Below are 72089 nucleotides of genomic sequence, written 5' to 3'. Positions count from 1 at the left end.
TGCACAGTCGATGATCTGCTACAGGATTGGAGATCCGGGTTCTCTCGGATCTACCCAACTACGTGAAGAGGATTTGGTCATTTGTCGTTGGTTGCAGAAAAGTATAAGAAGCGGCCATTATTTCCCCTCATGTTGTTTATGTTGTTTTAAGCTTCCATAGTGGCCATGGTGGAATCCAAAGCGCTATTTTTTTCCATTTTGTTATGGAGTGGAATCACTCAGAAATTGCAGCGGGTCTATTCACAGATCGAAGGACATGAGTCTAGCTCGTGCACTGATAAAAATTTTGGTCTGAGATAATAATCTATTATTAAGAATTCTCCACCGCCTTGAATCAAGCAGTCATTGTTGTATGCTCACATGTGAAGTTCAGGCGCTATTGTTTGAAGGTTCCGTTAAACTTGAAAATTCACAACCATGCGTTGGGAGCCCCACTCATATTTAGCGTGGCAGTTAATGTTTTTTTTTTTTGAAAAGGCGGTGCAAAATAAAGAGCTGTGAGCCGCTTGATGTTGCAAAAGCAAGCGTAGATGTGCCTATCAAAAGGCGCATCTCGCAATGGTAAGGAAATATCAATAAATGTTTCTAGGGCCTTTGGGTAAGACGAAAATTCATTTTTATCAGAGCCGATGAAAAAAAAAAGGGTTTCGTGCTCATATTTATGTAAGGCTCCAAAACATTAAATTAAAATGTTTATCGTGGCAATGGATGTAATGTTTATCGTGGCAATGGATGTTTGTATGAACTTATTGTAGGTTAGTGTTTATTTTCGGTTTTTTCACTGGAAGTTTCAGTGTCTGAAACGTCAATTCTTGTGTGTTAGTGATTTGGTTATAAAAAGGGTTGGTGGTTCTTAAACTGGGAGCCTCTCTGTCCAAAACATCAATTCTTGTGGAAGGTCAAGTTGTTTGATGAACACTTTGAGCACATTCAGTATCCAGACCTCCATCCTATCATCTAATGGATAGCCAAAAGTGAAATATTTGACAAATGGTGGTTGGTCCATAAGATGGTTCATCACTGGAAGACTCTTATCACGAAAGCCCCGACGAGCCAAGTTATCAATAGTGTTGATCCTGCAAATTTCATCAACGATGGTTAGAGGTGGTTGTGTTTTAAATGGAGGTCAAGTGAGAGTGGATGTGGGTTCTGATGAATACCAATCAGAGAAAAATTTATTTATTGTTGTAATATGTGTTTTTAATGTTATCCATTTAAGCATTAAGGGAGGGTGTTGAAAGTAATGCTTCCATATCATGTGTAGCTGTCACTGTGAGTCCCTAGGCGTCAGTCTAGAAATTGTTAATTCCTATGTTAAGAGTTGGAGTCGAGTCATGTTTGAGTCATAATTTGTTGGAGTTAGTGATCAAATTCTTATATGTGTAAATGTCTTATGTGATCAATAAAACAAAGTGTGATTTATGTTGTGTAAACGATTTCTTCATCTTTCATTTTTCTAACATGACATCAGAGCCTATTTGGGATTGACACCCTCAAGGGAAGGCCCACGATGATGAAAGATACTTGAATGTTATTCCTCAATAAATAGAATTGGGTAGAAAAAACAGATTTTTGTTTTGACTGTGATTGTTAAATATGTGCCTCTATAAATATTTATGCGTGTGTGCGTGTTGTGTGTAATTGAAGGATGAAATATGACAGTTTTTAAAGAAAACGTCCAGTGATTTGCGGGAAAATCTAGATCTCAAATCCCTTATTGAAATATGGCATTTAGAAACTGCAGCATGGAATTTAGAAACTACGGGCTTGGAGATAAAAGCCTTCGTGGTTCTCTCGGATCTGCACAACCGATGATCTGCTACGGGATTGGAGATTCGGGGTTCTCTTGGCTCTGCACGGTTGCGTGAAGAGGATTTGGTCATTGGTCGCTGGTCGCAGAAAAGTAGAAGAAGCGGCCATTATTTCCACCTCAGGTTGTTATAAGCTTCCATACTGGCCACGGTGGAATCCAAAGCGCTATTGTTTTCCATTCTTCCATACTGGCCACGGTGGAATCCAAAGCGCTATTGTTTTCCATTCTTTTATGACGTGGAATCACTCAGAAATTGCGGCCGGTCTATTCATAGATCGAAGGACATGAGTCTAGTTGTTTCACGGGTAAAATTTTTGGTTTGAGATAATAATATATTATTAAGAATTCTCGACCGCTTTGAATCAAGCAGTCATTTTTGTATGCTCATATGTGAACTTCAGGAGATATTGTTTGAAGGTTTCGTCAAACTTGAAAAGTCACAACTATACGTTGGGAGCCCCACTCATATTTAGCGTGGCAGTTGAATGTTTTTTTTATTAGAAAAGGTCGTGCAAAATAAAGAGTTGTGAGCTACTTGATGTTGCAGAAGCAAGCGTAGATCTGCCTATCAAAAGTGGCATCTCGCAATGGTAAGGAAATATCAATAAATGCGCGCCTTGGGTTAAGACGAAAATTCAGTTTTGTCGGAGCTGATGAAAACAAAAAAGGGTTCCATGCTAAGATTTATGTAGGGCTCCAAAGCATTAAATTAAAATGTCTATTGTGGCCATGGATGTTTGTATGAGATTATTGTGGGCCCGTGTTTATTTTGGGTCTTTCTTTTTTATATTTTGTGAGTTTATGTTTGTTGGTCTAAAAAGAGTTGGTGGTTTTTAAACTGGAAGCTTCGATGTCGAAAATGTTAATTTTTTTGTGTTAGTAATTTTGGTTATAAAAGGGTTGGTGGTTCTTAAACAAGAAGCCCCAGTGTCCGAAACATATATTATTGTGTAAGGTCAAGTAGTTTGATCAAAACTTGAGCACATTCAGCATCCAAATCTCCATCCTATCAACTGAGGAATAGCCAAAAGCGAAATATCTAATAGATGTTGGTTGGTCCATAGGATGGTTCATTACTTAAAGGCTCTTATCAAAGAAGCCCCAACAACCGAGTTGTCAATATTATTGATGCTGAAAAGTTCAACAATGATGGTCTAAGGCGATTATGTTTTAAATGGAGTTCAAGTGAGAGCTCGAAGATGTGGTGGTGAAAGAGTGGTGTTTGCGAGATTCTAGAGTGAATGTGGGTGCTGATGAAAGTCAGTCAAACAAAGATTTATTTATTGTTGTAATATGTGTTTATAATGTTATCCATGTGAGAATTAAGGGAGGGTGTTGGAAGTAACGCTTCCATATCATGTGTAGTTGTCACTATGAGTCTCTAGGCATCAGTGTAGAGGTTTTTGATTCCTATGTTATGAGTTGGAGTCGAGTCATGTTCGAGTCATAATTTGTTGGAGGCAGTGATCAAATTCTTATATATATAAATTTATTATGTGATCAATAAAACAAAGTGTTATTTATGTTGTGTAAACAATTTCTTCATCTCTCATTTTTCTAACATGGTATCAGAACATGTATGACTTGACTCCCTCAAAGGAGGACACAGCGAGATGAGAGATCCTTGACTGCTATTCCTCTATAGACTTTGAGGGCCCAGCCAGATGAGAGATCCTTGACTGTTATTCCTCTATAAATAGAATAGCGTAGAATAAAACATAGGTTTGTTTTGGGTGTGATTGTTAAATATATGTTTCTATAAATATTTCTGCGTGTGTGCGTGTTGTGTGTAAGAGAAGGATGAAATCTAACAATTTTTGAAAAAAACGTCCAACGATTTGCGGGAAAATCTAGATGTCAAATACCTTATCAAAATATGGAATTTAGAAAGTGCAGTGTGGAATTTAGAAACTGCAGGCTTGGAGATAAAAGCTTTCGAGGTTCTCTCGGATCTGCATAGCCGATTATCTACTGCGAGATTGGAGATTCGGGGTTCTTGCGGACCTGCATGGCTACGTGAAGAGGATTTGGTCATTGGTCGATGGTCATAAAAAGGTAGAAGAAGCGGCCATTATTTCCCCCTCTTGTTGTTATAAACTTCCACAGTGGCCACGGCGGATTCCAAAGCGCTATTTTTTTCCATTTTGTTATGGTGTGAAACCACTCAGAAATTGCGTCTGGTCTATTCATAGATCGAAGGACATGAGTCTAGCTCATGCACGGGTAAAATTTTTGGTTCGAGAAAATAATCTACTATCAAGAATTCTCCACCGCTTTGAATCAAGCAGTTATTGTTGTATGCTCACATGTGAAGCTCAGGCCCTATTGTTTGAAGGTTCCGTCAAACTTGAAAAGTCACAGCCATACGTTGGGAGCCCCACCCATATTTAGCGTGGCAGTTGAATGTTTTATTAAAAACGATCATGCAAAATAAAGAGTTGTGAGTGGCTTGATGTTGCAGAAGCAAGCGTAGATGCGCCTATCAAAAGGGGCATCTCGCAATGGTAAAGGAAATATCAATAAATGTTTCCAGCACCTTTGGCTAAGCCAAATATTCAATTTTGTCGGGGCTGATGAAAAAAAAAAGGGTTCCAGGGTTCCATGCTCATATTTATGTAGGGCTCCAAAGCATTAAATTAAAATGTCTATTGTGGCAATGGATGTTTGTATGTGGCAATGGATGTTTGTATGACCTTATTGTGGGTTAGTGTTTATTTTGGTTTTTTTTTTATTATTATTATTTGAGTTTATGTTTGTTGGTATAAAAAGGGTTGGTGGTTTTTACGCTGGTGTGTGTTAGTAATTTTGGTTATAAAAAGAGTTGGTGGTTCTTAAACTGGAACCCCCGGTGCTCGAAACATTAATTATTGTATAAGGTCAATTTTTTTTATCAACACTTGAGCACATTCATTGTCCATACCTCCATCCTATCAACTAACAGATAGCTGAAAGTGAAATATTCGATATATGGTGGTTGGTCCATAGGATGGTTCGTTACTTGACTACTCTTATCGCGGAATCCCCGGCGAGTCAAGTTGTCAATATTGTTGATCCTGCAAAGTTCATCAACGATGGTCAGATGTTGTTATGTTTTAAATGGATGTCAAGTGAAATCTTGAAGATGTGGTGGTGAAAGAGTGGTGTTTGCGAGATTCCAGAGTGGATGTGGGTGTTGATGAAGATCACTAGTCAGACAGAGATTAATTTATTATTGTAATATGTGTTTTTAATGTTAGCCATGTAAGCATTATGGGAGTGTGTTGGAAGTAAGGCTTCCATGTCATGTGTAGTTGTTACTGTGAGTCCCTAGGTGTCAGTCTAGAGGTTGTTGATTCCTATGTTATGACATGGAGTCGAGTCATGTCTGAGTCATAATTTGTTGGAGTCAGTGATCAAATTCTTATATATGTAAATGTCTTATGTGATCAATAAAACACAGTGTGATCTATGTTGTGTAAACAATTTCTTCATCTCTCATTTTTCTAACAGTAATAATGATAATACAATGATGTATTGACTCTAATGACATGCTTAGCTAATATGTATATTGTTATCATGTCTTTTGGTGAAGACAATATTTTTTATTCTCTTCCAAAAACATTAACAACAATTTTGTATCAATGTTTGTATCATCAAAACAGTTGGAATGATAATGATGTAAATTGGAAATCAAGGAACATTGCAAGGTTAAAACAAATGTATCTATTGTAGTATTGAAGCTCATTGAATGAGAATGTAACATTTAATGTTGAAATATTAAGCAACTCAAAATGTGAACTTTCCTTACAAATGGTTTTCCACAAAGAAGTATTGAAGGAAGTAGCACTGAGAATGACTTAAAGAAAAATGGTAGCTCCAGAAAATGTGCCTCCAAAGTGAGTTTCAGAAACTATGTTGGACAGATCATTCAAAGTCTTTGGCCACCATTCATGCTTAGGAATCCGCAACTTGGGAATGGCATTCACAGGCCATTCAAAGCCTCGGGCCACCATTCATGCTTAGGAATCCCTAGCCTGAGAATGTCATTCACTGTACTTACCAGCAGTTTCACTTTCACTGACAGAGTGAGGTGTCCAATGAGATCCTTCACTCTTCTCTAATGGGTAGTGAGGTGTTGTAGAATGGAAACGAGGTTTGTCTGCTGGAGGGGAAGTTACGGGTCGATTGAGCTAAGGATCCCTCTTTTAAAAACCCCAATGCACAAATACAAAACCAAATTCTCCATTAGTCCCATTATACCAACCCATCTAGCATCCAGGGTTGGAATTTGATTTTAAACTTCACAAGTACGGATTAGAACCACAATATAGAAAATAGGTTGATCCAATTAAGCCCAAGTAAATATTGGGTTTTTTTTTTTTTTTAAATGGGAAGAAAATCCCCATTTAGATAATCATTTGTACTAAACACAGGTTGGGATAGTTATCCATTCAAAAATTGGATTCTCCTTTCTTACATATAAATAATAGATCCTTTATTATTTAGTTAAAAACATTAGATAATGGAATAGAGATTAAATCTATTTTTACTCATGATGCCTATTGTCAGCTTTTTTTTATTGCTTCTAACCTCTAAAGCTTTAGGTACTAGCACACTACTTGTGATCCTCCACATGTAGTGCACAAGTAGTGGAATTCTTCACATACAATGACCAAACAAATGAGAAAACTTTTTTAACAACGTGAGAATCTCTATAAATAATGCCTCAAAAGTCATGTGAAGTGTTAATTATTGCTATGTTATGCTTTTTCGGTTAATTTCCTAACCCGAAAAATAAAATATACGACTAGTTGTTGTAATATATAGGTGAATTTCTCTACGTTTATGACTTTTCCCCATTAATTTCTAGTTGTATATGAATTCAAACATTTTTAGGGTGAATTTATTTGATATTAAGTATTAAATTGAATTTAAATTGGAAGGCTTTTGGTGATGAATGGATAACAAGGTTAGAGTTAGGGTTCTCCTTGAGACTTCATAAAAACTAGTGCAACCATATATATTAAATAGGTGATAACGTTGATAAAGGCCTAAAGGCCTATTGTCAAACACTTAACATTTAATTACAAAAAAAAATATGTTTCAAAAAATAAATCTTACTAACTTTTACTTACAAAGAAACCATGTCTAAGAAAACACATCTGCCCATATCTTCTCACATAGGAAAATTCATCATCTAACACTCTTCTTGAGCTATGGATTAAAACTAACAAACCTATTATCAAACACTTTGCAACATTTACTTACATAGCAACCATGTGTTAAAAAACACCTTACCAACCTTTACTTACAAAGAAACCATGTCTCAAAGAACACATCTATCCATATCTCCTTTTGATTATGATTTCATTTCATATTATAATTTTAAAGTAATGTGCAAGAAAATGGATGTGTAAGGATCTTGTTCATATGTTGGTGGATCAACAAGGTAAACAGATGGGTTGGGATAGAGCATTTATAACACTACATAAATACGCATCACTTATTAATAATTGAGCAAGTTTCTCTCAATAATATCATGCTTATGTATACTAGTACGCAGAAAAAATATAGCTATTTTTGAAATATTTTTTAACACTATTATACACTTATTAATTATTTATAATTAGATCAAAATTCTAAAATCTCATACTGAGACAAATACAAAAAGCACAAATATTTTTAAATCGTCATGACATATTTATATACAAATGTGAATTTCAAATACCAAACCTTAAAAGACAACTTGAATGGTATAAGATCCATCCAGGTACTCCATCCATGGTTGTTGAACACACATAAACTGTGAATGCATCTACTTACCTACATCATGACTATTGGAAGGCATGTCACAAACACAACCGATTGTAGAAGAGGTGAGGACCATCTAGATCTTGAGTATACTAGAGAGGATTTTGTTAAGCACCTTTTTCATTTAAAGCAAGAGAACCCAGTTTATAAGAAAGAGAAGTTTGAATGCTTTTTACTAAGCCATTGGTACCAGTGGTTGTCACATCTTAAAGAATGAAGGACTGAACAGAGAAATAATTTGTGTACCGATTCGAGAGGGAATTTTGGTTTTGGATCCAATTGAAGGCAGAGTTTCAAAAGACCAATATATAGTCTTGATTTGCATTAGCATGGGATTTCTACCACATAATATTCAAGGCCAATAAAACCATGGTGGGGATTTTCCTGAGTAGCTAGATAGGTTATGTCATATTTTCTCATTTGGTGACTTTACAAAATCTATTTGGTATTAATGTGCTAACAATAGTCTTTATACATTCTCTTGGGTGATTCTTCAATGAGTTCTCCTCACAGGAATATTAGCTTAGCACTTAGCATTATTACTAGCTTCAACAAACTACCTTCAAAACACAATAATGCCCTCTTGTTTTAATGAGTAGTAAACTCTATTGAATCTCTTCACGTATTGTTGTGTACATAACTGCATATCCTTCTTCTCAATTTTACTCTCATTTTTCCCATGCTTTTTTGACTCTCACTCTTCCCAAAGAGGATTGCACTCAACCCATGTTGTTGTTTCACTTTTTATTGTTAACATAATTGCATGTTCCTCTATTTGATTTTCTCTTATTTTCCCCATGCTTTCTTGACTCTCTCTCTTTCCAAAGATGATTGTACTCAATCCATGTTTCCATAATTAAGTGAGGTGATTGTCTCACCCACCTTTTACACTACTATACTTAATCTTACATTAGTGTACTTAACCTTAGTAACTAGTTGAGGTGACTCCAATTGTCACACATGCATTCAATGATTAACTTTAATGATCCAGAATCTTTTGCTTATAGATGTGTTAAAGAATCACATGTAGAAATTGCAGCTTAACCATAGAAACTTAATGTGCACATGAGAGAAGAAGAAGAAACATATAAGGCATCAGAAGAAGACAAGAAGCTTGATAACAGAGTTCATCTGACTTGGACTACGTCTCCAGGCCCTGCTCGATCAATGGGGAGGCCTTCATTCATTAAATGGCATGAGAAAGAAGAATACAATCATCAGTTACAAAAAGGAGTCTTATACCTCCATTCTGGAAAATGGCCAAGAAATGGAGAGATATGTTGCAGAAACTAGCATCACCATTGGATTCCTATCGCCGAGAGGTGCAAAATCGATATAAAACTTGCCCAATTCTGACATTGGACCAAAAATGACCCCCTGGAAATTGTGCTCAGGCAAGGTTCCACCCTCTGTTCTCAGCTGCTTAGGGTTCCGCCACCTGGTTCTCGAAATCTGTGCCCGCTCTCCTCCCTGCGCACTAAGAAAAAATGCGTTTTATATCATTGCGTGGGCGAAGTTTCCCAAATTGGCCATTTGGCACAGTGGCAATGTTAGAAAATGGTTAGGGAGAGGTCGGGCGGTCAAACCTCGCCCCTCCCTTTTTACATGGTATATGATATATTTATGCAGTGGTTATAACAATGTTTATGTTGGGAGGCGGGTCCACCGGTCCTGGTGGCCCGCTCCCCCATTTCCCGTGGCTCATATATGTGGAGTGAGGTGGTGGAGCGATGGGGTTGGTCGCCCGCGCCCCCACCTAACCATTACCTTTATAAGCCCACCGTTACGTTGTTTTAAGGAGGGTTCCGGGGTGGCGGGGTCATGGCCGCCCACCCCACTATAACAATAATGTTGTTGGGAAGTGGTTAGGCCGGTGGGGGTGGTGGCCCGTTGGCCTATTTTCATATTTTTTTTATTATTATTTTAATTAAACCACCCCATATTCTTAAAATACCCATTTTTAGGCCAAAGGGGATGATCTATCCTGGCCACAAATTCACTCGGAATCCGGCCCAAATTGGCCGGAATCTGGGGCCGGGTTTGGGCAAAATTTTTCCTCCTTTAAGCCTGCCACATGGGCAAGTCAACCCAAAACTTTGACTGCTTCTATCTCCTTCATTCAGACTCAGATTGGAGTGCCATTCACACCGTTGGAATCAGGGCGACGAGCACTTCAATCTAATGTCAAGATAATTTCCTTTTTGCCACTTTGAATTTTGAGCCTTTTTCATGCCCCTGGTGTCTTGAGATCCACCTAGATCAATCCTCCCCATTGAGGAGCTTTTGGACCGTCAAAAGCTTTATCAGTCAATTGGCAAGTGAGGGAATTGTTCCCTCACTCTTTCCTTCTCCAGCCATTTTGCCTTGATAGGGTGCAGCCCCTTGAAACCAACTTGAAGGTATTCCACATCTCCCCGTTGTGAAGTCTTGGTTCTTCTGTTAGGGATGATGTCTTCAGGTAACTCATCGAGATACTCTGGTGAAAAATCATCAACTATAGGAACTGTGCCCACCTCCTCAGTGTCCATAATCAATGGTGGCTCATATAGCTTTAAGTTCTCCACATTCACTACGGAGTACATCTGCATATATATCGGCAAATCGAGACAAAAGGCATTGTTTCCAATCTTCTCCAAAATGGTGAAAGGGCCATACCGGATTGGTCGTAACTTCTTCCCTTCTCCCTTCATTCTGTCCTTGCTGATATGGAACCACACTTTGTCACCCACTTGAAATTGATGGTCGACTCGGTGTTTGTCATGTCGAGCCTTGTAACGGGCTTGAATTTTCTCCAACTACTTGGTGAATCAACTGGATCCGCTGAATGAACTGATGCGCTTTGTCCTTGTCATTACGTCCACTACAGTCATCTTCCCTTCTAAAGACCATATCAAAAGGGTCCTTTGGCAGGTAACCAAAACATGTCTCAAATGGTGAACGTTGCGTAGATGAGTGCACTGCTCAGTTGTAGGAATGCTGCACATAAGGAAAGTTCTCATCCTACATCTTAGGATGCTTCCCACAATAGCCTCTCAACAAGTGTACCACAGTGCGGTTGACAACCTCTGTTTGTCTGTCAATCTGTGGGTGAAATGCCGTGCTTTGTTTCAACTTGGTGTCCATCATCTTCCACAAGCTGGTCCAAAACTCTTCGAGAAAGTGAGAGTCCCAATCTGACACAATCAATGTGGGCAACCCAAAATGGACCCAAACATGCTAAAAGAAAAGACAAGCAGCCTGCTCTATAGTAATCTGCTTTTTACAAGGCATTAAAATACACATCTTACTAAAACAGTCAACGACGACATACAAATAGTCGTGACTCTTTCTTGACAAAGGCAAACCTCCTACAAAGTCCATCAACACACTTTCCCATGGACGACTCGAAATAGGGAGTGGTGTGTGGAGCCCGAGTTTTCTATTAGAGGGCTTTGAAACAGAACACATCACACATCCCTTTACATAGCGAGTTACAATGTTCTTCATATGAGGCCAAAAACAAAATCTTTGTACATGACACAAAGTTTTTTCGACACCAAAGTGACTAGACATAAGAGAGGTGTGGGCCTCTCGAATTACATGTACTCGTTCCCCTGTGGGAATGCACAATTTGCCAAGGTGATACAATAGTTTCCCCTGCAAGTGATAGTTGTCCACCTGTGAACCATGGGTTAGTTTTGCATAAATCTCCTTAAAGTCATCATCGTTAGCATATTGTTTAGCATAACTCTCAAAAGATAACGAAGCATTATGCAAAATAACAGAAGAAGAAATAGGAGGGCAAGATAGCATATTGGCCACTTTGTTGCTAGTGCCCTTCTTATACTTTATTACCAGATGAAACTGTTGAAGAAAACCCATCCACCTAAAATGACGAGATTGCTGCAACTTGGTTTGTGACTGAAGGTACTACAAGGGCTGATGATTTGTATGGATGATGGTCTCCTTGCTGATCAGGTAGTGTTTCCATTTTTTCACACTTTGAACCAAGGCATAAAGCTCCTTATCATAAGTGGGATAATGTATCACAGACTGACAAAACTTCTCGGAATGGTAACATATTGGCTTCTTTTTTTGCATCAGTATAGCTCCCATGGCATATCCGCTGGCATTTGTCTCGATCTTGAATGGCTGTTGGAGATCTGGTAAGGCTAAGACTAGTGCGGTGCTGATATTTTCCTTCAATGTTTCGAAGGACTTCTGCTGTTTTCCTCCCCATTGAAAGACCTATTTCACACTTGTCAATGTGTGCAAAGGTGCTGCAATAACAGAGAAATTGGAAATAAATCTCCTCCAATACTATATGGCACCTAAAAAGCTGCGGACCTTGGTTACAATAGTAGGCTTATGCCAATTTACAATTGCTTCAACTTTAGAAGGATCAATTTTTAACTAATCATGACCAACAATATGAACTAGGTAAACCAAAGGGGTTTTCTCGAACTCACACTTTGACAATTTTACATAGAGTTTTTCTTTGTTCAATACATCAAACACTTTCTTCACATGACATACATGTTCATTCCAACTTTTACTAAAGACAAGGATATCATCTAGATATACAAGAACAAATTCATCAATGAAAGGCCTAAAGAGATCATTCATGACCCTCATGAAAGTGGCTGGAGCGTTGCAAAGTCCAAATGGCATCACCATCCATTAGAACAACTCTTGTTTGGTCTTGAAGGCGGTTTTCCACACATCCTGCTCTACAATTCGAACCTGGTGATAACCACTACGAAAATCCAATTTGGTGAAATAGATATCATTCTTTAACTGATCTAATAATTCATCAATGCGTGGAAGAGGGTAATGATTTTTCACCATGATTTTGTTTAGTTCTCGGTAACCCACGCACATCCTCCATGTGCCATCTTTCTTTGGCACTAAGACAATCGGTGAGCCACATGGAGAAGTGCTCGGCCTAATGGCCCCTTGGTCCAGCAATTCCTGCACCTGCTTTTTGATTTCCTCTGTCTCAATGTTCGACATCCTGTACATGCCAATATTTGGTAAAGGAGCATCATGCTGCAAGTGGATCTCATGTTGTATTTCCCTCTTCGGAGGTAATCCCTTTAGTTCCTAAAACATCTCATCATAGTTAGAAATTAATTCACATAATTCCTTTTTATGTTCATGATCACAACCATGGAAAGCATCGGCTAATTCTGCATCTTTTCCCCTTACAACCATAAGCATGCAACCCTTACTGGAATTTACCAACCTCTTCATTTGTCCTGCACTTACAAGGCTGAAATTGATTTTAGTTTGATGAGCCCTTATAATATATTCTACCCCATATTTTGTGATTTGGTATTTGTTTTCATGACGGAAGAAGATTTCCTTTCTATCATATAGATATGGACTCCCTAACACCATGCCACAGATATCCAATGGTATCACATCAAGTTTTACCTCATCCACTAACTTAGAAGCAATCACAAATTTAACCTTACACTGCTTAGTTACATTCAGTTTTGCTTTATCATGTATCCATCCAAGTGGGTAAGGTTTTGGATGTGGTGTGGTTTCCAAGCCTAGCTTCTTTACCAAGGACTCTGAAATTAAGTTTGCTTGGGATCCGGTATCAAATAGAGTTTCCACTTTTGTATGATTTATGACAACTCTAATATGAAATAGCTCAATTCTCTTTCGTTCATTAGGAAGAGACTCATCTATTGAACTAGTGCCTTCATGTGATTCAGAATTAACATGAGGTGTAAGAGTACCTTTTGTTCCTGCTACTGTGATCAATGCTTCATCTCCCGAATCGAATCCAAGGTCTTGCTACACAGTTGCCACTGTCTTCTGCTTGCCTTTTCCTCCATACTTCTTTGGTCTCTTTTCTGGATGCATTTTCCAACTATGATCGTCATCATGACCTTCCTTTTTGCAATGAGTACAATAAGGCCTTTCTCCTTCTTCTTTCTTGGTTGACGCCGTCTTCTTCTCCTTTCCTTTCCATTTTGCTTTTGGTTTGCTATTGGGAGGTTTGAAAGGTGGTTTCTTGAAATGATCATCTCTTTCACTTTTGCCCCTGTTCTCAAGATGAATGGCCTTTACACTGGCCGAGTCAATAGTGGTTGGTTCAAACAACAATAATGAATGCCTAATGTAACTATGTAATGATCCAATATACTTAGTTACTACTTCAGGTGAATCAAGTGAAATACCCAAATTAAGTGCTTGCTTTCTAAACTCCTCTGTAAAACTTTGAACATCCTAACCTTTGCCTTGCCTTAAATACTGCCAATTCCTTAATGCTTTTTGCTTGTAACCCAAGGGATAAAATTTTTCCTTTAACACAAAAATGAAATTAGGCCATGAGGAAAAAAGGTTACCCCCATTCTTACTACTTTTCAATTTGCTCTCCCACCAGATGGGAGTGGTGCTTCTCTGCCAAAGAGAGGCCAGCTGAATCTTTGTCTCATCCTCCACGATTTGCTGAATCCTGCAGTAGATCTCAATTTGCCTAATCCAATTATTAAGCTTTTTTGCATTACTGTCACCATTAAACATGGGAAGATCAAATTTGAAATCTAATTTAAAGAAAGGTTTCTTAGATGCATCCCTTGAATATCTATGATTATGGTGGTGAGAGGAAGAAGAACTTTCACTCATGGAAGGAGAAGGAGGGGGTTCTTCTCCACCATTTCCATGCACTGAACCTTGTTCTTCTGGATTTCTCCCTTCTGCTTTCTCCAACCTCGAAAGAAATTGACCAACATTCTCTGCCATTGTATAGAAGGTTTTGTGGAAATTTCACTCCTCTTCATGACGAGCCTCTTCATCTGCCATGTTTCTCCTTCGATGTGCATGCCCTGCTTCGGGATCGAAAGACTTTAGTTCCCCTTCACCTCTTCGGAGCCTGTTTCTTGTTAGCATACAAACATGCAATTCAGATCTAAAAAAAAGACCTGCTCTAATACCACTTGATCCAGAATCTTTTGCTTATAGATGTGTTAAAGAATCACATGTAGAAACTGTAGCTTAACCATAGAAACTTAATGTGCACATGAGAGAAGAAGACAAGAAGCTTGATAACAGAGTTCGTCCGACTTGGACTACGTCTCTGGGCCCTGCTCAATCAATGGAGAGGCCTTAATTCATTAAATGGCATGAGAAAGAAGAATACAATCATCAGTTACAAAAAGGAGACTTATACCTCCATTCTGGAAAATGGTTGAGAAATGGAGAGCTCTATTGCAGAAACTAGCATCACCATTGGATTCTTGTCACCGAGAGGTGAAAAATCGATATAAAACTTGCCCAATTCTGACACTGGACCAAAAATGACCCCCTGGAAATTGTGCTTAAGCAAGGTTCCACCCTCTGTTCTCAGCGGCTTAGGGTTCCGCCACCTGGTTCTCGAAATCTGTGCCCACTCTCCTCCCTGCGCATTGAGAAAAAATGTGTTTTATATCACTGCATGGGCGAAGTTTCCCAAAATGGCCGTTTGTCACATTGGCAAAGTTAGAATATGGTTAGGGAGAGGTTGGGCAGTCAAACCCCGCCCCTCCCTTTTTACATGGTATATGATATATTTATGCGGTGGTTATAGCAATGTTTATGTTGGGAGGTGGGTCCACTAGTCCCGGTGGCCCGCTCCCCCATTTCCCGTGGCTCATATATGTGGAGTGAGGTGGTGGAGTGACGGGGTTGGTTGCCCACACCCCCACCTAACCGTTACCTTTATAAGCCCGCCATTACGCTGTTTTAAGGAGGGTTCCGGGGTGGCAAGGTCATGGCCGCCCACCCCACTATAACAATAATGTTGTTGGGAAGTGGTTAGCCCACGCTGTTTTCATACTTTTTTTTATTATTTTAATTAAACCACCCCATATTCTTAAAATACCCATTTTTATGCCAAAGGGGATGATTTATCTCGGCCACAAATTTGCCTGGAATCTGGCCCAGGTTGGCCGGAATCTGGGGTCGGGTTTGGGCAAAATTTTTCCTCCTTTAAGCCTGCCACATGGGCAAGTCAACCCAAAACTTTGATTGCTTCTATCTCCTTCATTCGGACTCGGATTGGAGCGTCGTTCGCACCGTTGGAATCAGGGCAATGAGCACTTCGATCTGATGTCAAGATAATTGCCTTTCTGCCACTTTGAATTTTGAGCCTTTTTCATGCCCCTGGTGTCTTGAGATCCACCTGGATCATTTAATAAGTCAAATATGGATTACATGGTAATGAGATATCATTTAAGAAAAAGACATGGGATTATAGGTATGTGGATTTTCCCCTTAGACCCCCACTTTCTTCCTCTATCTTATAAAAGCATAACTTCCTATAACTCTATCTTCATTCATTTTAAAAACAATGATGTATTTTATTTTATTAATTTCAGTACATAATATTTACATATTACATCTTGTGTTCTCAACTATTTATAATATATAGAATTATACATTATCAAACCTCAAATGAATCAAACTTGGCGAAGGATATGGTACCATGTTGAGGTTTTTCATTTCACCAAAACTCACAGGCATCAGTTAACTTCCAAACCCTTATCATTGTCTTGAGTGGAAAATTAATCACATGTTCCCAAGGTAGATCTTAGTGTGGTTGTTAGTTCAAATAATCGATTCCAAATGGAGTGTGAAAATTACTCCAACATAAATTATAACTATGTAATTTGAATCATAACATCGATATAAGTAATAACCCAAAATACTTATTAGTCCATATATTCATCAACTTATCAATATCTAATTAATTCATGATAAGATCCATAAAATGATACATATCATATAACCAACATATAATTAGAAATAACCAGCATATAAACCAGGGAAGAACAACGATAATATTACCATCATAATCAATACATATACTCATAGATCACCATAGGAAAATGTCTCATATTAAAATAGGAAATACCAACCAATTCAGGAGATTGGACTAAACCAAATCTCTCTTTCATCTAATCACCTCCGTGCCATATTCCAAGCATGAATGTGGGATATCATGGAATAAACCAAGACAACCAAACCAGGGATTCTAGATGCCAAACCACCTCAACCTTCAACCAATGATTCCACCTCATAGTTAGACATCACTATAACCAACCAGATTGGTCTCTACCCAAGTTGTCGAGTGCTCCAGGAACTAGTAACTCAACCCAAAACCTTTTAGGGCTCCAAAGCATTTGTCCAATCCGACTCCAGGGAGTAGTAAATCAACCCACCAAGGGGTCTAGAGTGTTTGTCCCAACCTATGCTCCAAGACTAGTAACTCAACCCAAGTTGTTCTAGGGTGTCCAGAGTGTTTTTTCCAACCCATATCCATAAGGAATTATTAGCACCAATCAGAAAACAATTAAGTGGAAAACCCCACAACACCATCGTTATCTAGGAAATTTCAAGGCAAGTCTAAAACCATTTTCAATCCAAGTAAACCTCCACACCAATGACAACACACAACCACATAATCACATGCATACACCATGCTTCAATAAATCAACAAGGAAATCACACATGCAATCTGTTTCTTGCAAAATAATCCAACTGTAGTCGCTGATCCACCTGTTCCCTTGCGCTTTCCTGCTTTCCTTTTCCTTCTTTATCCAAATCCTAGTGAATGCTAAAGTTCTCCAATCGTGTTGCCAGAATACTCTAACTGTTCAAGTGTATGAGAGAATGAGAAAATAGAAGAGAGCTCAACCCAAAATTGTCAAAAGGCTAGCAATTGATCCTTAAAAGAATTTTTGTCATTGAGGCCTCTATTTTCTTCATTTTCCTTCAATTTCCTCCTCATGCAAATTTATGTCTCTTCACTTTCCTTTTCACTTATTTTCCTTTCTTTTATAAATAAAATGCTAATTATTGCCACTTCGCCTTTGTTCCATAGTCATTTATTAAGTACTAGTGATACTCATCACTATGTTTTTCCCAACATTCATCTTGGAATACATGTCCCATGACATTGGTCTTATTTTGTTTACAGAGAAAATCAACTAGGGGTTGTTCCCAAACCCTCTCCCTTGGGGGAACACCGTCCTCGGTGTTCAAAGACACATATAAACTAACAAAACACAGGCTACCCATGGATCTTTATAACACAACTCAATACAAAATTTATATTATATCATACTTGATTTGAATTAGATCATGATATTGTTTGTCATCCATCTTGATGCATTTGGAGTGGAAAAAGTGGAGGAATCAGCTCATGGGACCGTTTTTACCGGTGGGACACAATTTGGCGAAACGGGGTCTGAAAGCTTCCATGAGCATTTTGAGGCATCAAATGGTGTTTTTTGGGGGCAAAACTTTGCCTCTTAAGCATCGCACATTTTCAAACAATGTAAACTTTGAAACGGGAACTATAAACTCAAAACGGGAACTCTGGCCAAAAAACCCTGAAAAAACATCAAAAACAGTGCTAAAAACGAAAAGTGTTGATGCTGGAATAACACCTTTTTTTTTCCAAGCTAAATTTTCAACATGTTTTAAAAATGACGGTGAAAACCAATTTTTGGTGCAAAAATTGTCCAAAAAACACCCTCAAAACGAAGTGTTGATGATCGAATAACATTTTTTTTTTTTCTCAATGGTAAATTTTGTGCAAAAAACACCCTCAAAACGAAAAGTGTTGATGCTCGAATAACAATTTTTTTTTTCAAGGGTGAAATTTCAACATTTCAAAATAATAGCATAAAATATTTTATCATGACCCCGAAAAACATTAAAATTTCAAAAAATAAAAATAAAAATAAAAATAAAAATTAAAACAATGAAAAAACACAAAACAAAAAAATAAAAAATAAAAATATATACTAAAAACAAAACATAAAATAAAAAACACAAAACAAAAAAAATCAAACATCAAAAATAAAATCAATCATAAAAATGTAAAATGTAAAAAAAAAACAACAAAACAAAATTAACCTATAAAAAATAAGAATTAAAAAACTAGAAAAAAATTACAAATTATAAACAAATAAATAGTAAAAAAAACATATCTAAAAAAAATTGGGGAAAAAACAAATATGTAAACCATAAAAAAATTTGGGAAAAAAAGAAAAAACACATTTAAAAAACTATAAAATTAAATAGGTAACAATAGAAAAATAAAAAAAAAAAAAACATTAACAAAAAACTAAAAAAAATTCAAATTAAAAACAAACTAGATTTAAAAAAAAAAAGAAGGAAAATTAACCAAAAATAAAAAATAAAAATTAGTGAAATTAAGATTAAAATGATGATTACTTAAAAAATAAATGTAAAAATACATATATATGAGACAAAATATAAAAAAAAAATATAAAAAAAAAAAATTGTTTAATCATAAAATAATTTGGAAAAAAAAAATAAAAAAATAAAAAATTTATATATATAAATTTAAGTAAGTAAAAATATAAAGATTAAAAAAATCATTAACAAAAACTAGCCCAAAAAAAAAAAAAAACAAACTAGATTAAACAAAAATAGAAAATTAACAAAAAAATAAAATTAAAAACTAGTAAAATTAAACTAGAAAAAAATAAAAAGACAAAATAATCTCAAATTATTAAAAAAAAAAAACTAAAAAAAAATCGAAATTTTAAAAATATAGGTATTTTTCAATAAAAAAAATAAAAAAATTAAAGAACATTTTCAACTTACAAAAAAAAAGTCTTTTTGATTTAAGAATAAATAAATAAATAATTTTTTTTATTAAATTTTCATTATTTATTTAAAAACAAACAAAAAAAATTAAAGATAATTTTTTTTTTAAATGTTATATATATATATATATTTTTAATTTGAAAGAAAAAATTCATTAAACCGTAGCAATAAAAATTATTAAATTTTAATTTATTAAAAAAAATTAATAAAAACAAAATTAATAAAAAAAATTTATTAAAATATTTTAATCAAAATTAAATTTTAGTTTTTTTTATAACTTTGTTTCAAAACAATATTTTATTTATTTCAAAATATAAATCATAAAAAAAAAATTATTTTTTTTAAAACAAATTTTAATTTTTTAATTTAAAATATAAAAAATTAATAATTTTTTTTTAAAATTAATATATTAACTCCGACCCTCCCCCGCCCACCCCTAAATTTATGCTATGAAGTGACAAGGGTAGACCAATGGGAAAAGAAAAAATTAATTTATATGCAAAGAAAGTGGTAAACAAAATATTATCTAAATTGATTTATAAGGAATAATGTAAACATGATTATAATATATATTTCAATAAAACTAGCATGCAACGTATATTGTTGACAACACCAAAACAAAATCGAACTTTTAAAGATTCTAGTATATACCGAAACAAATCGAACTTTCAGATATTTTAGTACACTAAAAGACTTTATTTGGTTCTTACGGGTGTTTGTTTGCACTTCACATCCGAAATTTATTTATACGTGTTTGGAATTGAATAAAAAATTGGTCTCCATTTCGAATATTAAATGTATGCCTTTCTTCACCTTCTTATTAAAATGGTTTGATATTTTTTCCTTTTAATCTAAGTTGTATTACTTCATATAATCTAAAAAGACATTCAATAGTTTAGCTATATATTGTCATTAGACTTTGCAGCATATATGGTCTCAACTTATCCATGGGTATTTTGATTATTTTGATTGTTTGCTGATAGAGTAGTAATTCCAAAATTTTAAAAAATGTAATATTTGCAATTTTATTAGTGAATCTAAAAAACATCATATTACATAAAATCAACAGGAAATACCTCCGCCCTCCCCTCCCTCCCCCCGGCCCCCCTCCGCCCTCCCCTCCCTCGCCCTCCCCCCGCCCCCTCCGCCCTCCCGTCCCTCCCCCCGCCCCCGCCCACCCCGCCCCCTCCCCGGCCCCCCCCCCCCCGCCCCCTCGCCCTCCCCCCGCCCTCCTCCACCCGCACAGGGCCACCCCCGGGCCGCCCCGCCCCGCTCGACGGGCGGCGGGTTGATTCCGGGAATCGACCCGCCGCCCGTCGGGAGGGGCGGGGCGGCCCGGGGGTGGCCCTGCGCGGGTGGAGGAGGCCGGGGAGGGGGCGGGGGGAGGGAGGGGGGGCCGAAGCCTTGAGGCGGCTTATAGTCTTGATTACCGAGGAAGGAACTGATGCTCACAATCTCTGGGGATCCAAAGTACTTCAGTTGATCAAGAGGGAAAAACTGAACCGGCGTAATGAGATAATCGGTGTTGTCAAAATAGAGGCAGCACAGGTACACTGCGTCCACAGCGAAATTGAGACTCGATTGAAGAGATTGCTGTAAGCTCTGGAATAACTTATTATCGTTTAAATCTGAAAATAAGGGAGCTTTGAACACTAGTTTGCCCTGATAAGGCTGTTGGCATTGGCAGGAACTTGGATTGACCTTTAAGCCCCCGGAGCATGTCCTGCCTCCACATTGTGTTAGATTTGTTGCGTAGCTGGTTTGTCCACTGGATGTTTGACAGAAAATGCCAGAGTCTGAAGATTGGGATTGACAAAACGGATTTCCCTGAAGCCTGAAATTTCAAATTTCAAGCCATTACCATTCAGTGCCGTAATCAAGTTACCCAAAACCAATATCACCACTTGACAAAGATGAGCACATTAACAACTAGTGTAAGGTGAGATAAGAACATGAGCACTTGTGAGAATCAACCTACAAATTTACATTTGACAGGAGCCAAAATTGTGCAACCGACCATAGTGTAATTGTAGAGATGACAAAGTTGGGTCAGTAAAGGTACTCACAATATAGAAATGCTCGTAGTGCTTGACTGAGGCGCCTCGGTGATGTTATTATTTTGAAGGTTTATCAGTTCCAGGTTCGGGCTTACATTGTTGTTGAGAATCACAGTTCCGTTCAGATGATTGTCGCTGACATTCAGAGTCTCAAGGGACGGCAAGTCAAAAAAATTGGAGGGAACCTGTCCAGTCAGATTGCACTTATCCAGCACCCTGTGAAACGGAACAACAACATAAATCTGACATTATTCTAGCAGTTCTTCATCTGATCTTCAAAGCTTCTGTAAAAATGTTAACTTTTGAGGAACTTACACTGTTGTCAAGTCCTGTAAACTCGAAAGCCAAGGGGGAAATTCGGATGAACTGAAGTCATTGTTGCTCAAGTCCCTGAACACTGAATTCGTTATATCTAGATTGATATAAGCCAAACTTTCAAACAATAACACAAGTGTTTACCATTTACTTACAGATATTGGAGATAAGTTAGCCCAGATAAGTCTGGAATCGATTGGTTCAGGTTATTATTTGAAAGCTGTCTGAAAACAACACAGAATCACTGCACATCAGGAATCTCTTCAGTCAAAACCAAATTTCCGACTAAATTTAGTCCGAAAGTCATCCATTCATGTTTGGTCTAAGTGCAACTTCTAATAATGTTATATGTGTAAAGTCCTACATATTTCAAAGTGCAACTTCTAATAATGTTATATGTGTAAAGTCCTACATATTTCAAAGAAACATATTATTTCTCATATGGGGGCGGGGGGAGGGAGGGGGGCGGGGGTTAATATATTAATTTAAAAAAAAAAATTATTAATTTTTTAAATTTTAAATTAAAAAATTAAAATTTGTTTTAAAAAAATTAAATTATTTTAATTATTTTTTAAATAAAACGTTAATAATAATTAAAAAAATTTAATATGTTTTAAAATTTTTGTTTTAATAAATAAAAAATAAAAAAACTTTAATAATAATTTTTAATTTTTTTATACAACACATAATTATAATTATTTTTTTTAATATATTAATTTAAAAAAAAAAAAATTATTAATTTTTTAAATTTTAAATTAAAAAATTAAAATTGGTTTTAAATGTTTTTTTTTATGATTTATATTTTGACATAAATAACATATTGTTTAAAAAAACATTATAATTTTTTTTTTTAATTAAAAAAAGATGGTTTAAAAAAAAAAAGTAAATTTAATTTTTTTTTTTAACATAAAATGTAGGTTTAATTTTTTTTATTTTTTTTTGAAAATATAAAATGTAGTTTTAATAATTTGAATTTTTAAATTAAAAAATAATAATAATAAAAATTGTTTAATTTTTTTTTTTTTTTAATAAAAGACAAGATTGTTTAAAATTTTTTATTTATTTATTTAGTTTTAAATAAAATAGGTATGTTTAATAAAAGATAATTGTATTTTTGTTTTTTTTAATAAAAAATAACCATTTTTTTGGTTTATTTTTTTTATAATTTAATTTAATTTTTGTTTTTTTAATATTAATTTTACTAGTTTTTTTTATTTTTTTCGTTAATTTTCTATTTTTTTTTTAAACTAGTTTGTTTTTATTTTTATTTTTATTTTTTTTCCTAGTTTTTTCTAATGTTTTTTTTAATTTCTCTATTTCTACTTATATATATATATATATATATATATATATATATATATATATATTATTTTTTTATTTTTTTATTTTTTTTTTAATTTTGTTTCTTTTTCCAAATTCTTTATGGTTTGTGAGATTTTATTTTTTTTACATTTTTTGTTTTTTTTTTTAAATATTAATTTCACTAGTTTTTTAAATTTTTTTCGTTATTTTTCTATCTTTTTCTTTAAACTAGTTTGTTTCTATTTTTTTTTCGTAGTTTTTGTTAATATATATATATATATATATATATATATATATATATATTATTTCTCAATATTTACTTACTTAATTTTATATATATATATATATATATTTTTATAATTGTTTTTTTTTTTTCCAACTTCTTTTATGGTTTATGATATAATTTTTTTTTTAACATTTTTTATTTTTTGTTTTTGTCTTTTTTATATATTTTTTTATATTTGTTTTTTAGAGACAATTATTTCATGTGGATTGAAAATTTAATTAATGATGTATAAATATGTAGAATATCGAAAATGTAAAATATCGACCTTCTTCTTTAAATATGCAAATCAATAAAAGCCCCACTACAAAAATAAAAATAAAAAAATAAAAACTAGAAAATATGAAGAAGAAGATCACTTCCAAAATTATTAAATTTACGAAATAATTATTTACATTTCATACATTAGAAAATTTAAAGTCAAAAAATAGGTCTTTTAAAAAAAGGGTTACGAAATAATTATTTACATTTCACACACTAGAAAATTTAAAGTCAAAAAATAGGTCTTTTAAAAAAAGGGTGTGATGCAGAATACTCACTTTTTAAAATCAGCATGAAAATCATTACCATTCTAAAACTTGATTTCATCCTTGAACATGAAAAAAAATTAAAGTTCCAAAAACCATGTTCTAAAAAAAACATGTGTATTCTGCATCACCACTTTTGAAAATCGGGTCATTTTTTTGCTATCTCTACGAAACGGGTAACAGTATCAGTTCTCGTTTCAAAGTTTACATTGTTTTCATGTTATTATACACATAGAAAGCTTTCCAACGATGCAATAATCACATCAATTGGAGTCAATATGGAAAATTTATGCCACTCAGAAGTTGACTTTCCTGTTTTCACACCTATAGTTCGGAAGGATGCCGTGTCAGTCTACATTATTCATGGAAAATAGGCTAGCCACGTGTTTGTGATGTAAAAGACTCTAGAAGAATCTATTTTGTAACTCTAGTGAAGAGTTGATGTAGTAAAACTTAACCACTAGTAGGCTATCAGGTTGTGTTATAACCAGGCCACTAGGAGGAAGAGGCATTCCATTCTTTCGAGAGAATTTTGTTCCATAGCTGAGAAAAGATAGCCATGAGAGATAGGAGGTAGAGCATAGAGAGAGGATCTGTGCACTGTAGCAGCCCACGGGCCACAAACCATTAGGGGAAAAAAATAAACTATTAGAGGGAAAAAAATAAACTATTTTTTCAACTTATCTCCCTATGGTTTTACTAAAATTTCAAGTGGAAACACTCGCTAGATGCATATTTTGATTCCTCATCCAAGGAGTACACATGTTGCATACTTTCGATGGACCCTGCTACACAAAACATGAGAAATACATGAAAAACGTGATTGCAATCATGTTTTTTCAATGAAAAAAATGTGATTGCAATCACATTTTTCATGTATTTCTCATGTTTTGTGTAGCAGGGTCCATCGAAAGTATGCAACATGGGTACTTCTTGGATGAGGGATTAAATTTTGCATCCAACGAGTACTTCCTCTCAAAATTTTAGTCAAACCTTAAGGAGATAAGTTGAAAATACGAGTTGAAAAAGTGGTTTTATTATTTTATTGTTTTTTAATCTTTTTACTTTTTTACTCCAAAAATTGTGAATCATCCCCCATGGTTGACATCATCATCTTGAATCCTATTGGTTCTTATAAGTTTATTTTGGTTGTAAATTTTTCTTAGGAGGCCCATTTAAGACCTCAAAATTGCTCTAATGATTACTTCTTTGTATCTACAACCATATTTCCAGACAGAGAAAGAGAGCGAAACAACCTCCCCTTCCAGCTGGGATTTCTCCCAAAAGGGTTTCCCAGAGAGAATATCTTGTGTATTATGTGTGTGTGAGCTTATTTTGTTCTCTACTTTTCTTCTTGATTTACTTTTACATGCATGCACTTATTACAATTAATTTTACAGATCTAGAAATTAAATAAAACTGTAATATTGTAGAATCTCATATTTTAAATATATTATTGTCAGATATGTTATGAGGAATTGTCTAGTGGAATCTCCATGGCAGTTTATAGATCAATACTACTGAGACCATGGCCATCATAAAATGAACAAAATACCACTTATTGGAGATTTATAACACTACTTGATGAGGTATTTACAACATACATATATAAATATAACCAACACAACATCAAATAGATATACCAAAATACATCCGCTCAAGAGGAAAATAGAGAAGGATACATAGACTGCATCTGATCAGTCATCTCCCATGTAGCTTCATTAGGCCCAAAGTGCTTCCACCACGCTTTAACCTGCTCGATTACTCTGTTTCGGAGCATGAGTTGTTTCCACTAAAATATGCATTGTGGTTCTGGCTAGAATTCTCCCTCTAGTTCCACTTGCAATACAGACCAGTTAATCACATGATCAACATCCTAGACATCTTAAGCAATGAAACATGGAAAACATCATGGAATTCCGTTGTTGGTGGTAGTGCAACTCTGTACGATACTAGCCCAATCCTCTCAAGGATATCAAAAGGCCCGCAATACTGAGGTGCCAACTTGGTACATGACCCAATCCTCAAGGAGCTCTTTTTGGGCTTGATGCCCAGGTACACATGTTCCCAAACCTGGAACTCCTTAAATACCTTGTGTTCATATGCATAATTTTTTTTCCTGTCCTGTGCCACCTTCAAATTCCTCTTGATAACCTATATTTCTTGTTGCATCTATGCCAACATGTCTAGTCCAATCAATTCCTTGTTCACTGGATCACTCCAACTGATGGGAGTATTACAAATCCATCCATAAAGTGCCTCAAACAAAATCATCTTTGACGACTCCCGATACCCATTGTTGTACGAAAACTCTACCAGTGGAACAAATCTTCCCACTTCTATTTTTTATGCATGACATACTTCCTCAAAATGTCCTTAATAATCTTGTTAAACCTTTCTATCTACACATCTTTCTGTGGATGATAGGTTGTACTAAAAGCCAACTTTGTCCCAAAACTCTTAAACAAATCCTTCCAAAAACTGGAAATGAACTTAACATCTCTGTCATATACAATCTTCTTTGGAACACTATGAAATATCACTATCTCCCTAATGAAAACCTGAGCTACCTCATTGGTTGGATTAATAGACTTCACTTGAATGAAGTGAGCTACTTTGGTCAACCTTTCAACCAAAACCATGATGGAATCATGATGTCTAGGTATCTTCAGCAAACCTGTAATGAAATCCATAGAAATGGCCTCCCATTTCCATTCAGGAATTGAAATTGATTGTAATAAACCACCTAGATGTTTGCATTCTACTTTTACCTATTGACAAAACAAACACCTAGCGAAGAACTTAGCCACATCTTTCTTTAGATTCGACCAATAGTATAACTTCTTCACAGATGTCAAAGTCTTTTAATATCATGTGGGAGCTGAATATGGCTTAACATGAAATTCCCTCAAGATAATATTCTTGAGCTCACTATTTTCCGACACATAGATCATGTCCCTAAATCTCTCCAAACCATCTACCATGAGATGATAATACACACCCTGATCACTTGTACTTTGTTGTTGTAACATGTGCTTAAGTTGTTGGTACTTGTCATCTTGTTGCGCCGCATGCAAGATATGATCCTATAAATTTGTCCCATATGAAGTCATAGCTACAATATGAATTACTTGCACTGTTATGCTAAGAGAATCTGCAGCCCTATTATCCTTTCCCTTAATGTACCTGATCTCAAAGTCAAACTCACTGAGCATAGCTAACCACCTACCTTTTTTGGAATTCATATTAGGTTTTTCAAACAAGTACCTCAACCCACTATGATCACTCATCAAAATTAACCTCTTACCAAGAAGATAATGTCTCCACATCTTGAATGCATGAATGATCATTGCCAACTCAAGATCGCGAGTCGCATAATTCTCCTCGTTCTCATTCAGTTTCCTTGACTCGTAGCATACTACTTGTCCCTCATGCATCAAGAATCCACCAAGTCCTCTTGTAGAAGCATCTATGAATTATTTATCTGGATTTGCAATCTTCAACATCGAAGCATTTGTAATAATATGCTTCAACTTCTCAAAACTAGTTGCACATTCCTACGTCCATTCAAACTTATTCTTTTTCTTTTGAATGATGTAATAAGATATTAAATTCATGAGAAGTTCTTGATGAACCTCCTGTAGTAATCTGCTAATCCCATAAATGATCTGAACTCATCCACATTCCTAGGCGTTTCCCATTCCATGATAGCTCTAATATTTTCTGAGTCCACTACTATACCTTCCTTAGAAACAACATGTCCCAAGTAATGAACTTTTGTATGAAAGAAACTTCACTTACTGAGCTTGGGATACAACTGATGCTCTCTTAGTAGTCTTAACACTACTGCTAGATGTTTTGCATGTTCTTCCTCATTCTTAGAATATATCAATATATCATCAATGAATACTAGCAAAAAATTATCCAGATAAGAACACAACACACTATTCATCAAACACATGAAAGTAGTTGGAGCATTAGCCAAACCAAAAGGAACCACAACAAATTCCCATACCTAGTCTGGAAAGCATTCTTGTAGATGTCCTCTTCTTTGATGTGTACTTGATGATATCCAGATCTCAAGTCAATATTCGAAAAAACTATTTCTCCCTTCAACTAATCAAATAAGTCATCAATCCATGACAATGGGTACCTATTATTAATCGTCACCTTGTGCAGTTGTTTGTAATCAATACACAACCTCATATTACCATCCTTATTCTTCACAAACAATACTGGTGTTTATTTGGGGTAGCATCGGATGTGCTCTAGCCATGAAAATTGGTGGACATGCTAAAGCACATTAGATCTCCAAAACCCAGAAATTTTTTTGGAAAAATTAATCCGGATGAATAGTTATTAAACTAATTAATATTTTTAATGAGTTCCTAAGTCTAAACTTAGGGAAATAAAAATATTAATGGGTATTAATAAAGATAAGGATGAGAAGCTTCCAAAATATAAGGATCGAGTCTATTTTAATCTTATTCATTGATTAGGGAATTAATCTCGGTCATTGATTCATCAATAGGAAAAGTATAAGATGGGACTTGAGGTTCAGTTGGAGATATACTGAGGGAGGCAAGTCGGTTCAATTTCTGGAGCGGGGTTTGCTGAGAAATTCGAACTAGAACACTGGATTGCAGCAAGAGGTAGCGAATATGGAACAGAGAGGCAGGTTCAATACCAGAAGATTAGCTCAGAGATCAGAGAGGCAGACACAGAGGTAGTAGGATTGCACAGTCACTAGAGGGCCTACGTCGGTGATGCAGATAGGCTCAGTGCTAACGCAAAGAGGCAGGGGATGATGCAAAGGGTATGGGAGCTATGTAGAGGCCAGCAAGTCTGACGTTGAGTCTAAGGGAGGTGCTGTAGAATTTATCACTATTGGGTGAGCCTGTTTAGCACCCAGTTATACTCATGAAAATCTTATTAATAAAATCCTCCTCTACTGCATCGGTTTTCCCGCATTGGGTTTTTCTGGGGACATTCGTCCAAAAATAACTGTGTTTATGTGTTTGATTTTTGTGTATTTTTTGTTTATGTTATATGGTGTGAAATTTGCAGTAGAGTTTATTTTAATATTTACTGAAACGATTTCGTAAATAACTTATTAAAGAATAAGTAGAAAAAATAAATTAGTTGTTGCAGTAATAGAATTTTCACATGGCATCAGAGGAAAGAATCAGATACATGAAGGGAAAATCAATTATGGGTTGAGATCATGATGTACAGGCGTCAAAATTAAGAGACTCGTGTAGATTTACAAAAAATTGCACAAGGGATATAAATCTCGATTTTTCTATGTTGGCTTCGAGATTGGAAGAAGAAGTTGATTGTATAACAAGCTCGACATCATCTGAGGTATGGTATATAGATAGTGGAACCTCCTAGAATATGGCAGGAATCCAAGAATTTTTCTCTGAGTATTAGGAGGAAAGGATGAATTTTCAGGTCAACATGGGGAATAAGGCAAAGTGTACTCCAGTAGGAAAGGGGACCATAGTGTTTCAAACAGAAACGGGAGAGCGGTTCCAGGCCCCCAATGTGCTGCATGTGTGAGGACTAGGGATGAACTTACTTTCCGTATAACAACTTCAAAGAGAGGGCTATGATGTTTTCTTCATCAAGGAGAAAGTGTATGTTAAACATCCAAGCTGGAAAAAGAAAGTGTAGATCAGAATCAAGAATAATAGGATGTACAGGTTACAGCTAGAATCACCAATGGAACTAATAAGCAGTCATGGGGACAAGGATCTGAATGAACTATGGCATAGACGAATTGGACATTTTCACCATGGGGCACTGAGAATTCTCAGGAAAACTGTAACAAGAGTTCCATATCTTAGTATAGAAAGAGATGATGTATGTAGAGGACGTGCTCTGGCAAGTATGCCAAAGCAACATTTCCTAGAAGTAAAAATAGGGCCAAGAGTGTACTAGGATTGATACACTCATATATTTGTGGATTGATGTCCACTAAATCTCTTAGTGGTGTCGAATACTTCATCACCTTCATCGATAACCACTCTAAGAAAACTTGGATTTATTTTCTAAAAACCAAGGATGAGGTTTTCTGTCGATTCAAAGAGTTCAAGGCTCTGGTGGAGAATCTGACTGGAAAGAAAATAATTTTTTTGCGCTCAGATAATGGTGGAGAATATGTCGACAAGGACTTCACATAATTTTGTGTTAGGGAGAGCATCAGAAGGGAGTGGACAACTCCGTACAATCCAGAGCAGAATGGAGTAGCAGAAAGGAAGAACCGGACTATTGGGGAAGCAGCTAGGGCCATGATGTATGATCAGGATATACCAAAATTCCTTTGGGCAGAAGCATGGAACACGACAGTTTATGTTTAGAATAGAACTCCTCATCAGGCATTGGGAAAGAACTCTTCATACCCAAGGAAAGGAGGAAGAAGTTGGATCAAATTGCAGAGAAAGGATATCTAGTGGGATATGGTGAGAACACTAAGGCATACAGAATCTATCTTCCAGGGAGTATGAAGGTAGTGGTTCGATGATATGTGAAGTTCATTGAGGACAGGGAATTTAGAAAATATCAAGAAATGCCTTCCGAGGATCAGTCAAAAGATGAGTCGTTGGTCAAACCACTTCAACCAACAGAAGTCAATAATTCTTCCTCAGAACAAGAAGAATCATAGGAGGAGGAGGAGCTAACATAAGCACCTACTACTAGAGGAAGAATGAGTAGGGAACTTTGTCAAATTCTACGAGATGTAGAGGATTTCATTGGTGCACTAAGAAACAATAAAAGGGAGTGAAAACAGCTAGATAGATATCAAGCATTAATAGCTTAGGATGGGGAGGCTGCTCAACATCAGGTTTGGGTGGATGCGATGGTAGAGGAATAGAACTCTATAATGGTGAACGATGTCTGGGAGGTAGTTCCGAGGCCTCAAGATAGATAGATGGTAGGTTTGAGATGGATCTACAAGATTAAATACACTGCAGACGACGGTGTGGAAAAATACAAAGGCAAGTTTGTGGCTAAGGGGTATGCTTAGAAGGAAGGAATTGACTATAAAGAGACCTTCACCCCAGTATCGAGGTACACATCTATTAGAACCGTGATATCTCTTGCAACATAGATGGTATGGGAGATTCATTAGATGGATGTCAAAACGACATTCCTGAACGTGGGTGATAGAAGAGGAGGTATACATTGAACAACTAGAAGGCTTTGAGACACATGAGAAGAAGTCTCATGTATGCAAATTGAAGAAAGCTTTGTATGGAATGAAACAGGCACCTAGAGTGTGGTATGGTCAAATTGATGGCTACTTGCAGAAGATGGGATTTGTTAAGAGTGACGCAGATCCAAATCTGTACTATTTGGTTGTATAGAATGAGCCTCTAATCCTAGTATTATATGTGGATGATATCTTCCTGACTGGATCATCCAGGCTCATCGGGGGCTGCAAGAAGAATCTAGCCACAAAATTTGACATGAATGATTTGGGAGATATGCATTATTTCCTGGGATTGGAAGTTTGGCAATAAAAGGGGGAGATATTCATTACACAAGGGAGATATGCTACATAAATTTTGAAGAGGTTCAGGATGTGGGATTGTAGACCCATGGCTACTCCAATGATCACCAACAGTAAGAAAATTGATGCATCAGAATACAAGGATGTTGATCCCACCTTATACAGGTAGCTCATAGGATCCCTGGTGTATCTAGTCAATACCAAGCTAGACATTTTTTATGCTATTAACACCCAGAGTCAGTTCATGGTGGAACCGAAGAGGGCGCACTAGGCAGCATCCAAACATGTTCTCAGATATTTACAGGGAACAGTTGATCATGGAATCTTATACACTAGGAGTAAGGATATCATATTGAGTGTATTTACTGATGCAGATTGGGCAAGAAGTTCAGTAGACCGAAAAATTACTTCTAGGTACTGTTTCAACATTGGATTGAGAATGACCTCCTCGTGTAGTAGGAAACAGAAATACGTAGCTCTGAGTTGAGCTGAAGTAGAATATATGGCTACAGGCCCAGCTTCATGCGAAGCCATATGGCTTAGAAAACTGCTTGTGAACCTATTCAGAAGAAAGATGGAGGTGACCAGGATCATTTGTGATAATCAGAGTTGCATCAAGCTCTCTGAGAATCTATTTTTTCACGATTGGTCAAAGAACATTGATATTCAGTGTCACTTTATCCGAGACTGTGTCCAATGAGGAGTTGTGCAGTTGAGCTACACTCCTACAAGAGAATAGGTGGTAGACATCCTTACCAAGGCCCTTGGAAGAAATCTTTTTGATTATTTCAGGGAGAAGATGGGGATGATAAAGAATCCATTTCAGTAGCAGAAATGGGTATGATTTTGCAGTATAGTAGCAGTAGCACGATGTATCATAATGAGAAGAGGTTGTAGTGTAGATGTAGCATTGGGAAGAAGGAACAAAAACAACATGGATGCAGAGGGAGTTGTAGTGCAGATGCAGTGTTGGGAAGAAGGACTAGCAGTAGCATAGATGTAGAGGGAGTTTTCGTACAGATGCAACAGTGGTAGTGGCAGAGCCATGGGTATAAGTACAAGATGCAGTAGTGTAGAGGATGTTGGTAGGGGATGCCTAGCATCATCACAGGTACCGGTGCCATATAATCAGAGTGATGCTCAGTGTGGAGTATTACTAGAGCACATTCCTCGCTAAGAAGGGGTGTTGATTTGGGGTAGCATCGGATGTGCTCTAGCCATGAAAATTGGTGGAGAGGCTAAAGCACATGAGATTTCCAAAACCTAGAATTTTTTTTGGAAAAATCCATCCGGATGAAGAGTTATTAAAATAATTAATATTTTCAATGAGTTCCTAAGTCTAAAGTTAGGGAAATAAAAATATTAATGGGTATTAATAAATATAAGGATGAGAAGCTTCCAAAAGATAAGGATCAAGTCTATTTTAATCTTAGCCATTTATTAGGGACTTAATCTTGGTCATTGATTCATCAACAGTAAATGTATAAGAGGGGAATTGAGGGTTAGTTGGATATATACTGAGGGAGACTAGCTAGTTTGATTTCTGGAGTGAGGTTTGCTGAGAAATTCAAACTAGAAGACTGGATTGCAGCAAGAGGTAGCGAATATGGAACAGAGAGGCAAGATTAGTACCATAAGATCAACACAGAGATTAGAGAGGTAGATGCAAATCCTGCTAGGTAGATGCAGAGGCAACAGGACTACACAGTCACTAGAGGGCCTAGGTGGGTGATGCAGAGAGGCCAAGTGCTGATGTAGAGAGGCAGGAGGTGACGCGGAGGGTCTGGGAGCTGCGTAGAGGCCAACAAATCTTATGCTGAGTTTGAGGGAGGTGTTGGAGAATTTATCTCTGTTGGGTGAGCCTGTTTGGAACCTAGTTGTACTCATGAAAAGCTGATTAATAAAATCCTCCTCTGTTGCATCAGTTTTCCCGCATTGGGTTTTCTTGGGACATTCGTCCAAAAATAACTGTGTTGATGTGTTTGATTTTTGTGCATGTTTTGTTTCTGTTCTATGGTGTGAAATCTGCGTAGAGTTTATTTTAACATTTACTGAAGCGATTTTTTAAATAGCTTAGTGAAGAATAAGTAGGAAAAATAAATTAGTTGTTGTAGCAATATAGTTTTCACAACTGGTGCACCCCAAGGTGACACACTTGATCTAATGTATCCCTTATCAAGAATTTCCTTAAGCTGCAACTTCAATTTCACCAACATTGGAGTGTTCATCTTGTAATGTGCCTTAGATGTTGGTGCTTCTCTCGTCATAAACTCAATGGGAAAATCCACTTACCTATGAGCTGGTAACTCATAAATCTTTGCTAAAAATACATCTTGAAACTATTGCAAAACCAGATACAACTTCAAGACTTCATCATCCTCAACATCCTTACCTTTGTCACTAGAAATACGAATTGCAAACATTACACACCATTTCCTACAACTACGCTTTTCCTACATAGTTATAACCATTCTTACTGATGTAGGCTTCTTCTTTCCTTTCAAGATTCTCGTCTCTCCATCATCATCCAAGCACTCAGTAGCCTTATAATATAAATATAACTTAGTTATGTGAATGTACAACCAATCCATACCCAACAACATATTTTATGATCCCAACGAAAGTATATTTGTATGTGCTAATGTAGATATACCATTCAACTCAAATGCATAATATCTTAGCCAATGATGAACTTTTTTCTTAGTACATGTAACCAAATGCACTAACCAAGACTTTTCATGCATTTCTTTACTCAAGAAACACTTATCCACCATGTCAGGACTGATATAACTATAGTTAGATCCAGTGTCAATCAAAATAAAAACAACTTGATCACAAAGTCTTCCTTCCATCTTGATAATAGATGCATGATGATCAACCTACCTATTATCCAATGTGACATAAATACGAGGAATACTCTGTCCAACATACCCAAATGTACATGCCTCCTTAGCACTGTAAATCTGTACGTTTCCACCCCGATGTCGTGGACAATATATCCTGTGATGATCATTGCCATAAATCCAACACTGCAAAGGCTTCCTATCATCACCCTTGTTCTGCTCCTCAGACTGAAATTCATGTCCTTTGCCAACTGCATTGAATTTTTTGTATGAAGCTACATTATCCTTGTTACCTACATCTTGAGGTATTCCTCGCTTCTTATCCCATTTTCCCTTGGCCTTATCATTACCTTTCCAACCCTTATTAGGCTCCAACTTACACTTAGACTGGTCATAAAAGTGTTTCAACTTGCCAATGACTTCTTCTAGTGACCGAGGGTCATCATACTCAATTTGATCCTTAAATGCTAATGGAAATCTGCTAACGAATATTTGAACCTTCATCTTCTCATCCTCAAGATATGGCACATACCTTAATAGCTCCAAGAACTTAGTCGTATGTTCTTCGTCTGTCATAGATCCCATGTTCAACTCATAGAACTCCTTAGCCTTACCATCATAGTACCTTTCTAACAAGTACTTCTTCCTGCAGAGTCTCTTGAATTCATGCCATAACTCCTCTATCCTAATTTCTCTAACACACTTCACATCTTCCCACCAAATGGCATATTTCCTTTTGAGACTAAAAATGGTTGTCATGGCTTTCATATTCTCTATATAATCATGCATCTCAAAGGAAATTCTTCATTCTAGGCAACCATGCTTCTTCATCTTCTAGTTTTTTCACCTCTCCATTAAATGTAGGTGGCTTGGAATTCTTGAACTCATATGGAAAGTATCTGTCTCACTCCTCCTGTAACGATGATAACAATGATGACCATCATATCTGTCTGAACCAAAGCTAGAATAAAACACGTAGCCACTGCCTCTCCTATCAGGTTTATCCAAGAGCCTACCATCTTTGACTGTGTCATCCCTGTCCGACTTGTGCCCTCCATGAGATCTGCTACCATACGCCCCATTAGTCTTTTCCTCCTACCCATAACTAATATGTGGTTGTCCATGTCTCTGCAAATTTGACAAACTCTAAAGGATCACTACATTGACCTTTACTTGTTTCTCCTGTGCCCTGGCAAGTATTTCCTATGACTGAATGAGTTTTTCATTATCTTCCTTACAACTCCTGATTTCTGCTTTTAGACTTCTCAAAGTATCTTATATGTTAGGAGAGTACTCATCTCTGTGTTTCTCATATGATCTATAAGGAGCATCACATGAATTGTAATCCACCATTCTTCTAGTCATCTTTGATCTTCTTCATCTTGCAAACATACCATGTCAGATAAACCAAATATAAACATAATCAACATACCTCAGTGAAGTCTAGGGGAGGTTATATCGTTTTCAAAATCGATCCATATTAGCACGATAAATATATATACATAATCATATAAATATGTCAACATCATGCATGTCAACACTAGTTGCATACAAATACCTTATGCATGACAACCATAACCATGATGACACATGCATAACAACCACATAGACACTCGCATGTATGATAGCCACTTTTACTCTAAGGTCCATTGTTGTAGCCTCACTCTGATTCCACCTTGTAACCACCTCCTCCCACATTTACTGAATTTCACCGGTCTTCGAGGGTAAACATGAGATGAAGAGTTATTATGACATGACTAGACCTCCCAACTCGAGTTAAGGATGTGGGGCCTATAAAATGACCACAAATTGACAACTCACAACATCCCTAAGGGCTACAGGACACTCACGGGTTGAAGGATCACCCCAAGTAACCAAGCCCTAAGCGGGGGCTGCATTTCTCCCAATTTAACTCCTAAATGCATGCATGACAAGGCCTATATGTAGATATAGGCCTCCAAATGCATGCACACAACTACTTGAGTGTGGTTGTGACCCAAATTATCTAGTTCAGAGAATGCGGTCCTGAAATTTAAGCCACAATTCCAAACCATCTTCCAAACCACTACCCAGAACTTCCTGAGACTTTTCATACTCATAATTTACTCAATGACAAAGCTAAAAATTCAAACTTGAATCAGAAACTTGACCCGAACTAACCAGAACACACTAGGCATTTCATCAAACACATGGAAAACATGTAAGTTATAGGTCATGAATGCATATATGATCATAAAAGTCTAAGATTCATCTGAGAATCACTGATAAGGCCCTATACCCTCTCCACATAGTTGCAACAACACTTGTTAGTCCATATATTCATCAACTGATCAATAGATAATCAATTCATGTGTAACACCCCTCCCTTGTATGTAAAACTTTGCTAACCTAAGTTGAGAAAAGCTAGGTCTGATGTGTAACAAGAAAAGTAAATACTTTATGAAATAAATAAAATAATTAATCACTTGGAAAAGCGAGACACCAAGAGATAAGATTTCTCACCAAATCCCATTGGTGAATGGGAAGGGATAATTCTTTCATGATAAGACTTCTAGATCCAATTCTAGATAAGATTAATGGATTGGAGATAAATATCCATTAAGATACTTAGCTAGAGAAATATGCTAAGTTAAGAAAAACATAAAAGCCTTGTGGGAGAGAAAGGCAAGCTTTTATGAGGAAAAGTCTCCCTGGAGATAAAGGCGAGCTTTTCTGGGAAAAGCCTAGGAAGATGGATAAAAAAGATCGACAAAAGAGGGACGTTGCTAATGGAAACCATATCATGAAAGAGGGTATTAAATACCAATTGAAGAGATCAACAGAGGTAGTTGATCCATGGAAATAACTCTCGGCTTGGGGTGAACTGGTGGAAGACAGTTCTAGGTTGGGTGGTGGTGCTTGGTTTTTCCCAAGTAACATCCTTTTAGATAATCTGGTTGCATGAGATGTTTGTATGTTGACTCTTACTCTCTATATTGTCAATTCTGAAGCATATAAGAGAAATTTCTTAGGTTGTTCTTACATATAAATTGATTGAATAATGTGCATATGACTACTATGTATGACTAGATTTGCCTAAGTTAGTTGTGGGCATGAGTTGATTATATATGAGCGCATATGATAGCCATTTCATATAAATTAAATCCCAATTATGTTTATTAAAGAAACATAATATGTGGATATTATGCAGTATTGGTGCTATCGTGTATTTTGTCTAAGAAAATGAATAATTATGCTTGAGACAACTATGTAAATTGGGTAACTGTGGTTAAGGCTCAACTGTGTAAACTATGGTTCAGGTTATTTATGCTATGCATTATGCATCCAATGCTTCTTTTTTAACTAATTGTCCATAATCCCTAAGATACACATGCAATTGTGGCAGTAGGACTATGATTGTGTTATGGGAAATACTAGCTTTAGTATATTTATGTTGAAGTTTTCATCTATGCTGATATTGAGGTAGAAAAGGAAGTAAGTCTTTATGCATAATCTTGTCCTGTTGAATGCCCATGGTTGATCATTCATTTCTAGTTATAATACATGCATAAGGGTTGAATTGGAAGCTTGTATTAAGGTTCTATTTATTGAACCTAAGAGTCCACATCATGAATCTAGTAAAGCCTCGGAGGAGTTGTAGTATGGTGCCCAAGGGGTATGGCTCATTTCTTTGATGTTGTCAAAATTTGAAGAATATGAGTATAGTGTATTATAAAGATTTGTTCATGTAATACTTGTGACGACTAATTGAATCTAACTTTAACCGAAGCAAATTTAAGGAATGGGAGCCTAGTAGGAAATTGTCAAATTAGGCTCAGGGTAGTATGTGACATCATGACAAGATCATAAATGATACACATTATATAAGTAACATATAACCATAAATAACTATCATATAAACCATGGTAGAACAACCATAAGGTTACCATCATAATCAATACATATACTCATATATCACCATAGGAAAATGTCTCATGTTAACATCGGAAAATGCCAACCAATTCGGGAACTTCCATGTACCATCGAACCATAGATTTTCTTGTACCAAATCTCTCTTTCAGCCAACCACCCCTGCGCCATATTCCAAGCATGAATGTGGGATCTCATGGAATAAACCAGGATAAACCAAACCCAGGCTTCCAGAGGAAAAACCATGTCATCCTTTAACCAATGATTCCACGTCACAGTCGGACATCATTATCACCAACCAGATCAGTATCTACTTAAGTTTTTTAGGGCTCCGGGAACTAGTAACTCAATGCACAACCTTATAGGGCTCTAGAGTGTTTGCCCCAACCTAGGCTCCAGGACTAGTATCTCAACCCAAGTTATTCCAAGGATTCCAAATTGTTTGTTCCAACCCACATCCATAAGCAATTATGAGCACCAATCAGAAAAAAATCAAGTGGAAAAACCCACAACACCATGGCTATCTAGGAAATGACAAGGCAAGGCTAAAACTACTATAATATAGGAAAATATCCATGCTAATGACAACACACAACAAGATAATCACATGCATATACCATGCATCTATAACATCCCCAGGTTAAAATTTCATGTAATAAAGTTCATATAAGAAAACTAAGACCAAGGTCATGGGACACTATTCCAAGCTTAATGTTGGGAAAAACTTCTGAGTGGGTGTTCATTTGGTTTATTATGGCTAAGGAAATTGGAAAAGGCATAGAGACATTACTTGTCATTTTATTCATGAAAATAAAGGAAAATTGGAGAAAAGGGAGATGAAAGGTCACAGGTTTGCATGAGAGGAAAATTGAAGGAAAAATAAAGGAAATTTCAAGAAAATAGTTGCCTCAATAATAAAAAGGCTTCTGAGGATCAATTCACAACTTTTGTCAGGTCTATCTTGGAGCTCTCTCTATTCTCTCATACTATTTCACACTTAGAGCATTCTTGGAGCACTTTGGCATTTGAAATAGGAAAGAAAAGGAAGGACAAGAAGGAAAATGAAAGAAAGGGACAAGAGAAGAAAAGTTGGATTAAGAAGCTTCAACAGGAATAGTTGCAGGTAATAGGTTGCATGTGTGATTTCCTAGTTGTTTTGTGAGTGCATGGTACATGCAGGTGTGTATTTGGTTCTCTTGTTGTCAATGGAATGGGTTTTTCACGTGTGACAGTGTTTTTTGCCTTGCCTTTCTGTTTCTGGATAGCCATGGTGTGATGGGGTTCTTTTATTCGGTTGATCTTTGGATTGCTGGAAGATTTCGGAACTGCGTGAGGTGGTCTCAGGAAAATTCCCAAGGGCCTTGAAATCCCTTGACCGTTTTTTTTGGGATTACGGTAAAGCTTGAGGATGGAGATGGGAAAATTACTCAAGGTATTGGTGAAGAACTTACAAGGAATTCAAGCTTGCTTTGGCCTAGTAATCCCTTGACCAATTTTGGTGGGATTGTGGTAAATCCTGGTTGTTTATGTGCTTGTTTTGAGCCTAGGAATCCCTTGACTGGTTTTGGTGGGATTGCGATAAAGCCTAAAGGTGTAGGTGGTTTAATCTCTAGGAATCCCTAGTTTTTTTTTGTGTGTTAAGTTGCACATTCATGCTTGGAATATGGCACAGGGCTAATTGGATGAAAGAAATAGTTGGTTCAGCTCAATCTATGGTTAGGTCAAACATGGAAGTCCATGACTTGGTTGGATTTTTCATATGTTAATAAGAGATATCTTCTTATTGTATTTCATGAGTAAATGTACTCGTTATTATGTAGATTTGATGGTTGTTCCATCATGGTTGATAAGTTGGTTATTTCTTGGTTATAGGTTTAGTTTCATAACATGTTCTAGCTATAGATATTAATGTGTTTGATTTGTTGATAAATGGTTAATGATTGCATGACCTAAAAAATGTTCTTGTAGCTATTATGAGAGGGAATTAGACCTTATTGATGATTCTCAAATAATTTTTAGACCCATATGTTCAGATATGCATTCATGACCTATAGATTACATGTTCTCAATATGTTTGACAAAATGCCTGTCATGTTCTAGGTAGTATAGATCAAGTTCTTCCTTAAAATTTGTATGTCTAGCATTATTGTCATGTAATTATTGATTTTAAGAAGTTACAGGAAATTTTGGGTAGTGGTCTAGAGGCTGACCTAGAATCTAGCCTTAGATCTCTAGCTCGCATGCTCCTAACTGGAAATTTTGGGTTGCGATTGCATGGTTGTAAGCTTGTGCATGTGGTTGGAGGATTCCAACCGCATGGAGACTTTGTTGTGGGTGCGGTTGAGGGCCCAAGGCAGAGAAGGAGGGGTCCAACTCAGGGTTTGGCCACCTAGGATGGTTTCTCAGCCCCTGAGTGCCCTGTAGCCCCTATAGGATGTTGTGAAAGGTCAAATTATCGACAGCAGTCAACCCCACTTTCTTAAATGAACCTAGGAGGTTGGGTCATATCATAGTAGCTCTATGTCTCATGTTTACCCTGGAAAGCTGGTGAAAGAGGGTAAATGTGGGAAGAAAGTGTTACATATTGGTATCGGAGCATGGTTTAATATTTGGACTAGATGGGTAGAATGTGTTTGTCGTGCATGCATGTTAGTTGTCTATATGTTTGTTATGCATGCATTGTATCTAGTTGATGTTATAATGGTTACATCATGCATGGTAACTAGGATGATGATTGAGATGATGTCGATATATTTATGTGATTATGTATATACATTTATTGTGCTACTTTGGATTGATTTTACAATGATATAGCCTCCCCTGAACTTCATTGAGGTGTGTTGATTATGTTTATGTTTGGTTTATGTGACATAATATACTTGCAAGAAGAAGAGGATCAAAGATGACTAGCAGAATGGTGGACAATATTTCACATGATTCTCCCTATATGTCAAATGAACAACATGGTGATGGGTAATTTCCTGACATAGAAAACACTTTGAGAAGTTTAAATGCAAAAAATAGAAGTTGCAAAGTAGATGATGACATAAGCATTCAGTCACAGGAAAGACTCACCAGGGCACATGAGAAACAAGTAGAGTTCAATGCATCTATCCTTTAGAGTTTGTTAGACTTGTAGAGATATGGACAACCATGGATCATTTATCGATAGGAGGAAAAGACTAATGGGGCATATGGTAGCAGGTCTCATGGTGGGCATAGGTCTGATAGGGATTATACTCTCAGGCATGGTAGGTTCTTAGATACACCTGATAGGAGAAGCAATAGACATGGGTTGTACTCTAGTTTTGGTTTGAATAAATATCATGGTCATCATCACTCTCATCCTTATAGGAAGAGTGCCAGGGGATATTTTCTAGATGAGTTAAAGAAATCCAAGCCACCTACATTTGATGGAGATTTGATGAAGTCAGAAGATGTAGAGGCATGGTAGCTTGGGATGAATAAATTCTTTGAGTTGCATGACTATATAGAGAACATGAAGGCTAGGATAGCTACTTTCAGTCTAAAAGGGAAAGCAGACATCTAGTGGGAAGATGTGAAGCATGTCAGAGACATCAAGATAGAGGAGTTGAGTTGGCATGAATTCAGGAGATCTTTTTGGAATAAATACTTGTTAGAAAGGTAATACGACAGAAAGGAAAAGGAGTTCTATGATTTGAATATGAGATCGATGACTGATGAGGAGTACATGACTAAGTTCTTAGAGTTTCTTAGGTATGTATTGTATCTTAAGGAAGAGAAAACAAAATTTCAGAGATTTATCAGTGGATTTCCATTAACATTTAAGGATCGAATTGAGTATGATGAGCCTCAGTCACTGGAAGAAGTCATTGGAAAGTTGAAGCATTGTTATGAACAATCAAAGTGTAAGACTGACTCCAAGCAGGGTTAGAAAGGGAATGACAAGGCTAAAGGTAAATGGCCACCAATGCGAAAAATACCTCAGGATGCAGGTGAGGAAGAAAATGTTGCTCCTTACAAGAAGTTTAATGCAGTTAAGAGGGGACATGGGTCTCAACCTAGAGAGAAAAAAAACAGAGGTGATGGTAGGAGACAGTTGCAGTGTTGCATATGTGGCAAGGAGCATCTCAAGAAGGATTTTCCATCGTATCGGGGTGGTAGACCTTAGATATACAGTGTATAGGAGGTGTAGACAGTTGGGGATGTTGGGAAGAGCATTCCTTAGATCTATTCAGCATTTGATAACAAGCAGGCATATCACCAGGCATCTATCATTGAGATAGAAGGTAAGTGCTATGATTGAGTTTTTTCTATTTTTACTTACCTTGTATCTAATTATAGTTATGTTAATCCTAACCTAGTGGATAAGTGTGGGTTGAGAAAAGTAGTGCATGCAGAGTCTTGGTTGGTGCAGTTGGATATAGGTAGTAAGAAAAGAGTTCATCATTAGGTAAGAGCTTGTGCATTTGAGCTGAATGGTATGCCTACATTAGCACATTTGAATGTACTTCCGTTGGGATCATACATTGTGCTTCTAGGTGTAACAACCTCGGGTTAAAAGTTCATGTAATAAAGTTAATAAAAGTAAAATAATACCAAGGTCATGGGACACTTATTCCAAGCTGAATGTTGGGAAAAACAACCTAGTGGGTGCTCATTTTCTTTATTATGGCTAAGGGTAATTGGAAAAGGCATTGGCAAAGGATTTGAAAAGGCAAGAGGAATTAATTGGAATTTTTTTTATTAAAATAAAGGAAATTATGAGAAAAGGGAGGTCAAAGGTCACAAGTTGCATGTGAGGAGTAAAATGAAGGGAAAATAATGAAAATTGAAGAAAATAGAGGCCTCATTAATAAAAACAATTTTGAGCATCAGTTCACAACTTTTGTTGGTTTACCTTTTGTCAATTTAGTTTTGGAGCTCTCTCTCTATTCTCTCTACTCTCTCATACTCTTGCCCACTTAGAGAATTCTCGGAGCACTTTAGCATTGGAGAACATAAGGAAAAGGAAGGACAAGGAGGAAAAGTAAGGAAAAGCATCAAGCAAGGAATATTTGGATCAAGTGGCTACAATGGGATTACTTGTAGGTATTGATTTGCATGTATGATTTCCTTGTTAATTTTGGCATGCATACTACATGCATGTGTGTATTTGGTTCTCTTTTTGCCAATGGCATGGGTTTTTCTAGGTGTGGCAGTGGTTTCAACCTTGCCTTGTCATTTCCTAATAGCCATGGTGTGATGGGGTTCTTTTACTTGGTTGAGTTGGATTGTCAAATGGTTTCGAAACTAAGTGGGGTGGTCTCAAGAAAGTTACCAAAGGCCTAGGAATCCCTTGATCGATAATGGAGGGATACACAGTGAAGACTGAGGGTGGAGACAGGAAAATTCCTCATGGTTTAGGTGTAGAGATCCAGAGGGATCCATGCTTTTTTAGGGCCTAGTGATCCCTTGACCTGTATATGGCGGGATTGCAGTAAGCAAGTAGTGTATGTTTCTTTGTTTGGACCTAGGAACCCCTTCATCGGTAATGGCGGGATACACAGCAAAGCCTCGTTGCATAGATAAGGGTTTCAAGCCTAGGAATCCCTTGACAGGTAATGGTGAGATACATGGTAAAGCCTGAGAAGCCTTGGCTGGTTTTGTTGTGAGTCCCACATTCATGCTTGGAATATGGCACGAGGGTAATTGGCTGGAAGAAATATTTAATTCAGGCCAATTTTTGGTCAGATTGTATGTGGAAGTCCTTGACTTGGTTAGATTTTTCATATGTTAATAAGAGATATTTTCCTATTGTATTTCATCAGTAAATGTTCTTGTTATTATGTGGCCTTGATGGAAGTTCTATCATTGTTCTTTTTTTGGTTATAAGCATGGTTTTATGATAGGCTTTGGTTGTGGCTCTCATCATGTTTTATTTAGTAAATGAATGTATGATCTAATAGATGATAATGCAACTATTGTGAGAGGGAATCAAACCTTCTTAATGAATATCAAATAAGTATGAGGTCCCTATGTTCAGATGTGTTTATATGACCTGTACATTACATGTTTATGATGTGTTTGATGAAATTCCTATCATGGTTAGGATGAGAATGGTCAGCTCCTTTTCCAATTTTTGCATTAGAGACATTGTCTTCTTGTTATTTATCATTTCTAAGAATTTCATCAAGTTCTGGGCAGAGGCCTGAGTCCTAGCCCTGAAAAAGTGGCTCAGATTTTGGGGTCGCTGGCACATAACTGCCTGAAAAATACTGCAGTTGCATCGAGGCCTTGTTGTGGGAGTGACTGGAGGCTTTTAATCACATGGAGGGCTTGTCATGGGAGCGACTGGGGGTTTAGGTCAGTAAAAATAAAGTTAACTTAGGGGTTGGGCACCTGGAGTGATTGGCTCACCCTAAGGGGTCCTGTAGCTCTTGAGGAAGGTCGGTTTGGTTTTGGTTTTTCGATTCCACTTCCTTAACTATACTTGGGGAGTTGAATCATATCATATTAACTCTTCATCACATGTTTAGCCTAGTGGACTGGTTAGATTGAGTAAATGTGGGAGGAGGGTGTTACATAGTGGTATCCAAGCAGGTTCCATTCTCCTTGGGTGATGTCGAGTTTCGTTCTCTTTGGGTAATATCTGATACCACAGAGTGATATCAGAGAATGATTCACCCCTTGGACTGGATGGGTAGAATGTGGTTGGCATGCATGCATGTAGGTTGTATATGTGCTTGATGTGTATGCATGATGATGGTCATTGTTGTAGTTATGTTGTCATATATAAGTTGATGACGTTGTTGTTGAGATGTGTTTTTCATGAATGCATGTCGGTTGAATATGCATTTGTTGTGTATGTATGTTGTCTATGTGGATATATGCATGCATTGTCATGGTTATAGTTGTCCTGCATGGGGTTATGGTATGTAGTTGGTATGATGATTGAGATGATTTCTATATACTACTATGATTATGTTTATACATGTATTGTGCTAATCTAGTTGATCTTGTAGACGAGGTATCCTCCCTTGAACTATACTAAGGTATGTTGATTATGTTTATATTTTGGTTTAGATAACATTGTATACTTGTAGGAAGAAGGGTAAATATGATTAGCAAGATGGTAGACTACAGTTCATGATACTATCCTTAGAGATAATATGAGCAACATGGTGATGAGTACTCTCCTCACATAGAAGACACATTGAGAAGTTTGAAGGAAGAAATAAGGAGTTGCAAAGTGGATAGTGAGAGGATAATTCAGTCACAAGAGAGAGACTTTCCAAGGAACAGGATAAATAAGCAGAGGTTAATGCAGTGATTCTTCAGAGCTTTTCAGACTTGCAAAGGTAGGGACCACTTAGGATCAGTCATGGATAGGAGGACAAGACTAATGGAGCCTATGGTAGAAGATCTCATGATGGACAATGGTCGGACATGGATGATACCATCAGGGATGGTAGATGCTTGGATACACCTCATAGGAGAGGCAGTGGACATGGGCATTATTCTAGTTCTGGTTCAAACATGTACCATGGTCATCATCACCATCATCTGTATAGAAGGAGTGACAGGGGATATTTTCCAAATGAGTTCAAGAAAGAAAAGCCACCTATATTTGATGGATAAATGAAGAAATCACAGGATGCAAAAGTTTGGTTGCTTGGAATGAAAGAGTTATCCATATTGCATGATAACTCAGAGAACATGAAGGCCATAATAGCTACGTTTAGTCTTAAAGGTAAAGAAAAAATTTTGTTGGAAGACATAAAGAATGTTAGAAACATTTAAGAAGAGGAGTTGACTTGGAGGGAGTTTGAAAGACTTTTCAGGAAGAAGTATCTATTAGAGAGATACTATGATGACAAGGCGAAGGCATTCTATGAGTTGAAGATGGGATCTATGAACGATGAGGAGTATACTAGTAGATTCTTAGAGTTGTTGAAGTATGTGCCTTATTTGAGGGAGGAGAAGGCTAAGATTCAAAGATTCATCAGTGGGTTGCCGGTAGCATTCAAAGATAAGATCAATTTTTATGAGCCTAGATCATTGGAGGAAGCCATCATAAAGTTGAAACATTATTATGAGGAATCGAAGTGTAAGACAAAGTCTCAGTGAGGTTGGAAATGGAAAGACAAAGCTAAAGGAAAGTGGCCATCGAAGCGAACAAGACTTCAGGATGCAAGTGAGAAATAAAATATTGTTCCTTACAATAAGTTTAATTTATTTGGACAGGGGCATGGGTCACAACTTGGAGGGAAGAAAAATAAAGGTGATGGTACGGGACATTTGCAGTGTTGGATATGTAGCAAGGAGCATCTCAAGAAGGATTTTCCATCATATTAGGCTGGTAGGCCTTAGATATACAATGCACAAGAAGCACAGACAGTTGGGGATGTTGGGTAGAGGATCCCGTGGATCTATGTAGCATTGGATAACAGGAAGACGAATCACCAAAAATCTATTATTGAGATGGGTGGTAAGCTTTGTGATCAAGTTATTTCTATTTTGATTGACTCTGGATCTAATTATAGTTATGTTAATCCTGACCTCGTGAATAAGTGTGGTTTGAATAAAGAAGTACATGTAGGGTCTTAGTTAGTGTAGTTGGCTATAGGTACTAAGAAAAGAGTTCATATCTCGATAATAGCTTGTGCATTTGAGTTGAATGGTATGCCTATTTTTAGCACAAGGAGTTACTCCTAGACTACAAAAGGAGTAATCCTTACACATCATGATTTCATTTCAAAATTTAAAAGGGTTTTTTTAGTGGTGGGATGGCTTCTGAAGGAGTTTTGAAATGATTGTGTTCCTCTTTAACTTTCATGCATTTGGAAAGTTATGGCAAACACAAATTGTATGGTTAAGTGAGTAGTATAGAGGAGAAGAGGAAAGAGAACAGGTAGCTGATAAATATCCTAAGAAACTGAGTATCTTAAGAGAGTCACTTCAACTACATAAAGCCTTGTAACAAAGTCTATTTTTGTTAAAGAAAATAACAATTAGAAAGGGAGAAAGTGTATAAAGTATTTCACAAATCCTTTGTGAAACCTTCACTAACAATTTCTACTTGAACTGATATTATGATTTACAGGAGTTTGGATAGTAGATAAGTAATCATTAGATCCTCTTAATGATTCTCACTCATACTAAACTAGCTGTTGCAATTTGTCCTTTTTTTTTGCTTAGGCAAGAGACGGTCCTTCTATTGACTTAGGCAGGAAAATAAATTACAAAGGTTACAACAAGCGCGCCGAGGTGCAAACCCCCACAAAGGAAGAGGGAAGAAGACACAACGTGCCCGAAAAACTAAAACCAAGGCCGAGACAGCCCTAGAACCTTAAGTATGAACGTGGACCCCAAGTTAGCCACCAATGATCTGTCTCCTTTCTATCCGACGATCTAAAACCAAATCGCGCGAAGCAGTAGCCCGCAGAATAACCCCTAACCTGCTCGACCATCGCTAGCTGTCGATCTTCTCCTTCTGATCCGATGCCTAGTATCCATATCGCGCGGCTTAAAAGCACGATAAATACTACGCGATGAGGGTGGTTGTCCTTTCCCGTCCCCCGCCACGTGTTGCTCTCTGAGTGGCATCGCTAGCTTTTCATGAAAACCATCTTTTGGTTTGAGGGCACCCGATGAAGGTGGTAAACCATAAGCAGTTTTGACCTTCCAGACCCACGAACTTGCATGACAAACTGTGGCTGTTGATCTCTCCCCTCCTGATCTGACGGCCACAGTCAAAATCGTGCCGCCCATAAGCTCGAGGAATACCGCACAATATTTTCTCTTCTTCCCCCACCACGCGTCACTTGCTAAGTGGCCTCGTTTACCATCCGGGAAAATTGCTTCCGGGACAAAGGGCACCCGATGTGGGTGGTTTCTCTCGAGTAGTTTTTGAGTCCGGTTTCCTAATCCTCTGTCCTCCAAAGTATTACGCGAGGACGACATGCCCGGAAGGGTCATCTCATGCATGGAATGTCCTAGGATTTGTGATGGCATCCGTTGTCCTTCTTCACGGTAGCCCATTTCCTCATAGCTTTTTCCTTTTTGGCAGATATCCCCTGGCCCGATGACTATCTCTATCTAGGCTTCCTGTGAGAACTTACAGTGCCCATCCTCTGAGAAATACTTATGCTTCATTGACATGAAGTGTAATACTGTCTCGTTGTCTATTCTGATATTGTTGTCTGTCACTGAGGGCCCGCGCTGAGCATTCATCTCTCATTCTGTCATCCGTTACCTCTTCCCACCAACAGCACATGTCTGTAAGCTTACTTCTAACCCCCTCATTGGCAAGCCAATCCACCACTTTGTTGGCTTCCCTGCGAACATGCACAAACCTAAGAGTTCTTAGGATTCTTAGGTGTGATTGAATTCTTTGGTAGACTTGCAGAAGCTGCCAGTGACCTGAGATTTTCTCTGGTGTTGCTCCTGCGCTTATCTACTTGACCGAATTAATTACTAATTCTGAGTCAGCCTCAATGATGACATTATGTATGTTGTGCTTGAGCAATATTTCCAAGCATAGCTCCATCGCCATGAGCTCAGCCATATTGTTGGTTGCCTTCCCTAGATAACTGTAGAAAATGACCTGTGTGTTTCCCTCCTCATCTCTCAAGACCCCTCCATAACCTGCTTCTCCAGGATTTCCTTTCGAGGCTCCATCTATGTTAAATTTCAAAAAACCTTGAGAAGGGGGTTGCCAGAAAGCCTTTCCTTCTGAGGTATTCTTGTTGATCTGCAGAGGACACTGAGGGAGATGAACCTGAAGCTCCAACTTTTCCAGGATTCTGGCCTCTCTGTGTCCTAAGGGTTTTTCTGTAGAAACACCCCCCAGGATGTGGATAGTCTCCTTGAGTTGCTTAAGGATTAGCTTTAGGATGCTGCTTATCGGGCCCATTTTGTCTTTAAAAATCTTGTTGTTGCGCTCCTTCCATACATTCCAGATTAAGAACCCTGGAGTCAACGCCCAGGCTGAGTTGATTGTATCATTATCTAAAAAAATTTTCCTCCAGTTTTTCAGCGTGGCAATGATGTCATCTTCGTGCCTGTCAGTCTGCTCGAAGACATCTCCAACCCAGTTCCATAGTGTGGCAGTGAAGGAGCATCTGTTAAGGAGATGATTTGTGGTTTCTTCCTACTGTCCACACAGGTGACATCTTGAGGGGCCAACAAAGCCTCTTTTTCTTAGATTATCCCATGTCAGAATCTTGCCCTGATGGACTAGCCACTTGAACAGTTTGACCTTCATCCAATGAGGTTTATCCTAGATTTCTTTCCAAGTCTTGTCAATGCTTGGAAGGTTAAGCCCTGTGGCTATTCTTTTGGCCTCTTTAAGGGTAAAGAGACCTGTCTTATTCTTTCCCCATCTTAATTGATCATCCGAGGTTGAGGTTAAGATTTGCCTTTTTTCCAAAAGACCTTTAAGGGCTATAGCTTGAGTATTCAATATGCTCATCTCATTGTAAACTAGAAGTTTCCATATTCTCCATTTTCCATTGTTCCTTGATTGGTCCCAAAAGTCACTTACCCTCCTTAATCCTTTGCTGATGGTATCTGTTTGGATACTCACTAAATCCTCACTACTGAGATTTCCCTCTTGCTGCCAATTATCCTCCCAGAACTAGGCCAAATTTCCATTTCTGATCTCCCAGAAACTGTGTTTTTGTACTAGGGCCCTGTTCTCCCAGGCCTTGTTCCAAACTTGAGAACCTTTTACTTGTCCTGTCATTCTTATGAGGTTCATATCTTGCCAATTCATTGCATACTTTTGCTTCCATAGTTTTTCCCAGGGGGATTGTATTTCCTTTAGCCATCTCCACCAAACTTTAGCTCCCAGAACTCTGTTTAGAATTTCTGGGTCATGTAGACCCAGGCCACCATAGGATTTAGGTTTGCATACCCTTTCCCATGCCACCAGGGCCCATTTCTTCTTTTCTTCACCTTTCCCCCAGAGAAAGTCTCTTTGAATGTTTCGTATTTGAATACTGACCCCAGTTGGTGTCGGAATGGCTGATTGCATATAGATAGGGATGGTTTGGAGGATAGCCTTAGTGAGAATCAGCCTCCCTGCTAGGTTTAGGGCTCTGTTTGTCCACTTGCTGATTTTGTCTTTCAATTTATTTAAAACAGGCTCCCAGATGTCCTTGTGCAATGGTTTATCAGTGAGGGGAACTCCCAGATACTTCGAGGGCAATGAATCTCTCTGAAAGCCCAAAATCTTGGAAAGATTTCTTTGAATCGATATATCAGTGTTGAAAAAGAAAATATTTGATTTATTAAGACTTACCTCAGTACCCGCTACCATAGCAAACTCATGCAGAATTAGCTTGAATGCTTTGGCTTCCTTGACTGTAGGTGTGCCTTGAAGCATGGTATCATCCACAAATTGCTGATGTGTCACCGTGTCCCCGCCTCGAGTGAGTCTCAGACCTTGAATTCTTCCCTCCGCCTTAGCAGAACTGATTGCTCTACCTAACCCTTCCATCATTAAAATGAAAAGGAAAGGGGAAAGAGGATCACCTTGCCTGAGACCTCTTGTAGGCTTGAAGGTTTTGGAGGGGGAGCCATTGAGAAGAATTGAACAGCTAGCAGTGGTAACTAGAGCCATGACCCACTTAATCCAATTATAGTCGAAGCCATATGCTTTTAGTACTGCTCTTATGTACGTCCAACTAAGCTTATCATAGGCTTTCGCTATGTCCAGCTGAATTATCATCCCTGCCTGCTTATTGGTGATGAGTGAATGAACCACTTCATGTGCTTGAATTATGTTATCAAGAATTTGTCTTCCTTCCACATAGCCCGTTTGCTCCTCTGACACCAGGGTTGGGAGGAGTGGTTTGAGTCTGTTGGCAATTACTTTGGATATTATTTTGTACACCACATTGCATAATGCTATAGGTCTAAATCTGTCCGGAGAGGTGGCCTTTTCCTGTTTGGGGATTAAGGCTATGAAAGATTCATTGAGCGCCCTCAAGACTTTTTTAGATCTACGTGAGTCTTCCACTACCTCCAGAATATCATGCTTTACAATCCTCCAGCATGTCTTGAAAAAGTCCACATTGAAGCCATCCGGGCCTAGAGCTTTCCCATTGTGCATCTCTGTGATAACTTCCTCAAGCTCTTCCTCTGTCACTGGTCTATTGAGATTGAAATTGTCTTCTCTAGAGACCAGTTTAGGAATGTACTGTGTAAATTTTTCCATAAACTGTGATCTATCTACTATAGTTTCCTCTGCAATTCTCTGAAAATGTTGGACTAGAACCTCTTCCATCTCTTCATGAGTGTTTCTTTATACACCATGATGATCTATAAGTTTCACAATTCTATTGTTGTTTCTGTGAGCTATGGTGGATCTGTGAAATAATTTTCTGTTTCGTTCCCCTTACTTAATCCATTAGACTCTAGATTTTTGTCTCCAAAATATTTCCCCTTGTAGACATCTGTTTTCCCATTCATGTTGAAGTGACTCTGCTATCTCTTTCCTTTCCTCAATGTAGCCTTTTGTGATAAGACTTTGGTTTATTTCCTTAAGTTTCTTTTCCACTTCTCCTTTAGCTTTGAAGATATTCCCAAATTCATTTTTATTCCACTCTTTGAGTCTGCCTTTAATGTGTTTGATCCTGCGATGTAGAAGGAACATCTTTGTACCTTGCAAGTGTAGCTCTTATTTCCACCATTTTTCAACGTTTGTGAGGAAATCTGAGTGCCTGAGCCAAACATTCTCAAACTTCAAGGGGATATTCCTTGGTTTACCAATTAGATAAGCTTCCAATTGGATGGGCCAGTGGTCTAAACCACCAAAAGGAAGGATGAACGCTGTCAAGCCACTCCCAATGAGTAGAAGTTCCTCTGAGATAATAAATCTGTCTAATTTTGAGGCTACTTGGGTAGAGCCCCTTCTTTTGTTATTCCAAGTGAAAATACCATTGCTAGTGTCCATATCTACCAGTTTCATATTGGTGAGAAAGTTCTGGAAGGCAGCTGAATCCCTACCAAGTGTTCTAGTTCCCCCTTTCTTCTCCGCGAGTGATTTTATCATGTTAAAATCTCCCCCTAGAATCTAGGGTAAAGCTTGATATCTCCTTTTCATATTCTCTAGTGTAGTGAGGAGTCGAATTTTGTCCTCCACTGGTTGAGGACCATAGACATTGGTGATCATGTAACACTGCTTGTCACCTATAGGTTGGATTATCAAAGAAAGGTGGTGTCTGGACGCCTCTGCATCAAGCATACCAAATTTCTGAGGATCCCATAGAGTGAGAATGCCACCAGCAGATTTATTTGCCTTGACTTCAAGATATTCATATCTTTTTAGCCAGTTGCTATTTTTTTCTCTGACCTTTTCCACTGAGCATTTTGTTTCCTGTATAAACACTATGTCAGGTTTTTCCTCTTTGATCCTATTGCTTAGATTCCTCTGTTTTCTTCTACTCCCAAGTCCTCTAATGTTCCAGGTTGTGATCTTCATTGAGGTGGGGTTTTGAAGGAGTAACTGGAAAGGTCTTTCATCCTTCCTGAGTCAATCATGAGTTTGCCACACTCTAGCAGCAATTCTTTCTGCCTCTTTCTTCCTCTCTTCCTGCCTGGGTTTTTTGTCAATTTTCCCATTATTAATCCTATTGAGGAAGCCCCTTTGTTTTCCTGGTTATCATGTCCCCTTTTGTCTCCAACAGCTTTTTGGTGTGACTTGTTAAGGAATATCTATTGTACCTTGTCAACTTCCTCCTGTGGTATGGAGTTTATTCCCAGGTTTTCTCCTTGTTCTAGAAACTTTTCTAGCTCTAGGTTCTCCCTTTCCAGGATCTCCTTTCCATCTTGGTCCTCTGTACCACTTTCACTTTGAGTCATTTCATGGTCTTTGTCCGTTTCCATGGTACTCAATGGGTCTGCTGTGTGTTCATTCTGTTCCTGAGTGAACTCCATGCTGGTCTCTTTACCTTTCCCCCTTTCTGCCTGATTCTCCATTTTCCTTTGATTGCCCTCATCTTCTTCTCTTTCTTCTAAGATCTCAAATCTATTGTGACTTCTTGTTTTGTTATCATTAGGATTCTTTTGTATCTTCCTTCCTCCTCCTTTCCCTTTTCCTCCCACTTTAGTAAAACTTGTATGGTCTTTTTCTTTACTGGTGTTTAGGTATTCCTCCCTTTTATTAAGAGGACAATCTCTGAATAGGTGTCCATGCTCATGAAATTTGCGACATCTGAACGGGATATGCTCATAGTCAACTGTCTGAACCCATTCCTCATCATAGACTTCTAGAATGACCTCATTTGGAAGAGCTCCTGATAGGTCCATCTCCACACATATACAGGCATAGGAGGTATACTTACCTCGTAGTGTTGCCTCTGAAATCTTTAAAAAATGACCTAATTTATTGCCTATAGCTTTTAAAGACTCTGGCATCCAATAATCTAAAGGTAAGGAGTAGAGTCTGATCCATACTGGTACCGATGTGAATGTTTCTCACTCTGGCACAAAGTTCATCGTCCATGGCCGCATATATAGACCAGCTACCGCATAAAAGTATGGTCCTCCTTCAAAAATCCTATCTCTGTCCTCCATATTCGTAAACACCACTATAAAAAAACCTTTGGATCCAAGATGTATATTTAACTCCCCTTTTGGTTTCCAGTTGTATTTTATCCAAGTGTATAGCGCTTTCTCTGTCGGCCAGATTCCCATAAACTTGCATATTATAGCATAGTTTGCCATATGATCCCTGTGCTCTTGCAGAGCTGGATCATTCAATATTACCTGCGGTTTAGTATTGGTCTTGGGTTTACATGGCCCCATCTTGGTTCTATTCTCTGTTCCCTGACCTTTGTCTTCTACTATCTTCTCCTGTTGGTCTTCCTTGTGGGTCCCTTGCTCTGCATGGGTATTGCTGCCTTCCGCCGTCTGGGTTTTAGTATTTTTTGTCTTGTCCTCCGAGGAGTGTGGAGGCTTGTTCTTTCTCCCTGCACTTCCTCTATTTGAAACTACATTACTATAGGAGGGAGTGGAGCTCCCTCCTCCCTGTGCTTCCATGGTTACCTGTGTACCTCTGTCACTTCCTTTGCTCCCTCGAGTATTTCATTCGCAATTTGTCATTTAAAAGATTAAAATAGGTTTGGCAAAGGAGACAACAACTAGAAGGTAGAAAACATGTATAAAGTATCTCAAAAATCCTTTGTAAAACCTTCACTAGAAAGTTCTACTGGAACATATATTATAATTTATAGAAAACTGGATAGTAGATAAGTCATTATCAGATCCTCTTAATGATTCTCACTCATACTATAATAGCTACTGCAAATTTATAATCCAAAAAAATTGAAAACAGGAGATAGGCAAACCACACATTAGATATGACTTGAATCACAAAATCCTCCAGCATGAAGTGTAGAAAAATCTACTTAATTAGGCTGAGTCTTCATATGAACCAAAATTCAACCTTGAAATGATATTTACAAAAGGTATATACAGGGAGAGAGGCACCAACTCCAACTCTCCTAAATTGGTGGTTCCAATATATTTTTGTTACATGAGTATCTTTTAGACATTAAGATCATCTCCCATCGAATTACAACAGAAAGTACAGGTGTAGATGAGAAGAAGAGGAAGAATGACACTTTGCTCCTGGAAAACTAACGAGCTGCCCCTTTTGCTGCTAAATTTTCTCTTTATCGTCTTGCCTATTGCATGACCATATGTCTTGATTAATTATAACCTTCAACAACCTCATAACTGTGTCATATCCATCACCTTTCTTATCCATATCGTTATGAGTTGTTGTTTTCCAAAACTCGCCCGAAGGTTTGCTGCTGACAGTTGTATATTTCTATTATGACAGGTGCTACTGGAAATTCCGGTAATACCTATAATAGCAAAAAAAATTGGAAGCACTTCGAAACTTTTGGTAGGATAATATTTCCACTTCAAAAATTTAACAGAAATGCTTCAAAATACCCTTTCATCCTATGTGAGTTGTAGCCTCTGCAAGCTTATCCAAGTTGGTTTTAATTCTAGCAAATTTAGACCTTGTGATTTTTGTTGTGTCTTCTTTGATGATGGTCTCTTTCTTTTCTGCTTCTTTTTGGATCTTTTTCTTTTTGGAAGGCTCTGATGGCTGGTCCATGGGAGCTTTGCCTCTTTGCTTATTCAAGGATAGTCTGATTTCTGCAATTAAGGGATCCTCAGTCTGCAACTCTGTAGGTTGTTCTTCTATAACTATTACTTCAATCAACAAACTAGGGTTATTTAGGGCCTTTGATTTCAGTCTGTATTTTTTCTTTTCCCTAGTATGCCTCCTCCTAGTTCCAACAACTAGTTTTAGCTCTTCCTTCTTATTTTTACTGGTTCTTGTATACCCTTCTTCCTTCAATATTTCCTCATTAGAATCAAGAGGTTGGTCTTCTTGTTGCTGTTCATGTGCTTCTGGAATTTCAGGAAACACCTGCACTTTAGATTTCTCTTCAGCTACAAGTTTTCTTCTCCTAGTTCTTATGTAAACCTTAGGAAAAGGTCTAACAGGAGGAACCATTTTGGAGATTTCAACTTTCTGAGAAGAAGAGAATTATCCTTGCTCATTTTTCTTTTCAGTTCTAGCATCTAAAGGCTTCTTTTGCTGCTTTTGGCACCTCTGCTCACACCTTCCCTTCTTGTCTTTCTTTTGGAGCTTCCCTCAGCTGATGCAGTTGATGTCCTCTTTATCTAAACCTGTGTTGAAGAAGGTTTAACAATTTCTTGGGGTTTTGGTGCAGGTTGGCCTGCTCTATAAAACAAGAAATGGTCCCAAGTCTGGTTCCTCTTTTTCAATTCTTCTTCAACTAGAACCTTGATAATTTCTTGATGATACAGGCTGTACTCTGATGCTTCTTGATGTGTTTGAATCCTAGATGTCATTTTGGTCAAGATCTTCAATATGAAATAAGGCAAATTAAGATTCCTCATACCTGCAAAATGAAACAAAAACCTCATATGGTAAATAAAAACTACTGCATATCTTCTCTCACAAGTGAGGAAAATCTTAACTAGCTTGACTGTTTCTTCCCATTCTTTCTTCAGATAATTGTTGGGAATTCCTTTGGCCCTGTTGGGATCTCTGTATTCATCTCTGAAAAAAGCATTGACATCTCCTCCTATAATAAGTTGTCATTTAAACCACTTTTCTCCTTCCTAGGGAAGGTTAAAAGCCTCTGCAATTGACTGTTCTGAAACCTGCAACTGAAAACCAAAAATGGTAGCTTCCTGTCCATTGAAAGTCTGAGAAAATTCATGGGCTACACCTTGATGTAGGTCTCCTAACCTCGTGCAGAGTGGATACCAGCCTGCCTAAATAAACAACCATCTAACTTTCAGATTAGCATTGACTAACTCAGCTCCTTGGGGTTCAATTCTCTTAAGCTTTCCTTCTTTCCTAGACTTTGGTGCCATAGAATATCTGCTTGCTGATTATGAAGAATAGGTGTCAAAGTGTGAAAGCTTACCCAATAGCTATTGTAACTATCTTGAATTAGGCTTCCTGGAAATCTGGGATATGTTCTTAAACTCCTTAATCAGTGTCTCCTTAGCTGCTCTTCAGAAATTCGAAATGGTGACATTTCCTTCACTTTCGAATATTTGAGATGAACCTATGGTTCAATCTCTCATGCATATAATCCTTCATGATTACACAAGATTTCATGTCATGATAGATAGCATGTAGTTGTAATGATGAAGTTGAGTTTCCTTGGAGAGTCCAGTTGATCTGGTACAGGTGGCTGTACGAGAATCTTGCAAATCTAACAATTTTCCTGTATTAATTCAGATTGGCTGGAAATTTTGGTAACACATTATGCGGAACGGAAAGAACCACTGTCAGAATTTAAATAACTGGCTGAGACTGATGCTACAAACACGCTTAAGATTTTGGGGAACACGAGTTATTTAAGATGGGTGGGGTAAAAAATGGTTGGCTATGGCTGTGATTGACGCCTAGCAAACACGATCAACCAAAACGACTAATGACTACCACTTGACTTGACTTGGAGTTTGTGACCTATCCAATCATGAAATCTCATGATTTGGATTAGATATTCCACCGTTATGACACATGGACAATCGAAAACGGTTGTTGTAGGTTTTAACCCCGTACAGAAATTACCTACATATGAATTCTAAAACACAGAAAATTAAAAATGCGAGAGCATAACACATAAAACACATATACACAGAGATTTTCCCCTGGATCCCAAAACCAGGACTACCAGCTTGATTTTTCATTATGTTCCTTTCAATGTTATAATACATATTTATACATGTTGAAGCATCCAATACCATGGACCTTCACGTCTAAAAAACATGTGCGAAAATCATGCACAAAACCATAGGTGGGTCCGCCCATCCTAACATAGGGTCCAAAACCAAAATTTACAGGTACACCTCAAACCCCCTGTGACCCCTCCGCTACACAATTGGCGCAATGAAAGGGGGCTCCGCCCCCCCTCTAACCCCCCGGTTAACTACGTGGGCTAGTCGTGGAAAGAATATAACACAACCCAACATTCTCCCACTTGTTGTTTTCTTTCCACAGGGGGCCACAAGAGAGCTTAGTCATTTTTCCAGCCCTAAAATGGCCATTGTTTCTCTACACCAAGAGAACTTCTCAGAGATCACAGATTTTGTCAATGCATCTGCAGTATTCTTCAAAGTGTCCACCTTTACCAACAACACCTTTTTGTCTTCTGTCATATCCCTCACAAAGTGATACTGAACATCAATGTGCTTTGTCTTTGAATGATATGCAGGGTTCTTTGCCAAGAAAATTGCACTTTGGTTGTCACAGTCTATCCTTATAGCTCCCTGTACTAACCCCATACTTGAACACAATCTTTGCAACCAAACTTCTTCCTTGCTTGCATGCGTGGCTGCCATGTATTATGCCTCTATAGTTGATAGTGCCACTACAGATTGTTTCTTACTCATCCAACTGACTGCACCTCCAAATAGGTTAAACACATACCCACTTGTCGATCTTCTCTGATCTAGATCTCCAGCCCAGTCTGCATCAACAAAGCCATGAATATACAACACTCTGTCCAATCTTGGTCTTCCTTGGTAGCACAAACCATAATCATTAGTGCCATGCAAATACCTAAAAACCCGCTTCACTGTTGTCCAATGCTCCTTCCCTGGTTTTGACATAAACCTACTCAATACTCCCACTGCATGTGCAATGCTTGGTCTAGTACAGACCATTGCATACATCAATCTACTGACTGCACTTGCATATGGAACACGAGACATGTCCTCTTCCTCTTCTTGTGTCTTGGGACACTGTTCAGCAGATAACTTTACACCTTATCCTCTTGTGGAGTCTTATCCTCCAACACTGATGAAGGTGATCTATTGACTAGGTAACATGCAATATCCACCGCCTCTCCCCAGAATTCCTGTCCTAACCCAGCACCACTGAGCATGCTTCTTGCCCTTTCCATCAACGTTTTATTCATTCTTTCTGCAACTCCATTTTGCTTAGGTGTATATGGAGTAGTCTTCTATCGTGCTATACCACACTTCTTACAGAATTCTTCAAATTCCTTGCTGCAAAACTCTCCACTATTATCTGCCCTCAACACCTTTATCTTCTTCTTTGTCTGATTTTCCACGAGAGCCTTAAATTCTTTAAACCTGTCAAAGGCTTTAGATTTCTTCTTAAGGAAATATATGCATGTATTCCTTGAGAAGTCATCTATAAATGATGCATAGTACATAGACTTACCCAGTGATGGAACCTTCACAGGTCCAAACACATCACTGTGCACAAGTTCTAATATATGTTTCGCCCTCTTACTACCAGAGGGGAAACTCACCCGATTCTGCTTCCCATATACACAATTTTCACAGAAATCAAAATCCAGAGAGCTATTACTCATACTTTCTACCATACCTTTACCATGAAGTATTTGAAGGCCCTTCTCTCCAATATGTCCAAGCCTTTGATGCCACAACATGGTCTTCTCTCCAGAGACTACTAGATTTTCAACTCCACTTTCAGGAACCATAGAACTGTTGCACCTATCAACAATAGTGCTACCTTGCAGTTTGTACAGAGTTCCAATCCGAACTCCCTGCATCAATACCGGTTCTCCCCAAACCATCTTGCAGGTATCTTTCTCGAACACTATCTTTACACCTGCATCATCCATCTTGCTTATATAAATCAGATTTCTAGCCGATGCAGGAATATGGAGAACACCCGGAAGTGTTCTAACCCTTCCACCTTGCAACTTCAACTTTACTTTTCTGTGACCAATGATTCTAGCCTTCCTATCATCCCCTAAGAAGACATCACCACCATCGTATTTCTCATACTCACAGAACCACTCTCTATGGGGAGTGAAGTGAAAGGATGCACCTGAGTCAATCAACCATGCCTCATGATCTACATGTGTACTTGAAGAAGCCAAGTACACATCCCCACCTTCAGTCGAGGTGGTTTTTATCTCTGCAGAAGGAGCATCATCAGATCCCTTTCCTTTATCAAGAGCTTTAGATTTACAGTCCCTTTTGTAGTGCCCTTCCTTTTCGCATTTCCAGCACACCACCTTTACAGGTTTTCCTGGGGATTTAGATCTCCCTCTAGATTTAAATCTCCCACTCGATGACTTATTTTTGTTTCTGTTCTGGGACTTTCCTCGTACAGACAGGGCATCACCATTCTGGATCTCCATATTTTTCTGCCTCATCTCCTTCGTCAGCAAGGATGAGAGTATTTCATAAAACTGCAAGGCAGTTGCATTGCTACCTGTTGCAACAACCAGACTATCCCACGAATATGGTAGAGAACACAACAAACTGATGCACTTATCTTCATCTGAAATTTTAATATCAACAGATGGTAACTGACTTACCATAGTAGTAAATGCGTTCAGATGCTCTGTCACCGAGTCTCCATCTTTCATCCTCAGGTTATATAGCTTTTTCTGCAGGAACAGTTTATTCACCAGAGACTTAGATTGGTACAAAGTCCCTAACTTGTCCCACAAAGCCTTCGTTGTAGCTTCCCCTAATACATTAAGAAATACTGAATCTAAGACACATAATCATATTGTGCTCTTTGCCTTCTGATCCAACTTCTTCCATTCTTCATTGGACACTCCCGTTGGTTTACTACCCAGATATACCATGATCCACTGATCTTTATCCACCAACAGATCCTCCATCTTGAGTTTTCATAACTCAAAACTTTGACCATTAAATTTCCCGATCTTTATCTTTCCACCGTTCGCCATCTTCTTTCACCACCAGAATCAATCTCGCAGATCTCCCACTGAACAAGGTCTACCACAAGCCCGAGCGAAATCCCTCAGCAACAAAGGCGTCCCCTTGAAGCCAAAACTGCTCCGATACCAAATGTAGGTTTTAACCCCGTACAGAAATTACCTGCATACGAGTTCTGAAACACAGAAAATAAACAATGCGAGAGCATAACACATAAAACACATATACACAGAGATTTTCCCCTGGATCCCAAAACCGAGACTACCAGCTTGATTTTTCATTATGTTCCTTTCAATGTTATGATACATATTTATACATGCTGAAGCATCCAATACCATGGACTGAAAACCATCGCGTCCCATACCATGGACCGAAAACCATCGCGTCCAAAAAGCATGTGTGAAAATCATGCACAAAACCATAGGTGGGTCCACCCATCCTAACATAGGGTCCAAAACCAAAATTTTCCGGAGTGCAGTGGGGTTACGAGTACACCTCAAACCCCCTATGACCCCCCCCCGCTACACAATCAACGCAACGAAAGGGGGCTCCGCCCCCCTTCTAACCCCCCGGTTAACTACGTGGGCTAGTCGTGGAAGGAATATAACACAACCCAACAGTCGCGTTTTCGGATTTATTTTTAAAAACAGGAAACACTATGGGAAATTCCGGTAGCATCATATTTTTTTTAAGGAAAACAGGAAATAAAACAATAACAAAAAGATTTTCCGAAAAATAAGGGAGACTGTTTGAACGAGAAAATCGGACACTACCGAAAATTCCGGTAACGCATGAATGTTTTTTGAAATTTGCAAAATTAATCCTAAAAAATAAAAATTTCAAAACCTACTCATGACTTAGCCTAGAACTGTGCTAACATTGGCTTCACAGGTGATAGAGTTCTCCCTGCAAGGCTCTAAGAACCTTTTGTAGTTTCAGTGCCTTGTCATTAGGCTATGGAGTCTTATTATGAAATCACACCGATATTTACAGTGAACTGAGGCTACCAACAACCTTAGTAAAAGATTGTTTTGAGAAAACGGCCATTAAATGGGCCTCCATACAGTTCTGTCTCGTCAAGATGTTGCAACTCAAAAGTATTGTTTTGCAAGACATTTGAGATTTTGAAAGGACCAAGCCATAAAGCATCAAATTTTGAATTCTTACTTGGATCTTGGTGCTATGCATCCCACTTCAACACCATATCTCCAATCTGAAAATCTTCTTTTTTAGTCTCTTTATCAAAGACTTCCTTCACAACTTGCTGATATTTTCTTACCAAATCATATTGTTGTTCTCTCTTTTGTTGCACTTCTATGATCTAATACATTCTTCTGGTCATGTCATTTGGTTCAACTTCATGATCTTGCAGTAGTTTGGCTATAGGAATAGTTAATTGGACTGGAAAAATAGTATCAATCCCATAAACCATCTAAAAAGGTGATGTATTAATAGACTTTTTGATTGTCACCATGTCAGCCCACAAAGAAAATTTGAGTTTTGAGTCTCAAGCTTTCTTGTTTTTCTCCAGCAACTTGGTGATGATTCTTACCAAAATTTTATTAGATGATTCATCTAAACCATTACCTTGTGGATAGTAAGATGTAGAATGAGTAAGTTGAATACCATAATCTTCACAAAAATTTACCAATGGTGTGGCTTTAAAAGTAGCTACATTATCTGCTACTAGCCTTGATGGACATCCAAATATGGTTATGATTCCTTCCAAAAAGCTAATGATAACTTTATGAGTGGCATTCCTGGTAGGTATTGCTTTGATCCATTTGGTGAACTAATTAGTAGCAACAAAATCCAACGATGCTGCACACTTGAAGGTGGATGAATTTCACCAATGAAATCTAGTCCCCATTGTTGGAAAGGTGCAGAAACAATTATGGGCTTGAGAGGTAAATACTTTAGATGCTTTTTACCAGTGAACCTTTGAAAATTTTCACATGCTCTCACCTCAGCACATACATCAGAAAATAGGCTAGGCCAAAAATAGCCAGCTCTCAATATTTTGTATGTAGTAGTTCTCCAATAATGATGACCTCCACAAACACTACTATGCATTTCAAATATGACCTTTTTAGATTCCTCTCGATCCATTCATCTCAACAGAACTCCTGTAGGATCTTTCCAATATAAACAGTTATCCTTGATGCAATACTTAATTTTTTTCAACTTCAAAGATCTCACTCTTCTTTTATCATACGTTGGTGGTGGTTTAAAATATTTCAGAAAATAAACAACAGCGTTGTACCAACTACACTCAGCAAGCTTTGAATCTACTGTCATATCATCAATAGGTTCTGAAATTTTCCCTTCTATATTATCATCCATGAAATTCAAACCCAACACTTTACAATTTTCTTCAGCAAGTAGTTTGGCTAATCCTTGACCTTTGATTAGTTTAGTAGGCTTTATCTCTAGATCAAATTCAAGAACTTTAGTCACCCATTTACTTCTCTTTCCATCAATATCAAGTTGAACCAATATTTCTCTAACAACAAATGAAGGGACATAAGCTATCACTTGAGCATGCAAAATATAAACTCTAAAAGCTTTCAGAGCTTTAACTAATGCATAAGCATGTTTTTCCAACATTTCATACTTTAATTCTCCATCTCTAAGAGCTCTGCTGAAAAATGCTATGGGAAGTTCTTTATTTTATAAATATTTTTGTAACAAAACATTAGCAATGGTGTCTTGAGAAGAAAAAGAGAATATTAAGAAAGGTTTTGAATATTCAGGACTTACCAATTGAGGTGCTTCAATGATAGCCTTTTTTATCAACTCAAATGAATTTCTGGATTCAACTGTCCACTTGACTTCTTTGTCCTTCTTTAGCGTACAAGTAATATTTTGCACCACTTCAACAAAATTTGGGATGAATATTCTAAGAAAATTGATCTTACCAAGGAAAGATTGAATCTCTTTCTTGGATCTTGGAAGTGCTAAATCTTGAATTGCAGTCACTCTTTTTGTCTCAATCCTCACTCCATTTTTAGAAACTATGTGACCCAACATCTTACCTTTTTTGAGAGCAAAATGAGACTTCTTCTGATTCAAGGATACACCATATTTTCTGCATTTAACAAATACTTGTCTCAAGTTTTGAAGGTGTTCTTGATCTGCTGAAAAAACAATAATGTCATCCAAATAGATGACCAAAAACTTGTCTTTTTCTCCAATGAATTCAAAGTCCATAGCACGTTGGAAAGTAGCTCCAACATTCATGAGCCCAAATGGCATCTTTGCATACATGAATGTACCCCAAGGACTAGTGAATGTTGTCTTCTCTCGATCCTCTGGCCAAACAGATATTTGATTATACCCAGAAAAACCATCTAACATGGAAATTCTGTTTGACCCAGTCACCTTTTGAAGAATATGCTCCATCTTTGGCAATGGATAGTTATCCTTCTTGGAGATTTTGTTAAGATTTCTGAAATCCACACACAATCTGATTTCACCATTTTTATTTCTTACTGGCACTAGATTGGTAACGCAATCTGAGTATCTTAATGGAATAATTATTTTAGCGTCCAATAGTTTCCTCATTTCCTTTTCCATCACTAGTAGCAATAGTGGATTGATTTGCCTTAACTTCTGCCAGAAAGGTTTAGTACCATCTTTCAATGGTATTCTATGCTCAATGATAGATGTATCATATGTCTTAAGATCTTCATATTTCCAGGCAAAAACATCAACAAATTCACAAAACAGTTTGTGATATTCCATCTTTCTTTCATCCAGTAAAGATTTTGACAACTTCACATACCTTGGTTCTTGTGTTGTACCCAAGTTGTAATATTCTAATTCAACATCTGCTTCAGCTAAATGTGGCTTGACTGCAACATCATTCTGATCAAAAAGTTTCTCAAAATGAATTAACCCCTCGGGAATATGATTCGTAGGCAGCTGTATGATAGGCTGATCAGCAATTTGTTTTTTTAGATTTTTGGAATCTTGATGATGAACATCAACTTGTGGTAGGTCTTCTTCTTTATCAATATTTATAACAACAAACTCTTCAACAACTTCAGTGAATTTTCTGATCTCCTGGTCATCTTCAAAAACTTTCCAATGCTTTACATTATTAGGAATGCTAGGTTTGAACCTAACTTCCTCTTCATATTTCAACTTTACAGGCATTGGAATTTTGAATGAGCTAGCTGAGATAGAGAGTGAATCTGCTAGAATATTACTTTGTCTTAGAACAAAAGAAATGTTAAAGGCTAGGAAGGAGTCTTCTACAATGTCCCATATTGCATTCCGGTAATCTCTGAGTCTAGGATGCTTAGTTTGATAAACATTTATGATTTACTGAATAATAAGTTCAGCATCTCCAAAAACATAAATTTCTAATATATTCATAACTTTTGCCTTTTTAAAACCAATTAACAGAGCTTCGTATTCAGCCACATTATTAGTTGTCTCAAATTCAAGTTTGAAAGAAAAAGTGAAACTTTCCTTCAAAGGAGAAATAAGAACAATCCCTGCACCAGCACCTTCTTTGGAACATGAGCCATCAAAAAACATTTGACATACCTTCAATCCTTCATGACTGATTTGATTTTCAACAAGCTTTAAAATCTGAAAATTTTCTGTAGGCAAGGCGGAGTCAACCATATGTAGAATTCTTGAACCAACTCCAGTTGTTCTAGCATATATCGAATGATTAGTAGGGTCTTTGCTGTCACTAATGATATATGCTAGTTGAGCTTCTTTGTAAAGTCTTCTTTGTTCTCCTCCAAAAATAGGAATAGTAGCATAAGTTAAATCCATTTGCAAGGTTCCTCCCAACCTTTTAATCCATGACCTAGAAAGTAACATACCAAATCTGGGAGGGATATCAGCTACAACAATATCCATTACCATCCCTCTCATAGGTAACTGAAAAAGACTTACTGCAAGGTCTTTGATGACACCAAGGCATTGGACTTTTCGAGAATCAAAAGAATAGAGATCTTGGTACTCTCTAGTTATCTCAAGACCTAGTTCATCCATAACTACCTTGGGCATTAAATTATGTGAAGCTCCAGAGTCCATAAGACAATTATGTAGGGTCTTTTCATGAATATTCAGAGATAGATAGAAGGGAGGGGTAGATTCATCTCTGTCTTCTACCAATGGACCTAAAATAACAGTGGGCTTATCATCTTCAAGGTTAACAAAATCAGAAACTACTTCAGTAGGTGAAGGCTGCAAAGCTTTCATAAAAGTATTTTTGAAATATTGATTTTTCATGAGTTCTACAAGGGGAACAGGAATCTTGATCTTCTGAATCTCATTTTCAAAATTGAAGGTAGAGTGTGGTTTGTGAGCAATTTTTACCTCAAGTGAAGGAAAATCAGATGCTACCGAAATTTCCGGTTTCCCATATTTTTCAACTGAAATTTTAACTGCATCTTTATTCTTCTTTGGTTGTGCAACAAGTTTAGAAGTGTCATCAATTTTCTTTGATCTAAGATTGTATTTGCTTTGATGATCAGCTGCAATCATGGAATGATTAGGACTCACTTCATTATTCTGAGTATATGACATGAAGTCTTCATACTGTGCTTGTGTAAGATGAATCATCCCTTCTTTGTCTCTAAGAAAATTTATATCAACACCTCTTTCCAACCCTTCAACTTCTTCTTCATCTTCAAATATAACATTCTGCAAAGGAGGCTGCACCTTTTGATCATCATCATATCTTCTTTCTCTCTGCAGAATTTGAGGAGCATTAGGTCTTCTAAACTACTATCTATTTGGCAAATCAAATGAAACATTTCTAGTAGTAGATGGTCTTGCTTCCATCTTCAACTTAGAAATATCAGTGGTCAATTATTTGACCATCTTGGTAAGCTTATCTAGCTTAGATATATGTCAAAAGTTCCTAAAGTAGAAACTTCAGCTTTTTGCTTTCTTTTTTCTTTATCAATCCCTCCTCTGAGTCTATTAGCTGCTAATATATTTGATGCTACCTCCATTGCATTTTCCTGCATTTGTGATAGCGTAGTAGGTCTTCTTTCTCTCAACAATAAAAAAAAATCAAGATCAAAAGAACCAGCATAAGTGATTTTAGTTGAAGCTTCAGTAGGCTTGATTTCAGTAGGTATCTTGCTATACATTTTATTGAATCTCTTAGAAAAATCAGAAACTGATTCTCCTTCTTTTCTTTTGATTGCACCAAATTTTGTGATATAATACAAAAAATCTTTCTTGTCACCCCATTTTCTTAAAAATGTATCATCTAGGACTTCAATTCTAGTGATTCTACCAGTTTTCAAAGATCTGAACCATTTCCTTACATCACCCTCAAGGCTCTGAACAAAAACTCTCATCCAAACATCTTCATGCTCAATGTTCAGATTATCAGCATAAGCATAAAAATCAGCAAGATGTTCTTCAACTGTTACCTCCCCTTCACCATTAAATTTAGGCATATACTTGAGATAATCTCCTGCAGGTAATGCATTCATAAGTTGAGGTAAAACTAAAGGAGCATACCTAGCAGCAACAATTGCATCCATTCGGTTAGGGGTGGATTAGGACCTGCCATGGTGTGAGTTACTGGGGTTTGTGGAATAACAATTGGAGTTACCGGGATTTGTGGAATAACAATTTGATGGTTTTGAACAGTGGATGAGGAAGCACCAACACGCACTGTAGAGGTTGTTTGTTGATTGGAAAATGAGAGAGGTATAGAAATTGTTGTAAAATCAGGAGACAAAATTTGTTGTACCTTTTCAGGAATAACTTTTGAAAAACTAGAAACAGAAGAAACAAGCTTTCACTTACTCTTTTTATTTATTAGCTTCTCAGGATCAACGACTTGGTTTTTCAAAGGAGAATATGGGTTTTCCCTGGTTCTACCCTTTCTTGGAGCCATAACTTCAACAATGGAGTTGCCAGGTGGAAAGAAGTCTAAAAAGACAGCTTGAATAGTACACCTCAAAACCAAACTTATAACTTTGTCATTAACCCAGGGATAAACTTCAATTTGCCTCCCTGGCAACGACGCCAAAGATGTTAGCACAAGGAGTTACTCCTAGACTGCAAAAGGAGTAAGCCTTACACATCATGATTTCATTTCAAAATTTAAAAGGGTTTTTTGAGTGGTGGGATGGCTTCTGAAGGAGTTTTGAAATGATTGTGTTCCTCTTTAACTTTCATGCATTTGGCAAGCACAAATTGTATGGTTAAGTTAGTAGTATAGGGGGGTAGAGGAAAGAGAACAGGTAGCTGATAAATATCCTAAGAAACTGAGTATCTTAAGATAGTCACTTCAACTACATAAAGCCTTGTAACAAACTCTATTTTTGGTAAAGAAAATAACAGTTATAAAGTGAGAAAGTGTATAAAGTATTTCACAAATCCTTTGTGAAACCTTCACTAACAATTTCTACTTGAACTGATATTATGATTTAAAGGAGACTGGATAGTAGATAAGTCATCATTAGATCCTCTTCTTGATCCTCACCCATACTAAACTAACTACTATAATTTGTCATTTAAAAGATTAAAACAAGTTTGGAAAAGGAGACAACAACTAGAAAGTAGAAAACATGTATAAAGTATCTCACAAATCCTTTGTGAAACCTTCACTAGCAAGTTCTACTTGAACATATATTATAATTTACAGAAAACTGGATAGTAGATAAGTCATCATCAGATCCTCTTAATGATTCTCACTCATACTATACTAGCTACTGCAAATTTATAATTCAGAAAATTGAAAATAGGAGATAGACAAACCACACATTAGATATGAATTCAATCACAAAATCCTCCAGCATGAAGTGTAGAAAAAGCTATTTTATTAAGTTGAGTCTTTAGGTGAACCAAAATCCAACCATGAAATGATATTTACAAAGGTATATATACGGAGAGAAGCACCAACTCCAACTCTCCTAAATTGGTGGTTCCACTATATTCTTGTTACATGAGTGTATTTTAGACATTAAGATCATCTCCCATCGAATTACAATAGAAAGTACATGTGTATATGAGAAGAAGAGGAAGAATGACACTTTGCTGCTGGAAAAATGACTAGTTGCCCCTTTTGCTGCATAATTTTCTCTTTGTGGTCTTGCCTATTGAGTGGCCATATGTCTTCATTAAATATAACCTTCAACAACCTCATAACTATCTCATATCCATCATATTTCTTATCCATATCGTTACGAGTTGTTGTTTTCCAAAACTGGCACGGAGGTTTGTTGCTGATAGCTGTATATTTCTGTTATGATAGGTGCTACCGGAAATTTTGGTAATACTTGTAATAGCAAAAAAACTGGAAACACTTTGAAACTCTCGGTAGGATAATGTTTCCACTTCAAAATTTTAATAGAAATGCTTCAAAATACCCTTTCATCCTATGTGAGCTGTAGCCTCTACAAGCTTATCCAAGTTGGTTTTAATTCTAGCAGATTTAGACCTTGTGATTTTTGTTGCGTCTTCTTTGATGATGGCCTCTCTCTTTTCTGCCTCTTTTTGGATCTCTTTCTTTTTGGAAGGCTCCAATGGCTGGTCCATGGGAGCTTTGCCTCTTTTCTTCTTCAAGAATCTTCTGATTTCTGCAATTGAGGGATCCTCAATCTGCAACTCTGTCGGCTGTTCTTCTATAACTATTACTTCTGTCAGCAAACTAGGGTTATTTAGGGCCTTTGATTTCAGTCTGTATTTGTTCTTTTCCCTAGTATGCCTCCTCCCAGTTCCAACAACTAGTTTTAGCTCTTCCTTCTTGTTTTTACTGGTTCTTGTATCCCTGCTTTCTTCAATATTTCCTCATCAGAATCAAGAGGTTGGTCTTCTTTTTGTTGTTCATGTGCTTCCGAAATTTCAGGAAACACCTACGCTTTAGATTTCTCTTCAGCTACAAGTTTTCTTCTCCTAGTTCTTATGTAAACCTTAGGAAAAGGTCTAACAGGAGGAACCATTTTTGAGCTTTCAACTTTCTGGGCAGAAGAGCTTTCTCCTTGCTCCTTTTTCTTTTCAGTTTTAGTAGCTAAAGGCTTCTTTTTGCTGCTTTTGGCACCTCTACTCACACCTTCCCTTCTTGTCTTTCTTTTGGAGCTTCCCTTAGCTGATGCAGTTGATGTCCTCTTTGTCTGAACTTGTGTTGAAGAATGTTTAATAGCTTCTTGGGGTTTTGGTGTAGGTTGGCCTGCTCTGTAAAACAAGAAATGGTCCCAAGTCTCGTTCCTATTTTTCAATTCTTCTTCAACCAGAACTGTGATAATTGCCTGATGATACAGGCTATACTTTGATGCTTCTTGATGTGTTTGAATCCTGGCTGCCATTTTGGTTAGGCTCTTCAATATGAAATAAGGCATATTAAGAGTCCTCATACCTGGAAAATGAAATAGAAACCTCATATGGTAAAGAAAAACTACTGCATATCTTCTCTCACAAGTGAGGAAAATCTTAACTAGCTTGACTGTTTCTTCCCATTCTTTCTTCAGATAATTGTTGGGAATTTCTTTGGCCCAGTTGGGATCTCTGTATTCATCTCTGATAAAAGCATTGAGATCTCCCCCTGTTATAAGCTATCCTTTAAACCACTTTTATCCTTCCTGGGGAAGGTTAAAAGCCTCTGCAATTGACTGTTCTGAAACCTACAACAGAAACCAAAAATGGTAGCTTCATGTCCATTGAAAGTCTGAGCAAATTCACGGGCTACACCTTGATGTGAGTCTCCTAACCTCGTGTAGAGTGGATACCAGCCTGCCTGAATAAACAACCTTCTGACCTTCGGATTAGCATCGACTAACTCAACTCCTTGGGGTTCAATTCTCTTGAGCTTTCCACCTTTCCTAGACTTTGGTGCCATAGAATATCTGCTTGCTGATTATGAAGAATAGGTGTCAAAGTGTGAAAGCTTACGCAACAACTATTGTAACTATCTTGAATTAGGATGCCTAGAAATTTGGGGTATGTTCTTAACTCCTTAATCAGTGTCTCCTTAGCAGTTCTTCAGAAATTTGAAATGGTGACATTTCCTTCACTTTCTAATATTTGAGATGAAGTTATGGTTCAATTTCCCATGCATATAATCTGTTAGTGTCAGTATCTTCATCCCTCCATTAGTGATCAAAATTTCTCTTTTTGGATGCATTTTAGGTGTCCCATCCGATCAGTTGCATTCCATTAGGTCATGGATCAACTAATGGTAGTGATTCATTATCAAATTTCCCTCATGGTTCTTACCCACTGGCATATTTTCACGAATTTAGGTCATTTACAGTCATTTTTTTATCATTACACTTGCAGAAGTCATTTTAGGGTTTTCAAGTCTCATTAGGTCTAGGGTTTGCCACCATGGTCTTCAAAAGCTCAATAAGAGGTCAGCAAGCACATGAGGATGTTTAATAAGTTCATAAAATCACAAATTCTACTGATGATTTTCTCCATAAAGGGTTTTTAAAACAGATTTTTTCTATTTTATGTAAAAATTTTATGTAATTTTATTGTTTTCATATGTAATAAAGCATCATCTATAGCCCTGGGTCACCTTGCCAAACTCCAACACTCCAGCTATTGCAAAGAGACAAGAAAATCCAAGCATTAGTCCATCAAATGACAAAAAAGAGCCAAACTGCAAAAACAGGGTTTTTAAAAGCAAAGTGAAAAGGGAACTTTAGAAAGTGGGTTTTTTCTAAATGAAAAATTAGAGTCCAAATGTATATAAAGTAATCCTTGTGTTAGAAAACTTCATTTCATGCTAAAGAGAGAGAGAACAAGAAGAAAAATCGTGTTTGAGGAGAGAAAGGACAAAGTTGCAGCAAATTTCAAGGGTTCTCACCGGCGCGACGCACCTGCCAACCGCTACGCACCGGGTGCAGGATTTGCAAAGAGTTTTCAATAGGTACTACGCACCTGGGCGTTGGCATGATGCACCTGTCAGCCAAGCTAAAAATTCATGCCATCGATTTTCTAAAGCTCCAAATTTGCAAATACCATCCCTTCAAGTAAGTAAACCCTCCCATTTGCCATAGCAAGAGATTTTGTCATCCTTGATGGTGTTTTGAAAGGTGAAAAATCAAACCCTAAGTTGCTTCACAGTTGTCTTGCAAAACTATCTAGGGTTTTGTTATTCTTGCTATTTTTACTCCCTTGCATAATTTTCCCATATCCCATCCCTCTGCACTAAATTCCCCTAATTCCCTTCCCCTTTCCCTCTCCCATTTACACTCACCTTATCCCCTATCACCAAACCCTAAGCCCTATACCTAACTCCCACTATTCCCCAAACCCTAATTTTCATTTCCCAAACCCTATCATTCCCTAGTAACCCTACAGCCATCATCAAAACCCTCCTTTGTACTTATACTATCAGTCAAACCATCAAATCCCAAAGAAGAAAACAGAAGTCAACTATTCTTGAGAAAATCTCTTCATACTCATCCTTTTACACTTTACATTTGCAAATATGGAAATAGATTCAACGTATGAAAGGGATGAGGAAACTGTGAGTGTTTCCTCCAAGAGATTCATGCACCAAGAAAACCACATAAGGGAGGAAAACACATTCGGGAGGAGCCCACCACACTCGCAGAGTTACTAGCTTTCCCCCTTGCAGTAGCATGCTTTAAACATCAGTCTTGCTACTAGTTTTGTGAGATGGTGGAAAGGGTGAAATACCACCATGAACTTGCTAGGCTATTTGTCCTTCATCTTCACAATGGCCAGGTGAACTTAGCAGGTGTTTCCTTCACTTTGACACCTAAAACCATAGCTATAGCAACAGGTATTCCAAATGTGGGTGAACAGTGGAACAAAGGACAGCTTGTGGGCAAAGAGCATTATGAGCCTTATGTCAAGGCTAGTTATCAAAAGCAAATTAGTAGGGTCTTTCCTTTCAGATACCTACAAGACACTTATGCTCCACTCATGAA

At 37.5% G+C, this 72089-nt stretch overlaps 1 protein-coding gene across 1 annotated transcript; it reads right to left on the bottom strand.

Annotated features, from left to right (window-relative positions):
• Positions 1 to 20281: 20281 nt before the first annotated feature.
• On the bottom strand, positions 20282 to 64356 carry LOC149188978 (leucine-rich repeat receptor protein kinase HPCA1-like). The gene is made up of 5 exons (XM_089410094.1): positions 63983 to 64356; positions 21747 to 21815; positions 21592 to 21666; positions 21286 to 21492; positions 20282 to 21053 (listed from the first exon to the last, which is right to left on the bottom strand). Exons 1-5 carry the CDS (start codon positions 64354 to 64356, stop codon positions 20282 to 20284), a joined length of 1497 nt encoding a protein of 498 aa, XP_089266220.1.
• Positions 64357 to 72089: the final 7733 nt, after the last annotated feature.

This window comes from Pinus tabuliformis, chromosome 3_1, assembly GCF_031772625.1.
Source record: "Pinus tabuliformis cultivar Carrire ecotype Pingquan chromosome 3_1, CPIR1, whole genome shotgun sequence".
NCBI classification, from domain to species: domain Eukaryota; kingdom Viridiplantae; phylum Streptophyta; class Pinopsida; order Pinales; family Pinaceae; genus Pinus; species Pinus tabuliformis.
The sequence above is the reverse complement of the archived record's forward strand: the minus strand, read 5'-3'. Positions and strand labels throughout refer to the sequence as shown.

What these genes read in the sequence shown, in the direction of transcription:
- LOC149188978 (XM_089410094.1), bottom strand. Translation starts at nt 64,356, where the DNA reads ATGCCTGTAAAGTTGAAATATGAAGAGGAAGTTAGGTTCAAACCTAGC. An exon ending in CTAACTTATCTCCAATATCT is followed by an intron (nt 21,667 to 21,746) that starts GTAAGTAAATGG and finishes TTCAGTGTTCAG; the next exon opens with GGACTTGAGCAACAATGACT. An exon ending in ACTACGAGCATTTCTATATT is followed by an intron (nt 21,054 to 21,285) that starts GTGAGTACCTTT and finishes TTGAAATTTCAG; the next exon opens with GCTTCAGGGAAATCCGTTTT.